Genomic DNA, 72,089 nt, shown 5'->3' on the forward strand with positions numbered 1-72,089 from the left:
CAGATTTTTTTTTTTCATTTTTTCTTTATCAAGTTGAGACTATAATGGAACCTTCCCAGCACTCATCTCTTAGTATCTCTTTGAACTTACAACACCGGAGAGAAATGGCATTGACTGAACTTTCACAATGGTTAACTCTAGCACCGATTAATCAGTTCCCTCAAAAAGAAAATTGGAACAGGTAGAGCTGGAGACTGGCTTCCAGATGCAGGAGTTGGAATCATTATTCTGAAATAGTCTCCTCCTGCAGTTACAAACCAGTAAAGATTTTTTTTCTCCACCAAACAGAATGCTAAGATAATAATCCTTATTTATCTATTTAATGGGGATGTTGAAAGGTTTATTTAGTTGCTGTTTGTAAAGTGTTTGGGAAATGAAAACCACTGTATAAGTGCTAAATATGATTATTATCCAACCTAGCACTTTTATGTGAACATTCTGTTCTGGTTTCTTCCTCTAAGAAGTCTATTTCAGGGCAGCTTAACACCTCCACACAGAGCTTTCAGAAAGGTTTCCATGCTGAGTTTGTTGGGAAGCCAAAAAGTCCCTGATCACTTCAGACAAGACAAAAATTAAGCCACAGATATAATTCACAGACATTTGAAGGCATCCTCAAAACGTTTCATTATTCATAATAGAGGTCTCATTAATCTGAAAAGTATCAGTGTAAAATCAATGGAATAGTCAAACAGAAAAATGACTAATGTCATGACTTTGTCAGAAGAATCACATATTCCTACATTATCCATGCCATGTAACACAGGAGGAAGGTCCCTCCCAGGAAAGAACATAAAAAATTAAAGTCATTTGGGCATGAAACTGTCCACCCATAAGCCTTCACTCTACAGTTTCTAAAGGGCTTCAAAACAGTCCCAATTTTTCTGACTCAATACTTATTTCAAGCTTTGAGTGAGTCACAAAATCATTTCAATGGCTGGAATACATTTTTAAGGTATGGAAAAGTGTAATTAAAGAGAATCTCCTTTGTTTGGAAACCTCTTGCATTAGATATGCATCCTGTCCCACAAATATTAATGTTTCATCTTTAGAATTGTGTAACCTGTAAATGTATTTGTGGGAACAACATGAGACAATTGAAGAATGCCCCAATTGTCATCTTCTGCTCTCATTTCTATGAGTCAGTTAGAAAGCCTGAGAAAAACCATTGCTCCCATTGCAATCAGCATCAGCTGCTGTGCAATCAAGCTCAAACAGGCTGCAGGTGTTTTAGGGACTTTACTGGGGAATTTTTGACATTTCTCTATAATATGTCAAACCAGGTCAGGAATGGAAGGAGATGAAAATGAAACAGGGAGTAAAAGCCTAGCAGTTGGCTAATATTGCATCCAATTAAACAAATGACAGATGTTCACTGGAAAATCTGGGGGTGGAAAGATACACACAAATAAAACCAAATAAAAATAGCCATCATAATTTTAAAAAAAGTTTAGTTGGTTTATGTGGGTGGATATGCATGTGTGGTGGTGCAGGAGTAAGTGTGTGGATTAATGAGGTTTCTAACAAGACACTTCCAAGTTGTTTTTGAAGAAAATATCATTCCATTACAGTGTGTATTAAAAGTATCTGTGTTTATGGCAGAAACTTTATTTTCTGCAACTAAATGCACTTGGGCCAGTTTTATTACATGGAAGTAATGAGCATTTTAGCATGGAATTGAAGTTGGTACAAAATTTCCAGAGGGGGGTAATTAGAAACAGCTACAATGGCAAAAGGGAAATGGAAGCCAGGGATATTTGCCCTGGCTGCTTTCCAATTGCTCTCTAGAGTTCTTGCTATAAAAAGATAAGATATTGTTGAGGATGAAATTATTCCCACTCCCAGGTCTTCATCCAATTTTGTATGGTGTGCAAGAAAAATGTCCACCTTCTTAATATGAACTATGGAGAATGAGCAAAATATTAAATTCAGAGCAACCCCAAATTTCAATCCTCAACAATCAAAAGATACCGGTCTGCCCTAGAAACATTTGGCACTAGCTTCTTTCCTGCTAGTTGTTCAGCATTAAGAAAAATTATCTAAAACGTGGAAATAGGAAAGAGGATGATTGCCTGACTCCTAATATCACACTGGAATAGGCTTTAACTGCGCACCCAGGATTATTTATGTCTCTAAGGGATTTGCTTTTCTGTTATTTACTATTGATTAGGGCCTAGAGTCTGTGAAGTTGCAGGATAACTTATTGATTTTTATCTACAAAGATGCTAATAATTTGGTTGGGTAGAGAAGAGAATCCTAAATTATATAGTTTTGATGCCCTGTAAGGCATTAAACAATTTTGCCTCTAACTTAGCAAATACCTTCAGTACACTTTTTCTGATAGACTTACATATTCCCTGATTCTCAAAGGTTTTTTTCCAATCAATTTTTCTATTGTGGGTTTACTTGATAAAATAAGTCAAATACATTTTGGCATATATTTACTCAACTTAATATTCATCTTTTTATTTTTTTTAATTATACGTTGACCGTTTTAATGGATGTTCCACTGACATGTCCAAATGGACAGAACTGCCAATTACATTTTCTGAGAAGAGCACCTCTTGGGGTCCTCAAACCTGAGGAGATACTGTCGCAGAAGTGAATCCCAAGTGACGCTAGGGCTTTACCTTTGCTGATTCTGTTTCTTGCTGTCACCTTCCCATCCCTCTTCTAATTTTTTGTTTCTGGTTCCTGGTCAGGTCTGTTGGTCTGTCCATACCTTTGTCAGTCATTTTTTACCTACCTGTTTGTCTATCTGTGAACTGACAGCAAATACATTGTAAAATATTGCATACCCATTGGAGGGGTACCTGGGTGGCTCAGTCAGTTAAGTGACAGACTCTTGATTTCAGGTCAGGTCATGAGATCAAGCCCCACTTTGGGGTCTCCACTGGGTGTGGAGTCTGCTTAAGATTTGCTTTCTCTCTCTCTCTCTCCCTCTCTCTCTCTTTCTGCCTGCCCCCCACCATATGTACACATTATCTCTTTCTCTCTTAAAATTTTTTTAAAATATTGCATAACCACTGGAAAGCAGGACTGCCCTTTAGATTTGTACTTGTGGGTTTTGGTTTCTAGAGTACATCTAACCTCTTGTAGATGTTGTGCAATGGAAGCTGAATGCTTTTATGTGTCTGTGTGTTTGTAATTGAGAAGATTCTGTACCTCTCCTCATGTAAATGTGAAATATACCCTAATCTGAAGAACATTGACAAATTAAAATTTAAATGCTCTCAAAATAAAGGAGGTCTACTACAAGCACTTGTCCAGAATGGATGAGAAATCTTGAAAGCAAAGCGTTGATCCCAACGCAAAGCATTTTTGAAGAAGAACAATCCCATAGGATGAAGTTGGAAAGATACACATGGGATGATCCTTGATTCTCCAGGGAGCAAACCAGCTAGACTGGGAGGCGTGAGCTTATTCCTTTGGAACTTGGTATAAACTGCCACATGGCTCAAGTGGACCTTCCAGCGCCTTAACACTGTCAGGAGGTGCGAAGACATGTAATACCTGTAAGGTAATGGTATAAATAACCCAGTTACTCACAAACATCCTTGGGCATCTTCATTTCCAATACATTGATATCAGAAACCATGCATGAAAGCTGTGTTTCTATATTGGAAGGCTATTGTACGAGCTTTGGGAACCCGCAAGCAGCTTCAACCAGGAAGGACAGAAGGCTTTCGTGTGTACAAAGCCCTCTCTGGCCACTGTGTGGGTAACGCACTAACAGAGACAATGGTGTGGTGGAAAGAGAAGCGCAGAGGTCCGGAGGCTCTGGCCAAGGTGGTGCAGAGGTTGTGGAGAAGCGAAGAACACTTGCGTCTGCTGATTCACACAATGTTACAGCTTCAGACAAGAGCCTTTTTTTTTTTTTTTTTTTTTTTTTTTTTAAGATGTTATTTGTTCATGAGAAACAAAGACTCTATCTACAAGGAGGTCTACTCTGGATAAGTGCTTGCATGAATATAACACTCCCAGAATCCCAAAGAATAAGGAAGCTGAAGTTAAAATAAGTATACCAAACTTTTAAGAGAAAAGAAAATTCTTCTTATAGAAAAAAAGCCAGAGCTTTTTTTTTAGAGTATATTTAATCAAGATGAATCCTTGGATTGGTTTATAATATTGGTTTAAAAACAGCTATAGTATTATCCCTTATCAACATGTACATAATACAAGTGCATTTTGTTATTTTACAGGATTTTTATGACTTTATAAGATTGGGTTTTCCCATCAGAAGACTACAAATATGAATGTCTCTGAGTTCTCATATTTACATATTGCTCAGATAAGTTAATAGTATTTCCATTAAATATTTAAAATTAGGAAAATTAAAATTATGTGCTTAAATTATAACCTTGACAAATATTTTACATTTACAGTGCTTATATTTAATGCCCATCTGATTAAACATCATCCTCAAGATCCTTAATTAACTTAAACTTTTAATCCAATATTAAATTGAATTAATTAATGCAAAATCTTCAGATACCTGGATAAAATTTAAGTAAGATGGAATACTGAAATGCTGCCATTATTACAACTGTGTATACAAGATGTGGATGTATTTTTGTTTTTTAAGGATTAAGAGAGTAGTTTTGTCTTAAAGTATCAGATTGTTCCAATACAAAATTATCATAAAGGACAAAATGAGCATTTACAGCAAGTTGCAGAAGGTTTGAGTACAGTGAATCCTATTTGTTTTGGTTTCTAAAAACTGCAAGTTATCATAAAAAATGTCATTTTGACATTTGAAAAATGTCAAAATTCTGCAGAGTTGACTCATTTTAATGGGTATATTTATAGATTATTGATCATTTACTGCCAAATATTAAATTGATGCAAACTAGGATTTTTTTCTCTATGTTAAAATGACAAATGATCCTCCAGTATTTAGTAATCTCTAAGACATCGTAAATATTAGTCTCTACCTTCTGTTTAATCTACCCAGATAGCAGATTCTCTGTCTCACTAGAATCATTTTCTGTGCTATAGTAAACTTTTATGTCTATAATCTGAAAAGTAAAGGGAAGAGCAAAGTTCATCATTCCTGAACAAGTTAAGTTTCCTTCTAACTTCTTTATAGTTTAGTTTATTTAAAACATTGCATTGTCACTTTGATGAGCCAGAAATCAACCTAATGTTCTCAGGACCTGTGATCCTATCTTAGTCAAAAGACAGAATATTTTTTTGATAAGTCCATTGATTTTGCCTTGTCAAAATTAGAGTCTATATTTAATAACTATGTCTATATTAAATATCTTTTGCACATAGAACTAGAATGTGGTAGGTAAGCACACAGATTTCTTCTTTCACTCTATATAAAGAGAGATGCTAAAAGTAACTTCATTTGGTTGATGTATCCGTATTTCTTTATTATTCCAACAACTTTCATAAGAGCTGCATGGAAGGAATTTCTGAAATCAAAGGAAAATTTGGGAGGTAAAATACAGTAATTGTAAATATATCGGAGATCATAAATTTCATAGATGTGTCAACCCCCTTGCCACCCTTGGCATGTCTTTATCTTCAAAAGAGAAACGGATCAGATTCTTACAACCCAATGGAGAATTTCACTCTCTTCTGTTCTCATATTGTTGGCTACTACAATAAATTAACCATGGCCATTGAGCCTTTCGTCAGCAGATGCTTGAAAGTTTTGTTATAAGCTACAGGCTTGAAATTGGGCTTTTAACAAAGAAGGATAGTCTCAGTGCCTCAGTAAAAAGGACTCTATCAGGTGCTTTTAACTATTAGTTTTTCAATTCGTGAGAACAGGCTTTGAAGCTTGAGATGGCATCACTTAGGTAACTCTGAGATTGTCCGAGTTAACTCTAAATTGACCCAGAATTTCCAGAAGTGTCTGTCATTCAGAAGGCGACTTCATGGAAGCTAACTACTTACCCCAAATCCAAAAGATTAAAGCTTAATTCACATAGTATAAAATGAATGGATAAGAGAAATCTAATTGTAGTTATTTGTTTTAAAATATTTTGGTACTAGTTTTGTGTTCCCTTTTCTTGTTGGTAAAAGAGGCTCTTTCTCTTCTTTTTGAATATGTCTGAAGTTCTGAACTTGTAAATGATATCTTCTCCACCCTGGTCCCTAAATTCAAAAACACAAATGCATACACACAGACGCTATTCCTGAGTCTCATTACTTTTCTTAGAAATGTAGTTATTTGCCAGAATTTGGCCTCCTTTTTAATCAGGATATAATTGGACAAATTGATTCTATAATCAAGTCCATATTTGCAGTAACATAGTTGGGAATAAATCTTAATATAATAGTATATGACAAACCCATCAATAAGGCACAGGAATTGTATTTCATATGTAGAACTGATTCCCACAAAGTTCTTCCAGGAATCTGGGACAAGACCTGCTCTGTGTCTTATAGACTCTCATATTGGCAGACAGAACCCAATTAGATTTGGTAGATTTTTGAGCAGGGAGCAATTCTTCCCAATGTATAGTAACTGCAGGGACAAACCATGGATGTGGATATTTCAGGTTTGCATTTGCTTTCCTTTCCTTGCCATTGTGTAGGATGACCAGCAGGAACAATTAAAAGAAAAAAAAAAGAAAACTCAAGAATAATAGATGTTATTGAAAATGCAATATGAGAATCTTTATGAATTTTCCAGGCAAAAGTTAATTCTCTGGCCTTAGTTCTTATTCAACCCTGTGAATCTCTGAATTAGATGATTGACAAGGAGGCTTACATGGTTAATTAGCACCTCTTGCTCCTCAATAAATTAATCCATTAAAAACACAATGAGATGAACATTTTTTATCATAAAAATAATCTTTCAAAATTATTTATGATCATGAGAGGGACTATTAAAAAACTATTCCAAATTTGAAAATAGTCAAAAAAAAAAAAAAGACTACATATTCTAATGTCACATTGCATCATTGGTCAGTAGAGATTTCTAAAGAGTACCTAATTCTCTGGTGGATTTTACTTTTATTTAATTTGAAATGAACTATTAATTAGGATCCAGACTACATGGGGTTACATGTTAACTTAAGTTTTCATCTTGTAGAGATACAGATAATGTCAGTCCTATAGAGGAGATAATGCCAAACATCATGCCCTCCAAGACTTAATCAGCCAACTATTTCTGCCTGCCTTTCATGACCCACTATTTAAATCCCTACTCAAATACTCTCCATATTTGCCATTCTTTTGGTTCTTTCACTAATGAGTTAAACTTTTGACATGTGCTCATTCTAAATGAACTTCACAGGAATCATTTAAATGGGTTTTTTTATTTAGACATGGTCCATGCTCTTTAACTTTTTGAAAATTATACTTACATAAGCCAATCTCTATTAATTGGGGAAAATTTTGAATAAGCCAAGGTAAGCATCATTTCCCAAATAATTCATTGAATTTCTGACTTCCTGGAACCATCCGTAGGCTTTTGGTTCTAGTTTAGCTAAAATAAAATTAATACTCTTACAAACAACACTTGTAAGATTATTTTAAATCATGATTTATCTCCAATGTCTTGATTAGGTTCTTTAATTCACTATAATATATGCACTGGTTGTTTATTCTCTGTAAAAATGAAATAAGGAAAAGAAAAAGAAATAAGAGTAAATCATTGTCTTAAATATTATATCAATATAATTATCATAGAATTATTAGTTGGTTTTGGGATTTACTCAATAAAATTTATTATTCAGTCCAGTACTCTTGCTAAGATATAATGTCATGTCCCCATCACCTCACACAAGAAATAATAATAACTAAATGGCCAAAATGTAACAAATCATTCATTTGTTACATCTATATAAAAGAAACTCCAATTGATATATGTCAAAAATATGTCAATCGGTTTATGTTTGAAAGAAAGCCTCTTCTAACAACAAGTAAAAACAGGACAAAGAAAAAAATCCTTTCTCTTCCACTGCAGGGAATAATGTCATTCAGCAGGAGGAATAAATCTAGTGGAATGACTCTTGCTAGTTTACATTGGGCTTAATTGTGGTCTTTTAGAATACTCACATATAAATATAATGGAAAGAAAACATTGAGGGGCACCTGGGTGGCTCAGTGGTTGAGCATCTGCCTTTGACTCAGGGCATGATCCTGGGGTCTGGGGATCAAGTCATTCTTGATTACATTAGCCTTCCTGCAAGGAGCCTGCTTCTGTCTTCCTCTGCCTATGTCTTTGCCTCTCTCTCAGTGTCTCTCATGAATAAATAAATAATTTTTTAAAGAAGAAAGAAAACCTTGATTTAGAAACAAATGTTATACTAGATGTCTCTTAGTGATGGATCTATAATTTTTGTATATTTACCTTTATATGTCCAGCTTCAAAAAAAATCTTATAATCAACTTAATTAAACATTTGAAGAGGAGGTGCCTGGGTGTCTCAGTCAGATTCTTGATTTTTGGATCAGGTCATCTTGGGAATGTGAGATCAAGCCCTGCCTCAGGCTCCATGCTCAGCAGGGAATATGCTTGGGATTCTCTCTCTCCCTCTCTCTCTACTCTCTCCATCACTTGAGTTCTTTCTCTCTGTATCTCTCTAAAATAAATAAAATATTTTAAACAAACAAACAGGGATGCCTGGGTGTCTCAGTGGTTAAGCGTCTGCCTTCAGCTCAGGGTATGATCCGGGGGTTCTGGGATGGAGTCCCACATTGGGCTCTCTGCATGGAGCCTGCTTCTCCCTCTGCCTATGTCTCTGCCTCTCTCTTTCTGTGTCTCTCATGAATAAATAAATTAAATTTTTTCTTGAAGAGAGAAAAAAAGCAATAGTAGATGAAAAAGGGCTCCTGGGAGAGAAGAATATGTGTGGTGTTGAGTTAGGGATCTCAGCAGGCAGGCGCCAGTCACCCGAGATTTAGCAAAGTGTCTTCCCCTTGAGTCGTCCACTGGCTACCTCATTGTGGCAGAGTCTGGAGCAAGGAGAAGCCAGGGTAGATCACTAGATAGTCCTCAATTTCTGTTAATCAAGGAAATAAAACTCACTCCAGCTCTTCTCCTGCCGGGCTCACCATTTCCTCTCCACTTGTCCAGAGTTTTAAGCATAAATGGCTTCAAGGGTCACATGACAAACATTCCCGGCAGGGAGCTATAAGGAAGTGGTAATGATGGGGAAACGACCATATGTCAGGCCTGAAAATTTTAGATTCAAAAGCAAAACAATCATTAACTATCTGTGGGTTATATTTGACTCTCGTTCACCTCTTCATGAGGCTTGACCTTGGATTAAAGCACTTAACTTTTAGATTAGTAAAGGAAAACTATGAATAAGAGCCAAGTGGCCAAGCAGGTCCATAAGACTTCCCATTTAACCAGTGCATGACAGAGTCTTTACTGCAAAATGAAAACTGTAACACAATGCAGAAAATAACATTTGTCTAGAGCTTAATAGGTATAGAACAGTATATGCATCATCACATTTAATAAATACAGTAAAATTATTTTACTTTACTGCTAACATATTGCTTTTAACTATGTCTACTAATATAGAACTGCTATTGCTACTACTAATCCTATTCCTACAATTATGACTACAACTACAGAAAGTCTCCTATTTTCCTACCATAATATAGTCCAAAGACAGGTCAGATAATAGAAATGGAAGTTATAGGGAAGAAAATAAATGTACTCAAATGCATGATAAACCTACTACCATCATGACTTCTTTGAAGACATAACATAATGAAGACATAACAAATTGGTGCTATTTTTCCACCACTTATACATAGTCTCTAACTGTCATTTTCCTTCAAATTTAACTCATATCTACTCACCTTAAGACTGGGATGTGTCCAATTGAGGTTAAGAAGTCACCATATCAGCCCACCTAATTTTTTTGCCTGTGTCTCGGTTGTATTATGTTTGAGACCAATTCTTATTTTCATGTTATCACTTTCTTATTTCAAAAACAAAATTGTTAAATCAACACACAATAAAATGTTCACATAATTTCACAAGCCAAAATATAGAAAAAGATGACAAAATGTCATATCTGACATCTGGTTAGCAGGCAGTATCACTGTGGAATTGCTTGAAATAACTAGCTGGCTTTTTTGGTATGAGAAAGTCTGATTTGGGTTTTTGAAAAGGAGTTTAGAGGTACCCACGTATTACTTATCAAAGTGAAAATTATTTGAAAGTCAAATATATAAAATCAGAGACCACCTCATTTACAGGAAGTTGGATTGCCAACTTCTTATTTTGAAAAAAAAAAGTAATTATGGTACACACACACACACACATAAACACAGCCACTTACTGTCATTTCACAAAAGAAAGGACAGTCTAACTCCATAACTATTAGAAATAGTAGTATTCAGGGAAAGAAAAATGTAACCTACTAACAAGAACACATTTATAATAAACCAAATTGTGTTTCAAAAAGACGTTTAAGTCCTAAATCCAGAACCTCAGAAAATGACCTCATTTAGAATAAAGGTCTTTTCAAATGTATTAAGGTAAGGATCTGGAGATGTAGTCCTGGATTCGAGTAGCCCCTGGATGCAATGGTAGGGACCTTAGAAGTGACACAAAAGGAGAAACAAGAGGAAAGAAGGCCACATGAAGGTGAAGCAGAGTTCACAGTGATGAAACCAGAAGCCAAGCACTGCCAAGGATTGTGCCCAAGCACCAGGAGCTGAGGAGAGGCAAGAAGGACTCTCCCCCATCCCCACCAGCCCTGGGAGGAAGGGGGGTACCCCTGCATACTCTAACTTCCAACTTCTCACATCTAGGACTCTGAGTGAATAAATTTTTATGGCTGTAAGTCACCAAGTTTGTGGCAATTTGTTGTGGTAACAGTAGGAAACGAATATATTTAACTCTAAAACACACGAAGATACATACACTCACTATGGCTTCCTTTTTTCTGATTCGAATGTTCATCTGTCTCATGAGGCTTCAAGAATGAAGAATCATTCCCAGTCTGGGCTTTCTGGTGCCAGACTCTGTGGCCTTCCCTATTCTACGCGTCAGCGTAGTCCAGGGAAGGAGATAGAAAAGATTAACAAGTTACAAAAGCTTTCATGGCCATTCTCCAGCTAACTGTTGGTAGATAAAGGTGAAAAATTCGAAAACTCTCCCCAACCCCTGCCTTGCAGAAGGTAGCAGATGAGAGCACTAAGGCATTCTCCTCAGGTATAGGATAAAGAAAAAAGAGCCTTTCTTTGTTCCAGAGATGGTCTTTCTCAATAACTGTTGTGAATGACTTTGTGACTGTTTTAGAACCTTGTTAAGTTAAATGCATTTGTAAAACTTATGATGGAGTAAACTTGCTTTAAGTAACTTTTAACAGCAAGCAGCTGTATCAGGACACAGCCCTGAAGTTGGTCCTGTACGTGTTAGGGGAGCTGACTGACTATTTGATGGAGATTAAGGATAAAAAAAGACTGGGTTTCAAAGGGCAGTTGAGCTGAGGTTAACAGAGGTGGCCTGGCAGCTGTGGAAGTTGCTTCTAATTGGAAAAAGACAATCCCTGGGAGGTTTCATGCTAGCACACACATGAATTTAGTTTGTTCTCTCTCTCTCTCTCTCTCTCTTTGTGTCTTTGTCTCTCTCTCACTTTCCAGCACTCCTCTACCCCCATCCATTTCTCCTTCTCTCCGTCCTTCAGATTTCTCTTTGGCTACTTATTTGCTAGAGAGATTTAGGACGTATGTATCTGATGATAACACGAAGAAGGCAAGTAACATTTGTTTTCTAATTAATTTCTGAATGAACAGAAGGATTGTGTAGTCAGCTAAAGATGTTGGATCTACAAGGTTATTGATTCAAAAGCAAAATACCCATAGTAAATGGGAACATACTGGCTAAGACAGCACACTTCGGGCTTATCCTGCCTGGATTCCAAGCCTGACTCTTCATGGCCAGCTGTGTGGCCTTTGGCAAGTTGCATAACTCTCTGAGATTCATCTATGAACTGAACACAGTAATGGTAGCCACCTATAAAGCTGCTGTGAGCATTAAATCAGAAATTACTATAATGTGCTTAGAATGGTACCAGGGATATAGTAAGTGCTCAATAAATGTTAGCTATTTCTTGGATCTGAACAGAGCCTCAGGATTTGGTTCAGCAGTGACTATTAATAGTTTAGATTTAGAAAACAAAACTTCAATGGAATTGGAAGGTTTCTATTTTGAAGACCAATATTAGTTTGGTACATTCTTTAATTTGGTTAATAGGATTTATTAACACTTATGTCTGTTTTAAAAATAATTCTAACCAGGGATTCCCTGGGTGGCTCAGCGGTTTAGCAGCGCCTTTGGCCCAGGGCATGATCCTGGAGTCCCACATCGGGCTCCCTGCATGGAGCCTGCTTCTCCCTCTGCCTGTGTCTCTGCCTCTCTCTCTCTCTCTCTCTCATGAATAAATAAATAAAATATTTTAAAAATTCTATCCATACAAATAAAAATTGTATAAAGAAAAGAAAGCATAGTAGATAGCCACTCCTTTTCTACCCTTTCTTGCTAACCCACTCCAATGGAAATCTGATTTCAGATCATGAAATACTACTGAAACACTAGTGTAGGCAGTTATCTCAGAGAGAATAAATTACTTCTTTTAAGTATTAGAAACCCCATAACATGATGGGAAAATTTTTCACAATAAATTATGATTTGCCTATGTTGGCTAAGAAAAAAAGTTAAAATTGAATTGATAATTCTTCCCACGGCAAACATATAAACCATTTCTGCCCATCACCCCAAGAGCCTGTGGCTATTTGTAATCCAGCTTCCTTGGCTTGAAGTTGGATTAAAGCCCTGATTCAAGTGGCCTGCCAGCCTGATCCATGGAATACAGATGGCCTTCCCCGTGCATAGCCATGCTGGGACATCTGGCACAATTTCAAAGTATAAAGATCTTCTTGGGTCACAGTCATCATTGTCATGGTTCTCTTATTTTTACCAGAATCTCTCTTCTTCTGTGCTTGCAATTATCCCATTTCAGCTTCCTTTAGCAGGCTTTTTATGGTGATCCTATTCTAGTTCATGCATTTTTGTTACAATAAACAGAGCCCTCATTTGGTGGTTGGGGAATTCTCCAGGACTACCTTCTAAGTGACCTTTGCCTGTCATTTGATGGTAAATAGGTGTCCTGGGGGGCAGTGATGAAACCATGTGCAAGACGAAATGGATATTGATGGTGCCTGTATGACCTCTACAAAACGTATTGAGTGAGCACTGCTGATTTGTAGTACTTTTCGTCTGACTTGGAACTCCATGCAACTTTTACAAGCTTTGCCAAGTTCTCTTTAAATACATTTCTTCTAATTGAGCTCTGTTAAACCTAGATTCTGGAAAAGAATTAGAATATATTTTCTATCTAATATCATATATGTTCTGGAAAAGAATTAGAATATAGCATTTTCTATCTAATAATCATATATGTTCTTATCTCTGACAAGACATTGCAGAGTTACTTATAGGGGATGTTTATTTTGGGAATCACTAACTAACCAATAGGCTGTAGGCTCTCCAGGTATCAAGAGTTAGTGCTTTGAAATTCTGAGGAACTTACAGTGGTTTCTCTGGAAATATTGGTCTATGATTCCACTTGTCATCAGACCTGTTAGCAGTCAAGGCTGTGTCAGCACACCAGAGACCAGGCCAAATCCAGACTATTCTTTTTCTTGATAAAGAAAACCTTATGAAACACAGCCATGCCTATTCACTTACATATTGCCTATGGCTTCTTTCACATTACAATGGCAGAGTTGAGTGGTTGCAACAGAAACCTGTGGCCCTCAAAATCTAAAATATTTGCTATCTGACCCTTTACAGAAAAAGCTTGCCCAATCTCTGGTCCACAGCAAAAATGATTCAAAATAAAGTAGGTGCAGCCTCTTCAAAGTCTACAAATACTCTGAAAGTTTTCCGAAAATTGCTTTCCAAATTCTCATGGACTTTCCTAAAGGCCACATTGAGAAAGCCTCACTCTAGTACTTCCAGTGAAGCGGATAGAGAAAAGGAAGGAGTGAAGGTGGGAAAGGGAAGAAAGAGGGATAGGAAGGAAGGAAGGAAGGAAGGAAGGAAGGAAGGAAGGAAGGAAGGAAGGAAAGAGAGAAAGAAAAGGAAACAGAAACACACTTTTCTCCAAAGGGGACAAAGCAAAGGTTAATCAAAATATTCCAAAATTCTTCCAACCTTCTAGAGACTCACAGCATTGCTGTTAGAAGCAGAACTTCTTTTCACGCGGGCATTTTGGATTCAGAATATTCTGAACTGAGATAAATGGATAATAAAGTAAGATGGTGGGAATAATCACAATTCTTATTTCACAGCTTGAGTTCTCCCATCCTCCTTCTCACCAGAAACAGAAACAAAACAAAACCCACCAAAACCACTATTGTGAAATAATGCATCTCCCTAGAGAGCAACCCCTTGAGAACAAAGCACAAATCATAGACGGGAAATACTGGACTTTAAAATAAATATTTTCATTTATTTAAACATAAACAGATGTGGATTTACCTTAAAGCTACTGAAGCTTAAGCTTTAAGGATCCTCGCTGGCAAGGGACCCTCCTGAAGCCCTGGAAGTGGCACTAGCAGTGTGTTCACAGAGTCATGGGCTTCTGTAAAACTTACTAAATTAATCTGGTAAAGTCATTTTTCATGTCTATACAAACCTGCCTTCAGTTAAGCTTCTCCTGATGTGGGGTAGCATTAGATGGGCTGTGAACATTTTTAGGATCTATCCAAGGACAGCGGAGGCTGCGAATGGGTTCATTTCAGCACTAGAGGGAAGTATTTATGTGGTTTGCAGTCACATCAGCATACAGTTACATTTTTGCCAGCAGTCTGGTGGTGGAATGGCTTCTAGAAAATCTTTGTCCATCCTCTGTACAGACTTATCTGTCACCCTGGTCCACCTGAAGATCATGATGTGAACTTGGCCTAATGGACCTGGAAACACATTAGGTGGGAAAAGAAGAGGAAGGATTGAACTGCACAGAGCCAGAGTTGGTCTAAGGAAAACTCCTCCAACGATCATTCTTGAAAAATGAGAAACCCAGGAATCAGTTCTTATGCATGAATGGCCAATACGCAAAATCTCTCCTTTCAAGAAAACACAGCATAAATAGTAATCAAAACTACAAGGTTTTTTTTTTTTCTTTTTTGATGAGAATCTAAAAAATAAAGTTTATCAGGAAGCCTGCATTTGTTAATCACAACCATCAAACAGTATTCCTATAAGCACATCTGTCTGTAAGTAAACTCACGTCTTATGCATCCCAATTATTCTGAGAAAAAAAATAAATTTTGACCAATGAAAGTAAAGATTGAATTATCTTTCTATTTTCTATATAGAGAGAATACTAGAAATTGGAATTATATGAAGTCATCAAAATGTTTACAGACAACAATTTAGAAAAAATAATTGTAAAGATATGGCAGGCATTTCGTTAATTAAGAAAAATACCATGACATATCTGTTTTGTGATTTTTGTGCTGTATGTCAGCTTTTTAAAATTTGTAAGCTGTTATGGCTTCTTTCCTCATTCTAAATACTTTTGTGCTCACTCTCAATTATAGCTATACTTGTTGTTATCATTTTTCTTTTTAAAGTCACCCATAAAGTTTGTGTGAACTTCAGGGTTTACAAAACTAAACATAAGCAATTCTTTTCAACTAATTCAGTCATCATGATTAGAACTTATTATTAGCTATAATGAAAAGCTCCTTCAAACAGCCAAAGTAACAGAAGTTTATAATGCTGAGTCTTTTAAATGTAAACAGAATGCTTCGATGATGGACTGCTTCTCCCTCTGTGCCTCTGCCTCTGTTTCTGTGTCTTTCATGAATAAATAAATAAAATTTTAAAAAATATTTTTTTCTCCTATAAAATGTTTAATATGTATTAACCTCCTAACAAAAAGTAAAATGTGAAAATGTTCAGACCAATTTAGTGTCATATACTTTCCATTAAATTCATATTTATCACGTTCTTTAAAACATATATATTTTTATTTTTAATTTACATTTAATCATTCTCAGATGATAAAAATAAGAGCTCAATCTATGAATATGCAGAGCAACCATACCTTCTTTTCTACTTGTTAGTTCCTAGATAATCTCTTTTGATCATATATTTTATTGTATTATCATTTAATTAATGGTAAAAAGCCTATTATCTTGTTTCATACCTTTATAAAAATAGATACAAAAATTTTATTAAAACTTCAGCATTTTATCTTAATTATTAATACATCAAATCAAATTTGTTTTGTAATTTATTTCTATGCTTATAAAAAATAATACTTCTTAACAAATGTTTTAACGTGCTTTCTTGAAATATAAAATGAAAGGAGACTTTTTCAGACAGAATGCAAGTAAGTTTTTTCAAACTGATTTGGCTAACCTCTTTAGTTAAAAATGGACATCTGGAAAAAAAAAAAAAATGGACATCTGGGGAGCCTAGCTAGCTCAGTCAGTAGAACATGGGCCTCTTCATCTCGGGGTTGTAAGTTCAAGTGCCATGTTGAGTGTAGAGATTACTTAAAGATATAGATATTTTTTAAATTTATTTGAAAAATAAATATAGACATTATCCATAAAAAGAGCTAAATTCGAAGCCCAATATTTCAACAAAATTATATTTGAAGTCATCACAGGTGGGGCTGTCCAGAAGCAGATGAAGACTAGGATAAAAGAAGTTTTCACTGGAATCAATACCCATAGAGGAGAGGTTGCGGGAACAGAAACAAGACTACAAAGAAGCTAAAAGTGATGCAGGCTCAACATTGCCTAGGTCAACCCATTTGGGAAATCTGCAGCAAGAGGTGCTCATCAATGTTGTTAAGCATCACTCCAAAATGATGGGATGACCACACTACCCACCACTAGACAAGTTCTCTCTCCCTACAGTGGTTCTGGATCTCTGTGTCCACCTCAAAAATACCTACAAGATAAGTGCATTTTACAAAATAGAAAAAAAATGTGTTAGCAAAGATGTAAAGATATGAATAATAAAATTTTGTTTTCCAATTCATTATAGTATGTGAAGTTAAAGTTTCTAGGTAAAAACTTCACAGATAAAATAGTTATTTGTAAATCTTAGGAGAGCCTTTTTATATAAAGTAACAAATTATTTTTGCTTTTGATGGACATTATCTTTTCCTTCCCTCTACTTATTAATGGAACAAGATTACTCAGTGATTTTATCTATAAAAATATAAAATACATTTTTAAATGATATGGAGTCTTGTGTCATTTCAGTACTCAAGTATATGTGTTAATGAATATAGAAAATAAATTATTTTAAATACCCATTTGTTTATTAAGAGCTGCATGTCCAACAGTTTTTGGGTTTTTTTTTTTTTTACTATTTAAATGTGTAAAACTTATTATTATATCTATGGTGTTTGGAGTCTATATTTATTAATCATAATGTAATGATACCTAAGACAGAATACATTTCTAATATTTAGAATCTATGGTCAGAGGAATTTTTTAAAGTACCTTTTAAAATATTAGATATACATATTTAATGGTTTGAGTAAACTTTTATGCATAAAGATACAAGAGGATAAAATTTCAGAGGAGATGGTAATGGAAATATGAATTGAAAGATAGTTAAGATATAAAATTAAATGCTAAAATAGAACTTGTTCATCTATTTTTAATAGATTACTGTGGGTTCATAGTAATTATGATGAGGTTCCATTGGCTATATCTAAGAAATAATATAACAATTTTATTTAAAAATATTAATGCTAATTATATGACAGAACCATATAGCTCCTCAATATTTAATAATCAAAAATTGCAGGAGTCAGCTTACAAATATAAGAGGAGGTAAATAATTTTCAAATTGCTTTCAAAGTGTATCAGGAAAATCAAAGAAAATCACCAACTGACAGTGCTGGGAACTGGTTGAGCTTCAAATTTAGCTCTTTCTATAGAAAATGTCTCTATTTATTTTTCAAATCAATTTTTAAAAGATTTATATCTTTAGGTAATTTCTACACTCAAGGTGGCGCTTGAACTTACAACCCCTAGATGAAGAGTTCCATGTTCTATTCAGATTCTTCACTACTCACCATCTGCCTCCTTATCCCTTCTTTAGACAAGTGGACTTTGAATAAATAAATAAAATCTTAAAAAAAAAAAAAAGAATCTAAAAAGAGGCAGCCCGGGTGGCTCAGCGGTTTAGCACCGCCTTCAGCCTGGAGACCTGGGTGTGATCCTGGAGACCTGGGGATCAAATCCCACATCACGCTCCCCGCTTGGAACCTGCTTCTCCCTCTGCCTGTGTCTCCGTCTCTCTCTCTCTTTTTCCCACTCTCTCTCTCTCTCATGAATAAATAAATAAAATCTTTAAAAAAAAAAAAGAATCTAGACAAGTGGACTTCATGATGATGATATTTACCATGTCTGTCACTTCCCAGGTCAGGATAGAGTCCACAATGGCCAGAAAGATAGTGAGATGCCATCCTCCCCAGTATTTCAGGCTTTTTTGCTGAACACCTACTCCCAGAGTCACAGCATGGAAGGATACAGGCCTAAATTCAGCAATTTGTCAAGTTTTATTTAATTCACAGTAAAGAAAAAAAAAATCGACTTCTACAAAGTTCTCTCACTGATCTCTTTAGCTTTGAATGAAATCTGAAAAAAGGCAGAATAATAGCTTTCAAACATTTTCATAATCCAATCCTTAGAATCTGTGACTGTATTGCATGACAAAAAGGATTTTGCTGGCGTGATTAGGATTATGGATTTTAAAATAGGAAGATCATCCTGAATTATCCAAGATAACCCAGTCTGATCACAGGAGCCCTTAGAAGTCTAGAACTTTCTCCAGCTGGAAGCAGAAAGAGATGGAGCAGAAGGGAAAGACAGAGAGATCATAAGTGTGCATCTGAGATATGGGCCTACATGCGGAAACCAGAGAGGCCTCTCACTGCTGAGGGCTTTGCCAGCTGACAGCCAGCAAGGAAAATGGGACCTCAGTCCATTAACAGCAAGGAACTGAATTTTGCCATCAACCAGAATGAGCTTGGAAGCAGATTCTCCCCCAGAACCTCCCATAAGTACACAGCCAATGGACACTTTGAGATTGTTCTTGGGAGACCTGGGGCAGAGTATCCAGTGGACACTTGCTGTGCCCAGATTCCTGACACACAGATACTGTGAAATAGTAAATGGGTCCTGTTTTAAGCTATTAAATCAGTGCTGTTTTATTCCATGGCAATAGAAAACAAATGCAAAATCCAATTTTCTTGCATTACTGGGCTTTTACCTTTTACCTTCTGCCACTGCCTCCTTGTACTTTGGGTTCTCTTGCTTCCTCATTCTGAAAATTACTTTTTGACAGTTCAAAGAAGTCTCCAGATCCACCCTCTCCCCCATCAAGGGTACTTACATTTCCTGTTCCTGCTGGTTCTCCGTTTCCATTTCCTCTTTCCCACTGTCACCATCACACTCCTGCATGACCCAGACTCACTTCTGTTCAAATACCTGCTTCCACCCCACGCAGGCGGGCATCTCCCTGTGCCCTGTCTAACGTCTAAAGTAGGATATCTTTTCGCTAGATTTCTTCAGCCCCTGAGAGAAGGAGTTATGTCTAGTTTGTCACAAGTGCTTAACAGACTAATTGGTAGGTTATCAGTGATCAATAAATATTTGCTCAACAAACAAATGAATAAAACAGTAAACTTTACTTTTGGTGAAACTCATAACACTTTTAGCCTTTGGGGGGCTTTATGAAGAGTAATAGAGTAGAGAGCATGGCCATTTAAGGTCCCAGATCTCAAGAGCACTCCCCCTCTGAAGACTCCGCCTATCCCGCTCTCTCCATGTGTTAAATGTTCAAGAGGGCAAAGCCTCTCCTACATCACCTACTTTATCTTCCCTAAGTCCCTCCATTAAACTCTCTTTTGGAATTATGTAATGTAAAAATATATTTTTGTCATTTATCACTGCAAATGAAAATTAACATTAGTATAGTTCTGTGTAATTTACAAAGCATTTGAAGAGAATGCCCTTGGGACCCCTGGATGGCTCAGTGGTTGAGTGTCTGGCTTGGGCTCAGGGTGTGATCCTGGGGTTCCAGGATTGAATCCTACATTGGGCTCCCCATGGGGAACTTGCTTCTCCCTCTGCCTGTCTCTGCCTCTCCCTCTCTCTGTGTTTCTCATGAATAAATAAATAAAATCTTAAAAAAAAATAAGAGAATGTTCTTAAACATTTGACCACCTGTCATAGAATGCAATAGGGCAAATCTACAAATATCCATTGACTTTCTAATGTCTGTGTTCCTTGTACTCGGCACAGTGCAAATCACACACCAGGGCTTTATTGACCAACTGTATCTAGAAGACTCACAAGTACTTATTATCTCCCATCTAGACCTTCCTCCAAGGCCTAGATCTGAGTCCTATATGGTTACCAACATAGACTTAAACCCTCTGTTTAACTGATGTCTCTTCAGTTTTTCTTAATTGAAGAATGTGAGAACAGACACTGACTTCTCATCACATCAGTCTCATAGGAAAAATGGGGCCAGACATTTTCCAAGGGTGATGATACTTCTTTTAAAAGCTTTGTAAAACTGAAATACAAGCAAGCATGATGGGTTGAAGCATTGTACTTATAGAGGCTCTAGGTAGGCACTTCTCATCCAGCTATCTCTATCATACTCTGCCCAGATCCATTTTTCCAGGATGCTAGTATCTAAAATTAACCACCTCAGGTCCATTCCCTTAGTTTAGGATTTTTTTTAAATAAATAATTCAGGAAAAGGTGGTAATTTAGTTTCTGTTAATAGTTTAGTCCTCAGAATCCACTAATTAATAATTTATTCTTTTAAAAAATAATAATTTATTCTTTATATTGAAATCACCTTGATTGCAATCGAGATCCTCTATTTGGCTATGTGATCACAGTCAGGTCCTGTAGTCATGCTAAGGCTTGGTCATCTCAGTGGGAAAATCAAGGTAATATTAGAGCCTACGTTTTAGATTGTGGAGAGCTTTACAAGAGAAAAGACATTTTAAAGCACTAAACAGAAGGCCCAGGATATCATATATATTCAATGAATTCAACATTGGGAAAAATCTTTGTCTATTTTATTCACTGTTATTTCTAAGAAAACAGCCCAGTGCCTGGCATGTAGAAGACACTCACTACAAGAATGGATAAATGACTGAATTATAAGATTATGTCATTTTTAGATACGGTTTTTCAAAGAAGAGAAAAACAATAAAACATAATTGTAACTGGACAGTGTACAGGAGCAAAGCACAGAACCAAAAAGAGGAGCTAGACACAAACTGCATAAATATCACCTATTTCCTGAAGCTTCCAAAGACTGCCTCCAGAAATGTAATCAGAAATGCAGCCTCCTGTGTGTAGTCTGAGAGGGATCTGTTCCCATCATTTTCTTCTGTGCCGGATTCTCTCTTGTTGTTTATTTGTTTTGACATTAAACAGGAGCAATCTTGCAAGATAAATATTGTGCCATCCAGGCAGAAGCCTGTCAAAAAAAAAAAAAAAGCCATTCTGAAGAATCCAGAGCCACCGAGTCGGCAGCTCTGTGGAACAAGCAGCTTGAGCAACGCGCTCCTCTTGTCACTCTCCGCATGTCTTTCCAATATAGTAAAGTTGTTTACCGTCAGGGGAATGGAAAGGAAGCCCATATTGTGTACAATAGGGAGTGACTCATAGTCTGAGCAAACAGTGACACCACGTAGTGATCTGCAAGCCACATTGTCTCAGACAGGGGTTACAGGTCTATATTAGGGCACTGACTCTATATATGGGGAGGTAGAAATGACAAATGTGGTTTTTCACTACAATGGCTTGAAGGCACAACACAATGGAGATTTTTCAGGCAGTACATTGAGTCAATAAGGTTTGATGCTCGCATCCCACCCCCACTCATATAAGAAATGAAAAAAATGAGGGAGCAAGGAAAGGGGGAAGGTACATCTAAAAATAGAAAGCCACTCTTAAACAGTTTTAAAGCTCTAGAAAGATCAACATGTAGAAATCGTTTCTCAGAGTGTGGAACAAGGACATTGGCATTAGAATCACTTGTTTCTGAGTCTCATCCCAGAAATATTGTATCTGTATTCATTGGGGTGGAACCTGTGATTCTATTCTATAACAATTTCCCCAGGAGATTCTTTTGTACTCTAAAATTAAACAATCACTGATATAAAATACCTCTGACTTAAGGACATGGAAAAATTGAAAAAAAAATAAAGTAAAACCCACACTATTTCATACTTATCCGCAATCTCTAATTACAATTACTAATGACTAATAAGATGTGTCTACCTATTGGTCACTGCAAAATTTTCCAACCCTGGAATCACATTGGAAACCACCACCCTTATTTCCTGTTATATATTAATTAATGTACACATGGCACTTGCTTTTTCATCACAGCAACCACCAAAGACTTAGCTTCTCAAAGAAATTATGTCATCGAAAGGAATGTAGTTCAGCTAATAATGTTGAAACTGTGAACTAACCTTGAAGTAGTATCATGTCACAAAGGACCAGTATCACTATTTCCCTCAAATACTTGAACTATCCCAGCAACACTACTGTGAGTTTACTGGAACCCTAGGTTCTTCTTCTCACTATAAGAAAAGAAAGAGACACCAAAGATATTCCTCTCTCCTCATGCACAGAGAAAAGTGTGGGTGAGAGCACAGTGAGAAGGGAGCCATCTACAAGCCAGGAAGACAGGTCTCACCAGAAACCAACCCTGATGTTACCTTGCTCTTGGACTTGTCGCCTCCAAAACTGTGAGAAAATAAATTCTTTAAGCCACCCAATCTTTGGTATTCGGTTTGGCAGCCCAAGCTGCTAATATATCAGATAATGTTGCCACTATGAAATTGGAGAGGGAGAATTATGAACAGAACCCACTGTGAACTTTTGGTGTTATGAGCCCTTTGCTAAAACTCAATGAAAATTATCATTCCCTGACAAAACCACCAAGAGCTCAGACTACTTAGAAGAGAACAAAATATAAGGACTTCCTTACTAGATAATAGATAAGACTCCCAACCAGCTGAAGAAGTACTCATTAAAAAAAATAATAATGATTTGACAATGAAGGAAGTCATTAATAGGCTGTAGGAAGAAGAATTGTAACCTGTTATGTCTTTGCTCATTACACTATTTGATTAGGGAAGTCTTCTCAAAAAATCACCTTATCTTAGCGTCTTAGTACAGTAATATTCTTTAATCACAAATTCCATTTCTGTTGCTTTGAGGGTTGAGATGTGTGGTGTAAATCCTTGGGAAATGTTTAGAAATCTTCAGATGGATGAAAACGTTGCGTGTAAACAGTCAAAAACTTCTGAGTCTTTCCTGGGGTTTCCTGGACTGTTGTGATATCTTACACAGCAAGTGCTAGGATTTTTGCATTTCACCTTATACTAATTTTCACCAAATGACTAGAGACTTTGCTTCAAATTGATCCTTTCTTTAGTTTCTTCTGAATACTTCGCTTGATGTAGTCAACCCATAACAACAGCAATAAAAGTAAATTGACTACTCCCTAGGGCACATATTTGTAGTAGATTCCAGTAATACAATGACAAGAACATTCTTTAAGCACTAATGTCCTGCTTTTTCATGCTTTTATAGGTTCTGTTATTGATTTGTTTATATTCTATTTGCTTGTTAATGGTTTAGATATACATTGAATACTATCTAACACACCATTATCATACTTAACTCTTTTTTTCCCCTTTTATTTGTAGCAATATCTGGGATTTCTTATGAAGAATAAGATGAGGATACAAGTAGTTTATCTTTAGCAATGATGAAGATGGATATTTACTGGAGTATATAAAAATGGACAGACAGGGAAACTAAAATGTTGAGATAAACGAGGATTTAAGCCATTGCTTTAGACAAGCTATAAAAATGTTATTAAGGATTTGCTGCAGAAACAAAAGAAAACTGCTGTTTCTAATTCTTTCTTGGCTTAATCATCCAGAAGTTTAATAAGCTGTATACCTAAATGGGAGATGGATTTTACAATTTGGGAATAACAGTATGTTTATATATCCCTTCTGTACCTCCTTTGCAACTGAAACTACAGATCTGTCATTTTAATTGGACTTCAGATGGACACAAACTCTTAACTTTCTTTAAAAATTGATTTTTTAAAAAGACTCAGGTGAAACAGTTGCCATAGTTGCACAACATGTTCAATTACTCAAGGACTTATAATACTAAGGGCCTGGAACATGTCCCATTTCTCTTTGTATTCTTCACTGGTCCAACCAAGATGCCTTAACCAAAGTTGGGCAATTTGTTGAATACTCAGAGATGACTTTTCCTATTTGCTCAATTCAAATATGAATGTGTTTTCCTATTTTATCATTTTTAAACTGAACTCTCTATATTTAATTATTATAAGTTTTATCCCAAAGTATATTAATGAATCAATTGCTTCTTAAAATTGATAATGCCTTAGAATAGAAGAATGAAATCTGGAAGAACAAAAATTCATTCTTTCATACATCACTCTGCCATCTCAAGATCAGGTTGAAATATTTCTTTCATAATTCAATGAAAATATTTATTGAGCCCTTCCTACCTGCCAGACATTGTGCTAGATTTGTCCTTGATTGGGAAATTTTTTCTTCAATGTAATTGAAATACTTATTTAATTTAGTTTTGTTTTTGAGATAAAAAATCACCTCTCATAAGTTTCCTTTTTTCTCTTTCTTTCCTTTCTTCCTTACTTCCTTTATTCCTTCCTCTTCCCTCCCTCCGATTCTTTCTTCCTTCTTTACTTACTTTCTTTTCTTTTTTTTTTTTTTTTTAAGAACATTCTCCAGAATTGGCAGACACCAAATTACTCAATGCTAGATTTCCTTGACCTTTAATTTTTGCCAATCAGTCTGGGTTGTTTGATGACCCAGTCCCAGTGGCTTTTTAAAACTTATGAAAAGCTCAGCCAGAAAGTACTCACTCTGAAGCTGCAGTGATATGGGCAGGTTCTACTCTACAATAGAGTCAATCATGTTGCAGCTTGACAAATGAAGGAAGAGGGCTCTTGACCTGTAAGTACAGTAGATTCTATCCACATCTCTGAGCTACGGGCTTTGTAGCATCTTGTACTGACTCAAATGGGAAGCAACCGATGTCCTGGAAACAACTGCTTAAAATAATCTGAAACATCTGCATGAAACATTTTAGTATTTACTTTCCTTGCTCACCCTTTTTAGATTATCTATATTCTCTTATCTTACTACCCCCATATTAAATGTTATAGCAAAAGAAATAGAAAGTAAAAAGAGATGTACATCTCAAATAGATTGATCTGATTTTCTCGCAAAGATGTTGAGTAAGGGATAGGCAGGGCCAGGTAGGGAGAGATAAGGAGGGGACCATGGAATCAGGCTCACAAAACAAACTCCCTAAAATGCTGAGATGTAAGAAAACCAGAATAAGGAAACAAAGCAGACCACCCTGCCCTAGGTATGGGTGGAAAAGGTGTTTTGTTTTGTTTTGTTTTGTTATGTTTTTTTGTTTTGTTATGACAGTCGTCTGTGACTAACAAAGAATAACCTGACCCAAAAGGAAACCATCCAAGATGTTATCTCCAGTCCTTACTCAAACCAAAACATCACAAGAATGATAAGGCCACTGCTCCCTGGACAGTTCTAAATGAAAGACTGTCAGTAGAGGCCCACGTTGGCAACCCTGCCAGGACCCCTCTCACTCCTAAGAGCTCTCTCTGTATCCTCACTTAATGAACTTCTATCACTTTACTAACTCTCCTTTATCCACAGGTTCATTCTTCGACTCCATGAGACAAGAACCTAGCTTTCTCCTTTCAGTGTGATGCCACCATGACACGGCACTTGTAAGTTATAGCTCCATAATCGCTGTGCCACTTACTAACTCTGACCTTGGGTAGTCACTCCATTACTCAAACTCTCTGTGTTTTACTCTTAATATTCAGAACATTGAACAATAATTTCTTCTTGACAGAGTTGTGAAGATTAGGTAGGATGAAGAGATGATGCATGCAAAATGTTCCACAAAGTGAACAAGTAGTACATGCTCAATAAACATGGTTGGATTTTAGTTACCTGATCTCTTCCTGCTAAAAGTCCTGTAAGTTACTATCCAAAAGTAACTTAAACTTAGGACTCTATCAATAGGATAGTGATTTTCTTTAGCTGATTGCAAGGATTATGTTTTCACAAATTTTTATTTCCGATATATATATATATACACACACACAGATAATGAAAGCAACTAAATTAAAATTTCACTTTATAATTTAATACGATTTCTCAGAGTCAACTGACACAAATACTAAATAATATTCAAAATTATTAATTTACAACATTATAATTTTTTTTTACTTGTAGCATGAATTACTATCAATTCTGGTCCACTTATTGGACCAGAGACTTGTGGTGTTAGCAAAAGACTTCTTTCTCATGTAGCACACTACTAGAATTAGGTATTTTATAAGTAGCAGACCTGCCCTTGATTTACTTTTGCTTAAAATTTTCTGGCTTCTACATCTATTCCTCCATCCTTTATTTCACGTGATCACTCATTCATACACTAATTCATTAATTTATTCATTCATTTAACTATTTAAATATTGCTAGAGTATGTGGCTTTTTCATCTCCAGCAATATTTTTATTTTCTTATTTAAATATTTGATAGGGGTGCTTGGATGGCTTAGTTGCTTAAGCATCTGCCTTTAGCTCAGGTTATGATCTCAGGGTCCCTGGATTGAGCTCCACATTGTATTTCCTGCTCAGTGGGGAGCCTGCTTCTCCCTTTCTCTCTGCCTGCTGCCCCCCTGCTTGTGCTCTCTTTCTCTCTGTCAAATAAATAAATAAAATCTTTAAAAATAAATAAATACATATTTTATAAATATTTTTCTAGTTTTGTTTGTGGTCTAATATTTAGCTTTTAATATTACTAATTTTGTGTGTGCAATGTCTTCATTGCAATTTTGTTTACACACAGGAAAATTAAAATTACATAAATAATTCTATGTTCAAAAAACAATACTGACTGCTCAGGAACCTCAGTGAAACTAGAGACTAGGCTCTTCAGAATCCTCACCCATATGAATCCTGATTGCCAATAAATGCTTCTCATTTCTACTCTGCACAAATGACCCTTCTGAAGACATGCTATTTTCCTCTCCTTGTGTATGATAGATAACTAGAGTGGTCAGGAAGTCCTCCTCAAATGTAGGGGGTGGCCTATCTTTGGATATATAATATGATCTCTTTGAGACTATCTCACAAACAGATTAGCAGGTAATATATTTTGGCTCAGTATAAGGAAAAATGCCATAAAATGCTGAATGCAAAATGCCTCCTAGGGAATATGTTTAAGCAGAGCCTGGGATATAGTTCATCAGGAGTATTGGAGACAAGTTTTGGAGAACAATTACACTAGACAACAGGTATGGCCTCTCTCAGATATTTTGTTTCAAACTCCCGTGTATGGAAATCTAGTATTTAAAGAATCAGGTAAGAACAAGATCTAGATCTCAAATATGTATTAATTTGTGATCAGAAAGAAGAAAATATTTCAGGCTGGAGGTAATAAGGGGCTTGACATTTGTTCAAGCTGGGGTGGAAGGGAGAGAACAATCCCAAGCCAAGGTCAGGATGGCCCAAGATGGAAGAAGCCAAGGATAAGCTTCCTGTGGCTTGTACCTCACTGCCTAAGGAACCAGCAGTCATGCACAGCTAAGTACTTTACAAAGAGCTGCTTTAGGGATTGTTATATCTCTGAAGCCTAAACCAGAGTGAAACGAAAGGAGGGAAACATTTCAACTCAGAAATGAATGAATCTTTTTGGTTTTGTTTCCTTTTTTTTAAGAGAAATATTGTGGGTTTCCTCATGTCCATCCAATAATCAGCTTCATTTTTTTTTTCCTGAGTAAAGTGTACTTTGATGTTATTTTGTGTGGTATCATCACTCTTTCAGGTAAAATGTAATCATTCATTCACTTGGGCAAAGTTCATCGATTCCCAACTATGTGCCAAGCATATCTCTACATGCTGAGGGAGAAAAAGATAAATTGGACACATCTCTGACTTCTAGCACCAACCTCTCAGACTTGTGAAAGTTAGTCATGTTAAAAACAAACAAAAAAAGATGAATAGCAATACAGCATGATAAGTGCTGTAATTGAACAATAAAGAAAAATGGAACTTCTAAAGAATCAATTCTTCACCAACAAGCTACTTCCCAACAAAAAACGTTACTCTAAATAGATATTTAAATTGCTTGACTTACTGAAGAAGTTCTAGGGGCAACGAATATAAAATTATCTTACATTGCTGGAAGAAACCCAAATTGTTTACTGTTAAGATGCTTTTATGTTTTTTTTTTTTAAGATAGAAGCACCTTCCCATTACTGTAATAGCTTCATTAGAAGTAAAAAAATCATACCTACTTGAGGTTAAATTGAGTTGGTTTTCCATAATAATTCATATTACTAGTTATTATTTTTCCAGCTATAGGAAATGAAACTAACTCTTATGTAACTCTTAAGCATTCTCTTCTGGATACAACTTCCTTACTAACTTACTAAAAATACTGTGAAATTATTTTCAAGTGGGAGCACCTCTTCCAAAATTGAAGAGGCTGTAATTTCCAAATTCCTGAAAATGAGGATGGTGAGCAACAGGAAGACAGGCTTGCCTGCGTTATTGAAGCAATACAGAAAAAAAAAAATTGAAATATAAAGGTAAAAATCAGTTGAGAATATTTTTGGAAACCCATGGATGCAGGAACTTTAAAAGAAAAACCCATTTTTTAAAACATTATTAATGCAAATTAAAAATTAACATTACAAATACCCAACCTCTAGGTACTTTATCTTAGGTATAGCTGACAAAAAAATTTCTTGGATTTCTAATGAAGAGTGTATGTTTTGTTAGCTTTTTTGTTCCCTTTGGTAACTTAAAAAACTCAGACTCAATCTATGACAGCTGTCACCAGATTAGAGTTCTAATATTAAAAGTTATCTCATGGTGGATTTGGGGAAGAAGGCTTTCTGAACTGGTGTATGTGTTTCTGCAACTTCTCTGAGTCATTAAAATGCAGAGTAAACACCGGGATGATTTATGCAAATACAAACAAAGGAAAACATTTTCTTAATGACACCTCAAAACCTTACCCAGTTGAAATTTTGTTTAAGATTAAATAATGGGTGCTTTATTTAGATTAATTAGCAAGAAGATCACAGTAGTCAATAGGCAACTGAAAGATGCCATCTGTTCCCTTTTCCAATCGTATCTATGAGCTTTGCATTGGTGTACCAGGGAACATGGGAGAATTAATTAGGCAGCAAATGAAATCTTCTCACAGATGGCACCCATTTACTTCTTGCAAATGCATACCAGCAACTTTGTGTGCCTTTGCTTTAATCTTGTTTGCCTCCTTCAAAGTTATGAAGGACCACTGGCATCTATCAGTCGCCTCTTTTAAAAAGTACAAGAATGTAGGGAAAGTGTAGAGTTTAACCTCTAAAACAAAAACAAACAAACAAAACAAAACAAAAAAAACAAACAAACAAACAAACAAAAAGCCTGATTGGAAATAACACCATGAGAACTTCTAAAGACTTCAAATCTCTCTTTGATAAGAATTTAAGAATTTAATCAAGCTGTTTGTCTTTATCCTGAGATCATTGTTATTTGTCTCATTTTACAATAAGAATTCTTGTTCTAATCTCCTTGCGTAACAATAGGAAGATCTGACTTGTTTTATAAAAGCTGTTTTCCAAAGGTTGTGGTGATATGATTTACATGACACTTTTTCAAATGTGGCTCTAAATATTTATGAATCACTGAAGGAAATACTATTGGAAGATGACTGGACTCAGCTTTATTATATTTTATTTTTGTACCTCTGCTTCTTCAGAGGTACAAGCTTGTGGTTTAAAGAAAACTGTATTGTTCCATCAAATATCCCCATCAGAAGAGCACTGTCTCCTGACTGTCTTTCTCCGATCTCTCCATCACTTTTCTGGAAATAGTACTCTAAGTTCTCTTGTCCAAACTTATAATATTCGAGTCATCACTTAACCTACTAAAATTGGACTTGCATCTACATCAGTCCACAGAATTTCTGTTTTAAAAGTCTTAATGATTTCTTAATTTTTAAGTACCCTAGTTTCCTCTCTAACATTTTTATTTATTTTTTTATTTTATTTTTTTTCCTCTCTAACATTTTAATATGACTCATTCACTCTTTAACTTCGAGATACCATTTTCTTCCACTGTGTCTTTTACCAATCCAAGTGGCATTTTTCATATCTGTTCTTCTTTTAACAATCCCTTAGATGTGTATATTTCTTAGGAATTTTTTTTAATTTATTTTTTTGAGATTTTATTTATTTATTCATGAGAGACACTGGGAGAGAGAGAGAGAGAGGCAGAGACACAGGCATAGGAAGAAGCAGGCTCCATGCAGAGAGCCTGACCTGGGACTTGATCCCAGGTCTCCAAGATCAGCCCTGGGCTGAAGGTGGCGCTAAACCACTGAGCCACCCAGACTGCCCCACTTCTTAGGAATTATATCATGCTTTCCATTAGGGGCAGAATTTTAAAGATGCACCTCAAGACTCATCTCCTCAGTATTTAGTCAAACTCTATTCTAGATATTGCTATAAAGGGACTTTGCATATGTAATTAAGGTTACTAATCAGCTGACTTTAAGATAGAGAGATTGCCCTGGATTATCTGGGTGAGATCAATGTAATTAATTATAGGAGCCCTTAACAGTAAAATATAAAGATGGGAGATTCCATGACAGAGACATGGTGGAAAAGCATGCAAGGAAGATGCTATGGTAGAAGGGGAAGTCAGAGAGGTTCCAAATAAGAGAAGGAGTCGGCATGCCATTTCTTGTTTTGAGACGTCAGGACCCCCATGCCAAGACTGGAGAGAAGCCTCTTGGAGCTACAGCATTCCCTGACTGTCAGACAGCTTGAACAGATGCTATCATCTTTTACTGTCTCAATCCTGAAACTACAAGAAGCTAGATTCTGCCAAAACTTGAACGAGCTAGGAAATGGATTCTTCCCAGAACCTCTCTCTTAATAAGAGACCAGATAACCAACACCTTGATCTCCTCCATATGCAACCCAGAACTAGTCCAGCCAGTCTGGATCTCTGAACTTCAGAGGTGTAAGATAATAAGTTTGGGTTGTTTTGAGCCAAAATTTATGGTAATTTATTATGGCAGCAATAGAAAAATATTACACTATCCTTGACTGAAACATGTGCTTCTTAATTTTGTTTGCATATGCTAATGATCCCACATGGATATCTCCATGTTCTCTGCTTTAGTGAGCTCCAGAAACGTATGTGCAGATACCTCAACTATTTGGAGTCATGAAATATTTTTAGCAGTGAAGTAACATGATCTGATCTGCCTTATCAGAGGTGTGGAGAATGGACAAGAGAAGAAAAAGAGAGAGAGAGAAAAGTCCAAATAGAGTAACATTCATTCATTCAACTAATAGGTAGGAAGACCTATCATATTTTAACCACTTTTTCCGAACTGGCTTCCACTAGAATGGTGTTAGTGGTGCCAGAGAGAACTGGAAATATATAAGACATATTTTGAAGACTGAACAGTCAGAATCAGAAGATGAGTTATAAGGAGAGGAAAAGTGAAAAACAAAAAAGAAAGGAAGGAAGAAATAAATGGGTTCTGGCTTCTTGATTTGAGCAACTATCTATTGATAAAAAAAAAAAGTATGTGGAGAAGATTAAGCTGAAAGCTGGAACAAAGAATTGAGAAGTCTGTTTTAGATAGAACTATTGTGAGATGTATATCCAGCACCTAAATCATATTTTAGCAGTCTAATCCTCAACCAAGAGATCAGGGCTGGTGTAGTAAAATGAGAATCATCAGCGGAAAATGAGTTTTAAAGCCAAAGACTAGAGGATATCACCTAAAGATCATGTGATATTAATTCTATTATCTGGAATGTTTATCAAATCTCTTCTTCTACATTTTCCCCAATACCTGGCCCTGCCTTAGTTTGGGCCCATCAAAACTTTGCCTACAACCCCTTTTCCATTACCACCAGACTTCATTAATATTTTAATTTCCTTTAAAGTCTGAGACAGATGTTGGTATCTACATCATGAAAGGAAAGCTTATTATAATCATGTGAGTGTGTATGATCACTCTCTTTTCCCTCCAGCATAAAAATGCCATGTCCCATATATAGACTGCTTCTTCAGTTTAGTATTCAAGATGAAAAGGACACATGGAGTGCAGCAGTATCTAACCCATAGCCACCCAACTTATATGTAAGAACTAAAACTTGGCTGTGGTCAGACATGAAAAACCAGGGATTGTTTGTTACTGCAGCAAAGACAAGGAAAGCCACCTTTTTTTCCTAGACCTTCTGTGTGGTTGAAGCTGTGAACAAACTTTAATTTAAAATTTAATAAACATTAAAAACATACAATGAAAATTCAAGAACTTGAAAGTAATGCATGTTTCTTTGATCTTAATTAATGGAAAAAGTGAAGACATGACAAAATTAGTTACATATAAAAATTGAATATTTTGGTAAGCTCTTATATGGCTAAACCTCCTAACTTATTTTCCTGGGGTATCTGGGTAAAACTTTTAGAACAACCTTTAGCAAGCTCACCACTTGGAAGAGTCTATGTGATAAGGATATGTAAGCCAAAGTCCAACAATTTAGATAATCAAAATACTAAATGCTTTCATCATCTCTGAAGTTAAAGTTTAGCTGATGATTACATTAAATATTTATTGATATTTGCTGGGAAAAAAATTGGGGCAGGATGCAGAGAATTTTCAAACATTGTGGAATTTCCAGGAAATTTCAATCATTTATGTATGAAGTGTACAAAGACTATTTACTTTAGTAGTAGCTTTGTGGACAATTTTATGACTTTGACCATCCTGTAGATCCACTGATTATTCATATATTCATCTCACTGTTTTTGATCTGGTGAAGGCTTTCACAAAGTGATCTTATGAATCACAAAGATTCATAAGAATCTTCATTATCAAACACTAGGTTCAGTTTTTATTTATATGTTTATATTTAAAAATTTAGCAGCAGATATCCCAAAGCATTATTTTCACACTGTTTTTTTTTTTTTAATGAAAAAAAGCAGAAATTTTCCACAACTGAGATCACTTGAATTCTTTTTCAAGAAACTATACAGAGTCTTTATATTTTGCATCGCTTTGTACAGATTCAGGATTGTTAGTTGAATATCTGAAAAATCCCTGGAAATGTTACACATCCGACCTATATCAAATAAAAATGTTCTTGGTATAACGTCTCTATGTATTTTTAAAAGTCAATTATTCCTTTAAAAAAATCTCTGAAAAAATATGTGTGTGTGTGTATAATACTGTATATCTTTTATCATTTCTTCCCATGTTTAGTACCTGAATTTATCAGTTATTTTAAGCCAGGTCCTTCAGGAGGCTTATTCAGGTCCCTAAGCCTTCCAGGGTGGACTCTGGAGAGAGTCTTATAGCTAGAACCCTGGGAGCAAAGCCATGGGCACTTCATCTATGACTTTGGCTTCTATCACCTGCCTCATTTCTTCAGAGTATTCGGAGGCATTTCAACTTTGATTTTGGTCAGCACTTGGATTTCCTTATTAAAAATGCAATACTTCCAAAAACTTTGGCCGTCTTGGCTCTGGTCTACCTAGACATTGCCAAAACCCTCCCCCTGGAGCCAAGACCTGCTGTCTTCCAACTGTTCTTTTCAAGACCTGTTCTCTTCAACTATCATGTTCTAAACTCTGCTGATTAGTCTCCTTTGTCCATGTTGACCTCAAGAGACAGGAAAAGCCAAAGCAGATTGGAAATATGATACCACTCATCATATTTCTAATTTTTCAATTTTCCAGCAAGCTCATCAGTATGTATCATTTTCTTCTTTTTCTTCCTTCTCCACTTCTCACAAAGTTGTAATGATTATAGACAGAATATAATGGTTTATAAATAATGCTCATATTTCTTGATTCCAGGAAATTATTTTTTTCTGAAATAAGCGCCCCAAACAAAATAGTCTTTAATGATTCCATCAAAGAAGGAAATATATCCTTTATAATTGCCTAATGATGGTACTTCCCAACATCATTAACACACCCTAAATGAGGCATAAACGAAATCATGTTTTCAAATACTTTTGTACAATACCATTTCTAAGATGCACTGCATTAAAAAAAAAAACCCTAAAATACTAGAGTAATGTTTTAAAATGTTATAGCTAGTAATATGGACACTTAATTAAAGCTGTTGACTAATAGACTATCAAGGATTTTTTTTCCTTTCAATCTAATGATTGGTCAATACTTTTTCTCATTTTATTATTAATTTGTCTTATCAATTAATATGTATCATTGAGGTATGAATGATAAATCCATTTAATTCCACTTAGGTATCATGAACTGAATCATGTGTCAATCCACTTAGTAAATTCACATAAATTCCTTAAAGCATTGTAGTCAGTAAATAATTTATAGTAAGTTAGAATTTAGTAAGTTGCATAACTGTTCATCAGGGAAAGTGAAGATATTCTGGGTATTATTTTTTTAATATTTATTTATTTATTTGAGAGAGAGAGAGAGACTGGGGGTAAAGGCAAAGGGAGAGGGAAGGAAATCCTCAGATAGAATTCCCACTGAGCAGGGACCTTCACTCACTGCTGTATCCCAACACCCGGAGATCATGACCTGAGCTGAAATCAAGAGTCAGAAGCTTAACCAACTGAACCACGCAGGCACCCCTCTGAGTATTATGTTTTAGAATAAATGCTTTATATACAGAGGTCTGACTGATGTGATATTTTAAAAATAAATAATTTTTTAATATCAGGCAGAACAAATAAAATCTATGATACATACTTAAACCATAATGCCATTAAAACATGCTCACTAAGATGTCCTCTTTGACATCTGGCATCAACTTATACACACATTTAGCTCCCCAAGAGGGAAAAATCTGCACTGACATTTATGTTGGATTATTTCCAAAATAATATCTCATATTGTAAGCCCATTCTTTTGATACATTCCCTACTTCCTCAACTCAGAAAATTAACATATAACCAAATTGTGTTGTATTTTCTTGAGAACTTATAACCAATGGTATGATTTTATTGTGTTAATTTTTCTTTAAGATCTTAAAGCTAGGGAAAGAATAACAATTTTCTCTACCTGATTAAGCAAAAGTAAAAAATAACCCTGACAATTCTACTTCTGTCATTTTACTTATAATAGCCCTTAAAAACTCATGTATTTATCTGCATTTTTCATATTCCAATTTGAAATGCCATCACAACAAGGCAGGTACTGAATACTTACATTTAGAAAAAAAATTAAAACAGATTAAAATATATTCCCCCAACTGAGAATTCTTTCATCTTTTCCTCCATGATGGAAGCATCTATGGTTTTCTTATTTTCTATTGTATTAAGCACAGAGCCTGGTAGTTAGTAAGAGTTCAATGATTATGTTGCATGGATAATGACTAAATAACCAATTATAATTTTCTGATCAGCTTTTATATAAATGCATTAGCTACATTAAGATCATAGGAGCTTTTGGTCACTGCCTCCTTCACTAGACTGTAAAGAAGGGTCTTAAGTGCTGGGACTACATTTTATTTTTGTTGCTTTATGCATAGGAAATACTCAATAACTCCTTGTTAAATGGAAGGTGATTTCCAATAGCTTACCAAGTGATAACAGGCATATGTCAGCAGATTTCACAAAAGAAAATGAGACAAAAAAAAAAAAGAAAATTTATGGTATCTCGAAGTGTTATATGAGATACAAACATATGCTTGTGTTTATTAATGTGCATTAATATTTTAATAGATGCATATATAAGCCAATATACATACTAGTTTGTTCTTTGGTTCTTTTGCCAAATTAGCAAATTGAAATCAGAAATACTTGCCTCTGGGATGCCTGGGTGGTTCAGTGGTTGAGTGTCTGCCTTCAGCTCAGGGCATGATCCCAGGTCCTGGATCAAGTCCCCTACAGGTTCCCCACAGGGAGCCTGCTTCTCCCTCTGCCTATATTTCTGCCTCTCTCTCTGTGCCTCTCATGAATAAATAAATAAAACCTTTAAAAAAATGCCTGCCTCAATAGGTGTCATTATGATTCTGAAAATAATAAGTAAATAAAACAACTTTGCTACACTGTATAGTTGTATACTCTTACAAAATCCACATATTTACTGTGTGTCTGTCTCCATATAATAGTCTAAGAAGAGTCTAAATAAGAGGAGATGTTAGCTTGGTCATCTTTGAAATTCCACCTCCAGACTTAGTGTATACTATGCTTTTCAGAATAAACATTAGAGAAGTAAATTGGATTACCATGGAGAAAGACTTCTTGGATAGATGATTTACTGATAGGTTGACTATTGAAAAACACAACATTATGTTTTCCTTGATTGCAAGAGTATCTGTTTAGTAAAGGGCAAATTGGCACATGGATTTGTAAACTGCTATAAATCTGATTCAAAGTACTAGTATTACTCAAAAAATCTCACCATTATATACTCTTTGAAATATCAACTCTACCTAGAAAATTTTCTCTTTGGGAAATAACCAATGATTTTTTAAAAAATAATTTAGCTACAGCTATTCTATGATAGTATTATTATAGTAATATATACTTGAAAACACCTGAAATAGCCAACATATCTTGGTTGCAAATAAACTAAGGTAATCCACATAATAAAATAAAACATAATTATATATTATGTTATAAATGAATATATATTAACATGAATATGTGCTCATGAGATGTGATTAGAATAAAAAGACCATCTATAAAACTACATATATACTATAATCTTCTCCCTACCAAATATACAGTAATAAAAATATTTATAAAAACCATAGTCAAAATTATTAAACAGTTATCTCTGATTATCTGTATTTTTCAATATTTCCACAATGAACATGTTGTATAATAAAATATAATTGTGTTAATGATAAAATATAGCATTTATTTGGAATGGATTTGAGGTATCCTGAAAAACACAAAAAAGAAAGTTTCAAACTACCTATAACGTAATCACCGAGAGATAAACACCATAACATTTCATATACTTATCTCCAATCTTTCTATGATTAAATATATATTTTAACATAGTGAAATCAAACTGTGACTTGGATTATATCTGCTTTATAAATATTATATCTCACAAAATGTCCTAGAGTGTAAGACTCTGAAAATGTGATTTTCCCTGGTTGTATAGTATATTGTGTAATTTTATAGATCTTTGTAATACTTTAGGGTTAGATATTTGAATTGCTTCCAGGTTTCCACTACCATAAAGAATATTAAAATGAGCCCATATATAGATTTATTTTTGCTGATATTTTCTCAAAATAAGTGTCCAAAGTAGTTTTGCTAGTTTAAAGAATAAGCACATTTTAAGACTTGAAACACATATTACCAAATCACCCAACTGAAAACCTGTGATACACATCAGGAAAACATAAAAATGTTTATTTCTCAGCCTTGAAAAGAACTCCTTAAAAGTATTTCTATGTTAAAAAAAAAAAAAAAACCTTTCTATATAAATACTCATGAGCTTGATTTTTTTTTAAATGTGAACTTAGTGAGACTTTCACTCATGTCATAGCCCCAGTCTGAAACCACTGCTAAAAAATTTCTTAGGCATTTACCCAGTAAGTTTGCATGTAAATTCATGCATGTATTTATATATACAGAGACATGAATCTGTGGATGTGCATGTATGCATGTGTATATATGTGTGTCTGTGTATATATACGTAGACACACAATACATATATACTATTACATATATCTCTTTGCATTGTGTGTATGTGTTCCTTTACCAAAATAAGCATGTTACTTCTTATTCTGAACTTTTCTTCTCATTCAGTAGTATTTGTTGCCAAATCTTTCTATATCAGTGTATAGATCCACCTAATTCTTTTAATCATTTTCAAAATTTTGAATAGCATTTTAATCTTTTTATGCTATAAAGTATTTCATGATATGGATGTACACAACTTATTTAAGTTTCTTATTTATTAGCATTCAAGATGCTTCTAGAAATCATTTTTTCAATATTTATAATACAATACACAAAAAAAGAACATAATTATACGTGACTTGGCAGTGGAATGTGTCAAACTTTATTGGTCATTTGACTTCTTTCATATGTGTTAATTGCCTGTTCTTGTATATATCTATTTTTTATTAGGTTGTTAATCTTTTCCTTGGTTTTTAGGAGTTCCTCCTATATGTAGAATGACTTTTTGACATATAACTAAAATATATCTTGTCATTCCTCTTTTTGTTTTTATTTTAATATATATTTTGAATTTATTTTCCCAAACCTATCAAAGTGTTCCATAAAATTTTTGTCTTTTTTATTGTGCTTGTAAAAACCTGTCTACCCAAATTATGTTATCATGTATATTTTCTTGAACTTCCATCGTAAATGATTTAAACAATTAATTACATTTCATTGTAAAGCCACTTTTCTGGATTTCCATAATATGATAGCAATAACTTAACTGAAATAAACGGTAGATTTCATCTTATGAAAGAGGCCACAGATATGGTGCCATTTCTCTGTTCTACATTGAGGAGACTTGCTCTAATCTACTCTTCATCACTGCTGTTAAAAAAAAGTTAATATAGTCATTGAAAGGGTCATGTAATTTTTAATGGGGTAGCCTATAGCCATGTTCAAATGCCAGATGAAGTAATTACATTCTGCTTATAAGCAGTAGCAGTGTAATTTCAATTAGAAGAGCATCAAATGGACTGATATAAACCTAAGGGTTTGAAACCCACTCAGGTCACTAGAAAATAAATGACACATGAGAGTGCAGATATGCTCAGAGGTAAAATTAATTTTTAGGCTGTTTCTGATAGCCAAATGTCCATGACCTGCTTCCATGACAGATATGGAAAATAGGGAAAGTGGTAGGAAAAGGGATGAGGGGGAAATGTTAGAATATATGAAATATAATAGCAAGACTTACAAGGTCTACTCCACACCAAACACTGCTCTGAGGTCTTGACATACATTAAATCATTGAATGCTCATAATAACCCATGAGGTAAAGAGTATTATTGTCCCCATAACATAGATGAAGAAAAGGATGTGATTAGGTGATCAGAAAGATGAAATGATTGCCCAACTCACATAATTATGAAGGGGCGGAGGTAGCATTTGTTCCCAGACATCTAAGCTCTAGGATGTGTCCCCCTCCACTGAACTATCTTGTCTCTGAAGTCCCATTTTTCCTCATAACTCTGAACAGCATCCCCAGAAAGAAGTTCTTAGCAGTTGGTCTATAATTTTCCATTCTCATCCTTGTTTACTATATTCTCCATTCAATAATTAAGTGAGTTAATATTTATAAAGTGCCTAAAAGAATGCTTGGCATATAGTAAGCAGCATATAAATTGTATTAATGAATAGAATAAATAAACTCAATTATGTGTGAATACTTATTATGTTGCAGGCAGTCTGCCAGACACTGGAAATGCAGAGTTGAACAAAGGATGTAAAATCCTTATTCCCTTTGACCTATAGCAAGGTAGGGAAATAAAAAAACAAAGTAAATTTTTACAAATAATTATGTCATAATTCTTGTGAAAGTGCCATATAAAGAAGTATGATCTATCTTGAGGACTCATGGGAGGAAGACATAATCCAGATTAGAACCTAGCTCAGGCAAGACCTGGGAACCAAGGGACGATAAGGAAGCAGGCAAAAAACAGCTGGAGTGAGAGCCTTCTAGGAAGAGGAAACTCAGGTGCAAAGTCCCTGAGATAGAAAGGATCCTAGAAAATCGGAAGGTCCTGGAATAGAGCCATTACATTCAGTTTATATTAAAAACAAGGTGGGGGGGGGGTGGCATTCAGGAAAAGTAAAGATGGGACCTCAGCTCCCCCCAATGCCTGTCCTTGTACATGCTTCAGCTTTTATTTCATTTCACGACTCTGCAACACCTAATGCTGCAGACCACCCACTTCTGCTCTCACCAACCTTCCTTGAAGCTGCTCTTTCCTGGTGCTCTTGGTGGAGCTCTGACCACATTTTCTCTCCCTTGCCATGTTGAGCATCCCAACGTTCCAGTCTCGAATCCTTTCTCTGACACTAATACATCACCCAGGTGATTCCATCCAGTTACACCCTCACTGCCATCTGTTTCTTGGTGGCACCCAAATCTGTACATACAATTTGATTTTCACACTGAATTCAAAAGGCATGTATTTATATATTCAGTCCCTATTGTATGGTATCACTTCTTGAACATCTCCAAATTAATATGTCCAAACCTGAACTCACGCATTCCCTGCCAAGTTTCCTCCTCTCAATTTCAGTTTTGTTTTGTTTTGTTTTTTAGATTTTTTTATTTATTCATGAGAGACAGAGAGAGAGAGAGAGAGAGAGAGAGAGAGAGGCAGAGACACAGGCAGAGGGAAGCAGGCTCCATGCAGGGAGCCCGACGTGGGACTCGATTCCGGGTCTCCAGGATCAGACATTGGGCCGAATGCAGCACTAACCCGCCGAGCCACCCGGGCTGCCCTCAATTTCAGGTTTTAATTAATGACACCACTGTTCACCCAGTTGCCCCAGCCAGATACTTAGAAATTACTGTCACTTATTTATCTCCTATATATCTAATCAGTCACCAAATACTATTATATACTTTCTTCAAATCTCCTGAATCTTTTAACTTCTGGCCAGGCCCTTCAAGTTCTTCTTTTATTTTTTTACTGTATTCTGCATTGCCATCCATGCACTTTCCTTATCATCAGCCTTGGCTCTGATTATACCCTTCGTAACACTGCCATAGTGATCCTTCAGGTCTGTAATGTGTTTGTATCTCTTTTTTTAAAAAAATCTGTTTATGACTCCATTGCCTATAAAATTACATCAGAATATAAGGGCTTCATGATGCAAGTTCCATGCTCAATGCTCTGTCTATATTTCTGGCCACTCTTCCCCTTTATGTCAGCTCTCATTTCATTAGAAATTACATTGTTCTGTACAATTAAATTGTTTCTGTACCCAACTATGATCTTCCTCTTCAAGGGCTTTGTTTTTTTATTTTGTTTTGGTTTTTTGTTTGTTTGTTTGTTTGTTTTGTTTTGTTTTTTTGCAAACATTTCCCTCTGCTTATCTGTCAATATTCACCAGGATAATCCCTCTGATTCTGTAAACCTGCTATGAGCCAGTCCTGGAGCAGGACTTCATTCTTCACCTGAGTCACATCCATTTCTACCCTAACAAGGCTACCATGATGATGCTTTGAGTTCCCAGTTATCAATGCCAACTATGACCCAAATCCAATAGTCCTGAAGTGACTCTGTGTTCCCCATTTCAGAGTGTACCAATGTATATGGTAATAACTGCCCTTGGGGAAGGACTTGGGAAATCATGGTTAAGTTCACTTGCCACTGTTTCAGCATCCCTTCTCCTGGATACTGGCCTCTCCTTCAGTCAATGAGTTCTTAGATGGGGATCCCTGGGTGGCTCAGCGGTTTGGCGCCTGCCTTTGGCCCAGGGCTCGATCCTGGAGTCCTGGAATCGAGTCCTACGTCGGGCTCCCGGCATGGAGCCTGCTTCTCCCTCTACCTGTGTCTCTGCCTCTCTCTCTCTATGTTTATCATAAATAAAAGTAAATCTTTAAAAAAAATGAGTTCTTAGATGGAAAGCTTACTTTCAGAAACTGAAAAAATTTGTAATATATGGATCAAGCTTCTATGCATAGATTTCCTCTAATATTTTTTAAAACCCAGATGGTATCATTTACATGTTACAAATAAGAAAATCAAGGCTCAGTGAAGTTATATAATTGGCCTAGCCAATGAAATGTAAGGACTGCACCAGTATTGGAAAGGTCTGTCTCAAAGAGTCCATTTTCCTTCTACTATCCAATATAAGCTCCATACAAACAACATAATCTGACTCAAAAATATATTTACCCACGAAGTTCAACTACATTCCCTATAGATCTAAACCTGGTCCTTTTATATTAGTATGGTAAAACAGCATTGGTTCAAATTCCCATTCTATCCCTTATTAATTTTAAATCATTGTTTCTACAAATCAGTTTTCTTATTTATAAAATATCAATAACAAGTACATATATGATAGAACTTTTGTGAGGATTAAATGAGCTCAAGTATATAAAGACTATGGAGCATGTTAAGAGCATTCAGTAAATATTAGCTATCATCAATATCATCAAGTTATTGTTGTTATTACTAACATTGAACACTATATGTAAGGCAATTAATACAGTATCTGCAAAAAAGTATTACCTGTTGTGACATTATTTAATATTATTAATAACTAATTACTAATATTTGGGGAATATATGATGCTTTAATGCTTTACAGTAGTATACTTATCCCACAGCAAGTTTTCAAAAATGTTCATATTTAATGATGCTTTAAAGTATATAACAGTAATATATACATTGTTGAAACTTGAACATGTTTGCAAAATTACAAATGTACCTTCCAATGCCTGAACTGTGGGGAGACCATCACTTTGCAAATGAGAAAAATCCCTGAAACCATCCTCAGGTACGTCCTCAAGTGTGGATGTCTGTGTCCATCTGGTCCAATGACCTTAGAGTTTCTGCAGCTTCATTCAAATTCACCAGCTGGGGCCAATCTGATCCATCACCCCAGTTCACAGACCTCAGCACCTCAACCCAAATCTAACAGTAACTATTTTAGTACCTGAACATGGCAAGAGCTTTATTTTAAGTCATTAAATGTAAATTCTACCAATGAAAATCTTCTCTCTCTTAATTAAAATTAACAGAAAGCATGTCCTGTTTTGAGACTTGACACATCAATGGATCTTTTCTGTTTGCAAAGGGGTAGGGTGGGATAGGAATCTGTCATACTCTTGCAAGCACCACTAAGCTGGAAAATTCACTTTGGCCAGAACCTCATGTCCATATTGGCCTTATTTTAGCTTGCAGCAGTCTGCATGAATGACAATAATCCCATCAGAATTATTAATTTAGCATAAATTGCATAACAGACTCCTAGGTGACAGTAAAAAGCAACCCAACGAAAACAGCAAAGAAAGCCTTTGTTCTGTTTCTAGCTGGTATGTAGAAACACACAGACACAGTACTATCATTGTAGTCACCCCAACCATGAGAAAAAGCCATATAATCTATTAAGTAATTCTTTTTCTTGAGCCAATTGAAAGCTGAATTTGGGGATGCCTGGGTGGCTCAGTGGTTGAGCACCTGCCTTCGGCCCAGGGCATTATCCTGGAGTCCTGGGATGGAGTCCCACATCAGGCTCCCTGCATGGAGCCAGCTTTTCTCTCTACCTATGTCCTCTGCCTTTCTCCCTCTCTGTATCTCTCATGAATAAATAAATAAAATCTTTAAAAAAAAGAAAGCTGAATTTGAAAATTAATAAAGCGAACTGATTTCCAGAGTGCCAAATTTCTCTGAGGAGTGGGGACACACACACTCTTTCATGGGACAAGAGAGGGAAGCGCTGGTGTCAGAAAGAGAGACAAATGCAGTCAGCCAGAATGTTAACCAATTCCTAAAGGTTGAATGGCAAATCAGTTAAAAATGGAAGCCCTTGGGCAAAGGAAGTATGAAAGCACTCATGAATAAGTTTTTGGTTTTTTTGTTTTTTGTTTTTTGTTTTCCACAAGCTGCATCAAATGCTCACAAAAAAAAAAAACAAAAACAAAAACAAAAACGACCTAGGGATTTCTGGCAGGGCAGGAGACTGGAGTGATTTTCCCTCCATGACGCAGGTGTGCTGATAAAGTCAGGTGCCGCTGGCAAAAGGATACAAACCTCCCTCCCAAGTTCCAGGACTCTTCTTGCATGAGAATCCCACATCTGAAGCTGGTAGTTGGGGTGAAGATCACACACAGAGACCCAGGCAAAAACCAGTTGCTTCTGATGGAAGCAGAGAAGAAATTCCATTTGCTTCTTGGAGAGTAGGAAGTTAAACCTCTCGGGTCCAGTGTCTTACACCCACCAATACCAGGCAGAAGTCTGCCACCACTGGAGGAAGGATAGAAACTCTCCCCCCACCCCAGAACATTACAGATACTACGCAGAATTTGGCTGCCACATGAGAGGTGTATGCAAGCTTGCTAGGGCTGCCATAATAAAATCAAATTCACCAGCTGGGACCAGTCCACACTGAGTGGCTGAAACAAGCAAAATGTTTCAAGAGGCTAGAAGTCCAAGATCAAGGTGTCAGCTGGGTGGGTTTCTTCCTAGGGCTGCAATGAAAGAACCTCCCCCATGAGTCTCCCTGAGCTTCCAGGGATTTGCTGGCAATCTTTAGTGTTACTTGGCTTATAGAAACATGGCCCTGAGCTCTGCCTTTATCTTCACATGGCATTCTCCCTGTGGGTCTATGTCCCAGTATTCTCTTATAAGGACATAAGTTACTTTGAATTAGAGCCCACCCTAATGGCTGTATCTTAACTAAATATGTCTACAATGACCTTACTTCCAAATAACATCAGATTCTTAGGTAAAAGAGGTAAGGACTTCAACATTTGAATTTGAGAATGGGAGACAATTCAAACTATAACAAACAAAGCAGATGCAAAAATGTTAAGGAAGCTCTACTTTTGAGGCCCAGACTCATAGGATCCTCCTAATACTGAGGCGGGAACAAAAGACTAAAGATCCCTTCCTGTCCTACCATGACCCTAGCACCAAGTAATTAGAAGTCATTTTTAATGCAAGAAAAATTGAAACATATAACATCAACATTGGTGAAGTAAAAGCAGTGTTTAGATTGAAATGAATAGCATTAAACACGAATGTTAGAGAGAAACATCTCAGATCAATGAACTAAGCTTCTGTTCTAGGAAATGAGAATCAGAGCAAATTAAACACAAAGCATCAGAAGAAAGAATAAAATAGGCACCATACATAAAAATTAGCTTGAAGTGGTCATAGGCTTAAATGTAGAGAAATACAAAGGAGAAAATCTTTGTAACATTGAGTTAGACAAAAATCTTCTTAGAGCACAAGAAGCAAATGTATTTTAAAATACTGATAAATGATACTTTCTTATTATTAAAGACTCCTATTATACTAGATGCCTGGGTGGGTCAGTGGTTGAGTGTCTGCCTTTGGCTCAGGGCATGATGCCCATGGTTTCGGGATCAAGTCCCATATCTGGCTCCCCTTTGAGAGCCTGCTTCTCCTTCTACCTGTGTCTCTGCCTCTCTCTCTGTGTCTCTCATGAATAAATAAATAAAATCTTAAAAAAAAAAAAAACCCTCCTATTTAAAAAAAGAAAAACATGCTTACAAAAATTAAAAGACGTCTGACAGACTTGGAGAAAATACTCACCATATACTTTAATGACATATAAAGAACACTTACCTCTCAATGAGAAAACACAAAGCCCAATTTTTAAAAATGAGTAAAAAGCTTAAACATTTTATCAAAAAAGAGATACAGAGTAAGAAAAAGCATATGAAAATATGCTCAATATCAATAATCATCAGAGAAATTCAAATTAAAACTGCAAAATAAAAATAAACTGGGATGCCACTGGCTACGAGATACTAATGACAAAGACAAGAGTACCAAGTGCAGAGGAAGTTGAGGCTGTACCTGGAATTCACATGCTTTGCTGATGGAAAAGCAAAATGACACCTTCACTTTGGAAAACCACTTGGCAGTGCTTTATACACGTACCTAACGTCAACCCAGCGAACCAACCCTTACATATTCACTCAAGGGATATTAAAACATCTATCCACACAGGACTGAACATTCAAAACAGCTGTTCACAACAGCCCCAAATTAGAAACAACCCCAGTGTCCGTCAAGTGGCAGGTCTGTGCAGTAGGAAAGTACCTACCATAAAAAGGAAAAACCACCACAATACGTAACAATAAGAATGGATCTGAAACTATTATCTTCAGTGAAAAAAAGCCAGGCATAAAAGGATAACTACTAAATGATTTCCTTCATATGCTGTCTAGAAAAGATGAAATTCCAGGGATAAAAATTAGATGAATGGTTGCCAGGGCCTGGGTGTCGGGAGAGGGGACTTATTCCAGAGGAACATAAGGGAATTTTTCAAGGTGCTGGATTATGGGCTATGTCCATATATGTTTGTCAAAATGCATGAACTGTGTATTTAAAATGGATAGATTTTAATTATTTAAAGTTTACCTCTATTAACCTTTAAAAACATTTAAAAACCACAGCAAAGAAATCCTTCCTATGAAATATTTTACATAATTAACCAAAGAAAGTCACATAAAGGACTTCAAGCTGGACTCTGAATAGATGATTGTATAAGACTATTTAATTACACCATCTCTTTGTGCTTGAACAATTTCATTCATTCAATGTATATTGAGTTTCTGTTATATACAGTGGGTATCAGGCCTACTTAATTAGGGAGGAAAACCAAGACACTGGGAAGACTCCTGACTTAGCCATATTGGATTGGAAGTCTATGTCTAGACAATGTAGAGCCTATATGCCCATGCCTGGTACAGTGTAAGACTGGGGGAGGAGAAACCAAAGACAAGAAAGTACGTGGAGCATTAACCCTTCCTGGTTCTCAGAATGTTTTCAAAGTGAAAATTTACTCTTGTTTCCCACTTTCTTTAGCTGTCTTCACATGGCTAACTTTCACTGCTTCCAGCTGGAAATTCAAGCAGGTCATGATTTTCCCGGTTATACATGGTTAATACACCATTCTATACCTGCTCTAAGTTGCAAGGTCAATCAAGATTTAGACTCTCCAGTGAAAAACGTAAACACCTTCTTCAATTTTCATCCCAAGGCAATGTGTCAGATGCCAGTCAACTGCAGATTTATCACCTGCCTACAGGTGCATATCACTTGCCTTCAGGACAGGGATTCTCACTGACTTGTCTAGGCATATACCCTTTCTTCCTCATTTACCACCCAACCCACATCTAAAATTATAACTGATCTCCTCCTCAATGGGATAATATGGTAGAAAAAGAGGAAGGCAGAGCAGCACATTATTATTTGACTTCTAAGTAAATCAGAATGAAACAAAACAAAAGAATGCTCCTAATAGCTGAGAACTCACAGGAAGCTGGCCTGGCAACTTACTTGGTACCTGACATAAGCAATTTCACTCAGTATCAACATCAGAAAAGGTTATGTCTTGACTATGATGGGAAGAGACACAAACCACAGCACTAGACAACCATAAAGAGGATGAAACATTTGTCTTGCCTGGCTAACAATGTCAGTGACAGCTCCATCCCACTTTGCTACTCCTACTCCCTTTATAAAACATGCTAAGAGCCCTATCATCAAACTACCTCTTGCTTTACTGATAGCTTCCAATCCAGTACAAGCCTTCACTTTCTTAAGACCTCCCCAAAGTCACCCATTAAAGCCAAACCCTATCACAAGCATATCCTACATGCCCTTATCCTGATTGGCCCCACAGTTCCTTATGGTGTAAGGTTTCCCTTACGACAGCAAGTTATTAAACCTAGTGCTGTTTGACCACATTACTTCTTCCCTGGCCTTCAGGGAAGATGGTTTTATTCTCTTTGAGCCTGACAAATACTCAGAGCTCATTCTTTTTCTTATGAACACAACCATGGATTCCTTGGAGGACTTCATGTTGGGTCCATCCAGCTGAAATACTTGTTTCATAGAACGTATGTTCTTTTCCTCCATTTTTTTCACCCGTAGTCCTTGTTTTTTGTTTGTTTGTTTGTTTGTTTGTTTGTTTGTTTCAGAGTTCTGCTCCATATAAAGTCTCTCTACTGGACTCCCAGGAAATTCTTCCAGGAAGAAGTTGAAAGATTCAAGATGAAAATCTAGATCACTCGCATGCCCAGTACGTCTTAACTCTGATCCAAAGGAAAGGGTCATGAATCCTTTTTTCCTCGACACATTTTGGCAGAATAGTTCAATCCCATCATAGCCATAGCTTTTCCTCACTCATCCAGCAAGTCCATTTACCAACCCAAATATCCTGCAACCTGGATCACCCATGTCAGAGGCAGGCACCATTGCTTTGCATACCCCTACTCCAGGATATTCAAAACACAGCTTTTCCAAAGAGAAAAGCCCCTGCATTTCTCATTCTATATAAAACTGATCCTTTTGTGGGGTTTAAGACTGTCTTCAAAGCCTAGAAATCAGAATTTCTACTTGTTAGGGAGTTATTTCTCACTGGGATGGTCACATCTATTGCATGCAGTGCCCAGTGCCTTGGTCAAGATCATCTATATAAAATCCTATCTTTTCCTTTGTCACTATAACCATTTTAATACTTCCACTTTTCCACAATTTATGGAACTCAGAAATTCAAAATAGAACTTTTCTTATTCTTTCCCTGAACTTATATGTTTTTTTTATTCTGATCTCCCATTTCCAGCAATGGCACAAATTTTAATCTATATGCTTTCACATAAGTTCAGTGTCATATAGCGATTATTTTTCAGACAAATCAAGATTATTATTCTAATCCCACCCAGGTTCATAGATGCCATTTTCCTTCCCCACCTATCCTCTTTCCCCAATTCTATACACCCTTTATCCACTGCCCATCCACACCAGGCTGGGAGTAATGTGCTTACATGAAAGTCTGACATGGCTGGTGGGAAAGTCATGCCTCCTGGTTTCGTGGGTTTCTTTACAGCCAGGGAGGGCATCCTGCTGTTCTCTGTTCCTGGGATGACCATCTGATCTGTTTCCTGATGTAGCTGCTTCCCTGCCTCCTCACTGGCAACCCGTCCACAGGAAACTTCAGAAGGTTTCTTTTCATCTGATTGGCAGCCTCTTTGGATTGAAGCTTCACCCTGTATCTTACTCTGAGCTTAAAGGAAATTAAGAATGGTTTGATGCCAGTCATTTTGGCAAGATGGCAATGGCCTGGGGGAGGAGGCGGATCTTTCTTATTAATTTCCTTTAAAACCACTCCTCCACTTTTTTGTTGTATGTTACTAAATGGCCCCACCCAAGCCCTTCACTCACTACCTTTGTTTTTTCATTCAGTGTCCATGTCCAGTCAGTCAAAATCCTCAGATCAGAACGTGAGAGACACCTTGTATTTATTTCACCTGTTACCACTCTTTATGCATAGACTTGAATCATCCTTATTTTTTAATAAAATACAATTATGATTTACATCTTTTAAATCTTTAAATCTGTCTCTACTGATTTTTAGGAAATTCCAAGTACTTGGCATAAAATTCACTTCTTACTCTGATTTCTATCTCCCTCTCTAACCTTATCTATTATCCTTCCCCCATATACACCCTACACCCTAGTTTCCAAAAAATGTCAGACTATTTCACTTCCCCTTGCATTTGTTCATACTCTGCTCTCCTTCTGGATTGTTTTTCATCACTTATAATGAATTTAAGGGTGATTTTTACAAATAGGAATGACTACTGAGATGTTTTTATTTTAAAAATTAATGTTTGATTTATTAAACTTTACCAATTTGAATTCTTAGTCCCTTATTAAGGTTTTAAGTCCAGCTTGTAAATTGTATTCTGTGTATAATTTTAAAATTATACACATATTTTAATATATACACAGATTTTAGAATTATTTTTAAAGAATTTTTGAATAATTTTTGGTCCTTTTTGAAAACTTTTAAAATGGAGCATTTTCCGATAATTTATTTTTTTTCAAAGATTTTATTTATGTATTTGAGAGAGAGAAAGAGAGCATGAGGCAGGGAAGGGCAGAGAGAAAGAAGGAGTCTCAAGCCAATTCCACATTGAGCATGGAGCCCAATGTGGCACCTGATCCCGGAAACCTGAGATCATGACCTGAGCTGAAATCAAGAGTCAGATGCCCAAAAGACTGAGCCACCAGGTCCTCCAACAATTTAGTTTTTAATTTCGTTATATTTTCATTCTTCTTTAACTATTTTACCTGACCAAATACAAAGCATATCTATTTTTTAAATCAATTAACTAATAGCTTTTAGTATAAGAAACATCACTTTATATTTTGTTGTTAATTTAAAATAACATATCATTTTATATCGATCCATATTACTCACAGATTTCTTATTTGTAAATATGCCTATTTGCTGCAATTTGCTTTTAACTCCAAAATAAATGTCTGTGGCTCATTCAGAGTCTTTCACAGGCACATGAATCTACAGATCAGGGAAATTTTTGATTGCCCACCTAACTGAAGGCAAAGAAGATGACATTCTGCATTCTTGTTTCAGTTGTCATACTGTAAATACTGGTCTATTTAGTGTCACATTTTTTTGCATTTTTGTGCTTCTGTTAGTGATTTCTCTGTTTAAAATGGCTCCCAAGCACAGTGTTCAAGTGCTGACTGGTGTTTACAAGTACTAGATTATTATGTGTCTGACGAATAAGCTTCATTCAGACCGTTCCTGGCTGTTGCCCATGAGATCAATGTTGAAGAATCAACAGTATATATTAAATAAGGTGTCTTTAAATAGAAACAAAGAAAATAGGGTTATGGATTGATTTATTCATGAAAAGATGATCAGAGGTCCACAAGAACCTAATCTTATATTTCGTCTAGGAACAACAGTTCAGTATCTGCTAATTCAGAGTTCATAGTGACATATAGAGAACATAACTAGAACATAACCATAACTTCAAAAAAGGAAAAAACTGCCAGTTAAGCTGACATGCCATTGATTGAAAGATACATCTTGATTTCAGAGATAAATGTGTCTCAAAATATGAAAGATGTCTCAGAGTTGATAAACTAAATGATAAATATTTAAAATAATTCATTATTGATAAATAACATTTATAAATCTGTTGAGTTAAAACTATAATTAGAATAACCCTTGAGGTACCTGGGTGGCTCAGTTCAGGTCAGCAGCCAATTCTTGATATTGGCTCAGGTCATGATCTCAGGGTCCTGAGACTGAACCCCCATGTGAATCTCCCCAATAGGTGTGGAGCTTGCTTAAGATTCTCACTTTCATTCTCCCTCAGCCCCTACTCAACTCTGCATATGTATGTGCCTGCTCACTCTTAAAAAAAAAAAAAAAAGAATCTTCCATTGGTGGACACAAATCTATAACTGACTTTAACTCAAAATAATAAATCTAACTCAGCCACTTAATTATACAATTTAATTTGGAGATATCATAATAGGTCAAAATCTATTAAAATTATAACTACAAAAAATAACCAATACATGCAGACTTTTTCATAATATACATTTTAAAAATTACATGGTTTTTAAGGATTTATTTATTTATTTGAGATACAGAGAGAGAGAGAGAGAGTAAAAGCAGAAGGGGCAGACAGAAAGGGAGAGAAAGAAACCCTAGCAGACTCCACATTGAATGCAAACTCTTATGTGGGGCTTGATCTCATGACCCCGGAGACCATGACCCTGAGATCACAATCTGAGTGGAAACCAAGAGTGGATGCCTAACCAACTGCACTACCCAGGCACCTCTTTAAATTTGTGTTTTAATTTTAACTGAGTAGCTTATAGTACAAGATGTTTGAGGTTTGATGAATTCTGGTAGTGTGCCAAATGCCCAGGAAGTGGACATTTGTTCCTTGCACTTTGTTCCTTGATATACTTTAACCACCCCCAAGGTTTTAGCTTAAATTTCATGTCTCAGTGATGTTTACTCATGCTATCAGAATCAAATTCTATCTTCTTGCCTCATCTCCATGAATCTATCCCATTTGATTTATGTCTTTAAAATCATACTAAATATGTAGTTATTTATTTAGATGTATTGGCATTCCATTATGTGGCAGACATCAGTACTTATCTTTAAATCATGAGAGTTGGGATCCCTGGGTGGCGCAGCGGTTTGGTGCCTGCCTTTGGCCCAGGGCACGATCTGGAGACCCGGGATCGAATCCCACGTCGGGCTCCCGGTGCATGGAGCCTGCTTCTCCCTCTGCCTGTGTCTCTGCCTCTCTCTCTCTCTCTCTCTCTGATGACTATCATAAATTTAAAAAAAAATGATGAGTGTCTCACATAGCATACCCACATAAGCAGATACTTCATACATGTGACTTGACTTTTTTCTTTTTCTTTTATACCTGTTATGTGCCATGTCCTTATGCTAAGCACTGAGGATAAAATGTCAAGTGATGTTGGCCTTGACTTCCAAGGGCTTGCAAATTAAGAAGGTAGGCACATAAGCTATGCTAGAACAAACAAGAGGGTCCAAATCAGGTTGAGGTGTTGAGATAGGAGAACGCAAGACAAAAGAATTTTCCAGGAGAGCAGAATTTGAAGTTTGCTTGTGAGTTAAGTAGATGAAGAAAACCTTAATAGAATGAATCCATAAGATGTGGCTGCTTGTCAAAAAAATCCTCATGAGGGACGTCTGGTTGGCTCAGTGGTTGAGCATCTGCCTTTGGCTCAGTTTATAAGCTTATGGGTTCTGAGATCAAGTTCTGCATCAGGCTCCCCATAAGAAACCTGCTTCTCCCTCTGTCTGTGTCTCTGCTTCTTTCTCTGTGTCTCTTATGAATATATGAATGAGGTCTTTTAAAAAAATCCTCATGAGTTATCAAAAATCAACCAGTTTTAAATAAAAGAAGTTTATAGTTCTAAATTCATGAGCCAATGTGAGATTTAATCAAACTTGAAGTCTATATTATTAGAAGTATAATTGAATTAAATGCACATCTTGTTAAGGAAGAAGTTGTAGAGAATGATGCCTAGGCTTTGGTTCAAATTTACTCACGGAGGTAATTCATTTCTTTTCCAAATTAGAGAAAAGAAGTAGAGTTACTCTGTGCCATTTGTTGGTTTTGGAGGAGTGGGGAAGACACTAGCCAAAGAAACTGAGAAACTTGGAGCAGAAGAGACAACAAAATAGTGTAGGGAACAATTCATAACTTCACCTTATAAGAAAATGCTTTAACTTTCTATTTGGTTAAAATATCAGTTAGAGCCAGAGACTGAACAGCCGCCAGGTCCTTGCCTCTGACCTCTGTGTATAGTTCCAGCTGGAGGGAAAGCTACCAAAGAAGCCTGGTCCATGGGCAGAATTTGTATGGCAGTGGTACTCGCCACCTTAAGAGAAGCTAGAGCCTTAGTCACTTGAAAGGTAGGATGCCTCCCTCAACAATTTCAGGATTGTGCCTGCCAGCCAGTACCTTAAGACCTGCTAGGGCATTTGGGACCAGAGATGGTGCTTCTGAGTGCACATCCCCAGTGCACAGTCTGTGATAGACAGATATGCAAACCTTTCTACTAACACCATATCATGACCTGAAGAGAGGTGAGGTGTGTCTGGAGTAAGGTGGAGGACAATAGGAACATTTCACCTACTCTGTAAATATCTATTGTCTGTTTGAATGTTATATAAGAGAGATCATTTAGGAAATAGAACAAATGAGCTCATCCACTCCCATTTCTTGTTTCCTTCCATAATTGTGGCTTCATAAATGTTCTTGCTTCCTATTGTATTTATAGAGGGTGCTGTACTCAAAACATTGTTTGGGGAATTCCAGATGGTTCCTGAAACCATCTCAGCAATTCCCACAGAAGAACTATAGGAGTAAGGGCACTTCAATTGGAGGAGATCCACTTTTATAGATATTTCTTGTATGGGTTGCATTGTAACATTTCATTTGACCAAATAGTTCTGTGATCAAAAATAGAGGAATAAAAAATTTGACAGTATAAACTATCATAATATTGATCCTTAATAATAATAAAGGGCTATGCTTTTAATATGGGAAATAATGACAAATCTCACTGGGTTCAGATTTGCTTTCAGTTGATTGTCCAACACGTTTTCATAAAACTACATAATTCTTAAGAGTCCAAAGGATTTCTATGACTAAAATTATTGATATGGACAGGTCTTAGAATGCTAGAAAAACTGGACTAATAGTAGAAATATAAGACATATTTCACAGACATAGAGAAACAAAACAACTTTGGAGTATTTTTTTTTTCTCTCACAGTTTTTGCAATAGGAGAAAAAAAAAAAAAAAGATTGGCAACCGTTGTCTTCAAAGCCCTGATCCGTTAATACAACCAGCTAAATATAAACATCAAACAGATAAGAGTAAGGGCAAAAAATGCACTACATTTGCAGAGAAAAAATAAAAGTATGAGAGAACATGCCTGCATGTTAAAAATTAATTTAAAGAATGGAGAGAGTTAAGAAAGTGCTTTAAAAATAGTTGCCAATAAATTGAGTTGTTAAATTTAACAGTGACCCAGAGTACCTCGCTTCTTCCCAGAATTGACATCCACTTTTTCTCCTTTGTGCCTCTGATTAATGTAACATTTATAATACATGGAGAAATCGTGGGTGTACAGAACTATAATGAGCTGAGGTGCCTAAATCTTGTAAAGATTCTATAACCAGCAGCTGGAAACTGAAATTAGGATGAAATCATTTAAATCCAAATAATGTAACTTCCCTAACATCTGTCAAAGACTTGGCTTTTAATCTTATGATTGGAAATGGGTATTGCCACATGAACAGAATTTTCCTGGTAAACTCTGTCATTGTTGAAGTTAAAGGTAATTTTATGGTGATTTTATGGTGGAATGTCAGTTGATTTTCTGAAGATTACACTACCCAGGGACAGAGGAGACACCTGAAAAGCAAGATTTCTTGTTTTGTTTGCTTTGTTTTATGCTACTTGCTATGAACCCTAAAGAGCTCACTAAAGAGGAAGAAGTATTTCTGGCTTCTGCATGGAATGATGAAGAGTTTTGCTCTGAAGAGGTTACAGAGAGTCAGGAACAGATTCCTTAAGACCCAGTGGGTATTCTCATGGAGAGTTACCATTCTTGAATGTTTATCTTTTCACCTTACCTTTCTTTCCTCACTGCGCATCTTCCGGAAAATCTGGAAGATCAGAAGGGACCAGTTAGATGGAAGCATATTAAAATATTAAATTAAAACTTTCTTCCTAAAGTTGTGAAAAAATAAGGAATAATTTTATCATAAGTATGCCACATAAAGTATTGGAGACATAGATTGATATGTATTAGGATTCTCCAGAGAAACAGAGCCAATAGGAGAGAGAGCTATAGAAAGAGAAAGATTTATTGTAAGGTGTATAATAGATATATAAAGAGATTTATCACAAGAAACTGAATCATGCAATTATAGAGGCTGAGGAATCTCACCATCTGCCTTCTGCAGGCTGGAGACCCAGGAAAGCAGGTGGTATAGTTCAAAGGCCTGAGAAACAGAAGGCTATGGTATAGATTCCAGTCCAGTTCTCATAGCCCAAGAGCCAAGAGCATCAAGGGCAAGATCACTGTCCCAACTCACGCAATCAAGCAGAGAGCCCTCCTCCCTCCACCTCTTTATTCTAGTCAGGTCCTCAACAGATTGGATGATGTTCTCCCACACTGGGGAGGTCAATCCACTTGAGTCAATCTACCAGTTCAAATGGTACTAATCTCTCCCAGAAATACCCTCACGGACACACCCAAAAATTATGTTTAACCAACTACCTGACCATTCCATGATCTGGTCAGGTTGACACATAAAATTAATTACCACACTACACTAAAAAGTTTGTTACTTTTCTAAAATTCAAATCTGTGTATCTTGTTTTTTTGTTTTTTTGTTTTTTTTTTCTAAATCTGGTAACCCTGCTAGCCACATAAATAAAGTACGTTTGTGTATTTGGTGACATAATAGTCACAGCTATCTGATTGCATTTCTATAAGAAATACTTTTTCCTCCTATAAAAACAAAGTGAATTCAAAAACAAATTATAAATAAATGAAAATGATTGTTTATTTTTCATGTTATTCATATAGTTTTCCCTCAACTAATTCAGAAAACAAGCAGTTTAATTCTAACTTCTTTAGATGACACAACTTGGCATAATTGGAAAAATAAAAAAACACTGATGATTCACTGAAATTGTAATCAATACTTGTAATGACTTCAAGATTCATAGATGGAGAATATTTCAAAAACCTCCAGTATTTTCACTGTAATTTTTCTATTTCTTTATAAATATCATCGTAGCTCTGAGAAAAAGTTAATATTCCCAAGCTTGGGGGGCTGCAAAACTTTCTCTTTCCAATAGGAAATGCAGTTTTAATTCATTTATTAAGCTTTAATAAATCTCTTTTCCAGAGGTACACTCTGCTCCATTGGGTATCAAAATCTTGTAACAGCTAATTATGGAATGTGAAGGTTATATATTTTTCAGCCCAATAACTGTAAGATGCTAAACAAAAGATCAAAAGATTAGTTTTAATAAAACTCAATAAACCAAAAAGTGTAAATAACATGGATGAAGAAGCTTTGAAATGTCAATATGGTTTCTATATGAGATTTTACTTCTGTTGTAAGTAAACCAGAAAAAGAATTTAGCCAAAACCAATTTTCACTAGCATTCACTGAAAACTTCTCTTAGATTTAAACACTGGATACATTATATGTTACTAACACAGTTTAAAAAGTAGAACCTACTTAATGTTGCCTAATTTTATAGTTCTTAAATTATTTTCCTTATTCAAAAGTAAAATGCCTCAAATATGTAATGTTAAATATGTAAAACCTCTGTGTCCCCCATAATAACTGAAAGAAAAATAGTAAATTAGAATATTTTTAACAATAAGTAATTGTTAGAAGAAGTAAGTCATTGTTAGCTGAAGTTTGCTTTGTAATTACAGACCCAGAATTTAAAGAGAAAATGTTTTGCATTTGGTCTTAAGTAGACTAACCACAAATAACCATAATTCTCTATAAATGGACTGACGTGCTGAGTACAGCTTTATGCCACGCAGATCCCAGCTTCCCCCAAGGGAGCTAAGCTACACTTATTCAGTAGCAGGTTACACTTCAGAACCTACTGGATTCTTACTGACACAATACACACACCTACAGCTGGGGCCAAGAACAATCTGGAGTCAGGCAGAGTAGGAATTACAGTGAAGAGCCACCACTCCCTTAACTGTGGGCCATCAATGGAAAATAAACACAAGGAGGAGGAAGGAGCCCCTTCCTATTACAACCTGAATTTACCACTTTGTCTCTTGCTTGTTCTGCAGAGGAAATCATCACTACAGAGCTTCAGCAATGCCTCAGGACCTCAACTCCTAGAACATGGTAGTGCACAAAGTCAACCCATTCCAGAAAGTATACTGAGTGCAACCTGCAGAGGAGGAGCAGATGCAGGTCTGCCTGGTGCATCATTGAAGCAGAGGTTCAATCATATGTTTAAAATAGTCTTGCTCCTTGAAACTCTCTCTCTCTTACTGTTCCTTAAATAAACCTGTATCATCAAAAGCCAAAATGTCAAGATAGCTGAGAAAATACTTGAGCCACTGAAATCAGTGTTAAAAAAAATAGTTTAAAATATATCTAATATCTTAAATGAATGTGCTATTTTCTTAAAGATTTTATTTATATATTTATTTGAGAGAGAGAATAGAGTAAGAGAGAGGTTGAGTGGAGGGGGAGCGGCAGAAAGAGAGGGAGAAGCAGACTCCCCATAGAGCAGGGAGCCTGATGTGGGGATTGATCCCAGGACCCTGAGATCCTGACCTCAGCTGAAGGCAGATGCTCAACCAACTGAGCCACCCCAATGCCCGAATGCAGTGTTATGATATCACATTGAAATTACATTTTTAGTTTTCCAAAACCATAAAGTGGCTAACCAGAGGTTAATATACTTTTCCTTTTTTAACAAAATTGTATTGACAAGTTTTTAAAAGTTTTTGCTTTTAGGCAGCTGGGTGGCTCAGTCAGTGAAAGCACCCGGCTATTGGTCTTGGCTCAGGTCATGATCTCAGGGTTGCCAGGTGGAGCCCAGTGTCAGGTTCTGTGCTCAGTGGGGTGTCTGCTTGTCCCTCTCCCTCTGCTCTTCCCTCTATTCTCTCTCTCTCACCCAAATAAATAATAAATAAAATCTTTTTTAAAAAGGTTTTGTTTAACCCTTATTTCTCTTCTTGAGATTCTACAGAAATGAATAACAACAGAATCATTTTGGATTCAGTTGAAATTTTTTTCTAATTAAAATGTATATAATTTGAGGCTTTGCGAAATGTAGCCCCCTTAAATCTGAAAAGAAAAAGATCAAAACAATTCAATATAAACATGAAAAATATTGTTATATAATATGCATTATATATAATCATACAAATATTTTATGTAATTAATATATGATAAATATAATTACAAAAATATATCAAAGTATAATTATGTATTATGTAAAATGCAATACTGTACTACATAAAATTTGCTAAGATCTTGAGTGTTTTTATCACAATATAATAATAATAATAGTAATAATAGGCATCGGAGAAAAATTGGGGAGGTGATAAATAGGTTTATGGCCTTGATGGTGGTGATGGATTCACTAGAATATACTAGAATATACACTCATTCCCCAACTCTTTGAGTTTTATACAATAAATATGTACAGTTTTACATGTCAATCATATCTCAATAAAGTGTTTTTTTTGTTTGTTTGTTTGTTTGTTTAAAATAATGCATGTAGCTGTCGGAATATTGATGTCATGTCACTCTGAGACTCCCCTGGTCTTTCCTTACTGAATTTATAATTACTTAGTGTTATAATACATTACATTTCTGTATGTGTCAGTGGTTAAATCTCAGGTTATTTATCTTGAAATGGAGTTTTTAGTAAGTAACACCAATAGGAAAATAATAATACAAGTTTAAATAATACTTGACTAAAAACAAAACAAAACACTTTATTGAGCCTCCAGGACCAGGAGAACTGTAACATGAGCTCTGAGGCTGGGAGTGGGAGGTGAGTAGAGGGGGGGGGACGTTGCTTTGGGGCTTCCTCAGAGCACCTTCCTCACATTGTTTCAACCTATACTATTAGTGCTCAGGAGAAAGTTGGTATTATACTCACCTTTCTATGACCCATGGTCCCATTTCCCAATACTCTGTACATAGTATAGGCTAAAATGGTAAACCTTTGGCATCCAGGAATTTAAAATTTGTTATTTCATTTATCTATGAATTGTCCCAAGAGACTATGGCTCATAATAATGTGCTATTTTCATGGGGTCCAAAAGATGACATGTCACTGGTTCAGCTAGCCAGTGAATGATCCTGCATAACTAAATGGTGGCCATGCTCAATATCACTGTGGTCTCTCCACTCTTCATAATAAAGTAGCTGATAGCATTTAGATTTACTACCATGCAGTTTATTGGAAATTATAAAAAATGGTAATTGTTCAAGGTCCCCAGAATGAATCCTCTACAAAAGTCCAGAGCTTTCTGTAAAGATACTTACTGTTGAATTGATTGGGTGTTTAGTAAGTGGATTAGAAATATAATAATGAAAATCTCAACCAATTCCAAGTGAAATTTAAAGTGTGTATTTGTAGCATTAAAACATAAATTAGGCTTCCTTTTGCCAGTATTTCCCTCGACATCGAAAAGGAAGTAGTTATTGGATATAGGAAGGTATCTACATTCTCAGTGTATCTTAAGTCTGCTCAGATTGTTCAGGTATCATTTTTGATACATCATCAAACCTAGGATTTAAAGCCACCTGATTTCAATTATAATTGAGCCTTAATAATGATCAAAGACTTCTTAAAATTTCCTTGATGTATCCAGGAAAGTTAATATGTTTGCTTTAAGAGGAAGTCAATTACATGTGATAAAATTTGAGAGCCTGTTGAATGAAGTACTCAGAACTACAGATTATATTAGATTAAAAAAATGAACAACTGAGGCACAATCTTTTCCCCAAGGATGTGATGATCTAACCAGCAAAAAATAAAGCAATCACACTAAGAAATGACGGAAATAAAATACCTTAAATGGTAAGTATCCTAAGAAATGTAAAACCAAAATAAGTTCACTTTCAAGGAAAACTTGGGGGGAAAGTTGTGTGGAAGAAGGTGAATTTGAAAGATGAGTTAAAATTAATAAAAGGGGAAGGCATAAGCAAAGGCAGGAGGCAGGGAGAGCAAGCTACATGGGAGGAGGAAGGTACTGTTTCATTTGTCCAAGCTTGTGCTGTGCAGTAGGGTAGGTGCACCTACCCCCTTCCCATCATGCCTCTCCCTGAGAATGATGGGATCACATCAAATTTTATTCAGTGTTGCACTAAAACACCAGAAGAGCTGTCTCCTTAAACCCCATTCAAAACTTGTGCCAGGGTTTGGATACCAGCCCTGTACATCTTACAGACATATAAGTCAGTATTGTTCTTTCTTATTGTATATTTTTGTTTATTGACCATTGTGCAGAGAAAGGACTTAGTTACCTGTTAAGGATCTTTGGCTATTGCAAGTAAATGAAGCCTCGGAGAGGTTACAAAATTACCTCCATAGGTGTCTGTCCTATTTGTTTTTTTAAAGATCTTATTTATTTATTCACGAGAGACACAGACAGAGAGGTAGAGACATAAGCAGAGGGGAAGCAGGTTCCATGCAGGGAACCCAGTGCAGGACTTGGTCCCAGGATCCCCAGATCATGCCCTGAGCCCAAGGCAGATGCTCAACCACTGAGCCATCAAGGGGCCCCCGCTCTGTTTGTTTCTAATTCAGCACATAAGGACTGAAAAGGAAAAGCTTCATACATAAAGGCCTAGCCAATTAAAAAAACAAACAAGCAAAACAAAACAAAAAACTGGGGCACCTACATTTTCCAGTCCATTAAGCATCCGAGTTTTGATTTCAGCTCAGGTTATGACCTCAGGGTCATGGGATCAGGCCCCATATTGGGCTCCATGCTCAGCTCAGAGTCTGCTTGAAATTCTCTCTTCCTCTCTGCCTCCCTCGCAAATAAATAAATAAAATCTTAAAAAAAAAAAAAAGACAAGCTTACTGTATATGTGGAAAGAAATTATGTCAATAATTTTTTCTTCTCTTTGACAGATCTTTAGAAAAAGAAGGCCCCAAACAATATGATTTTCAAAGAAGAAATCAGTACAGCTTCCTCTTCAGAGATGTCATGTGGGCTCTACCCCAAGTGAATTTCAGGGGAGTGCTCACTTTTTTGCTCAGTGGGATCTGCTTCCCAGCAGTGAGTTCTGAGTTCTCATTAAGGGTGGGTATAGGAATCTGTCCTGGTGGGCTTTTCTCACAGCAAAGCTGTAGGTATTTACCAGACAAGCATACTTAATTAAATGAAAGAAATTTATAAAATGAAATGCATATGAAAGAAGTTTCACAAATCAGAGAATACCATATTAAGTATCACTTAAACTTCTCTTAAAATGATTTTAAGGTTGCTGAAATGTCTCAACTACCCTATCAACAATCTGGTAATAAAAATAATTTTTTGAAATTTAAATGTCAAATTGCAACATCATCTTTAAGCTGGTTAAGTAGAGGCCTTGCCATGAAATATGCTCTTTAAGGTTAGAAAGACCCGATGTTTTACTATTCAACATGTGACTTTAGGCAAATCTATGACTTTGACTAAACTATGCTCATATTTATTATTAAGTTATGCATCTTAAATATAAACATTTCAATTATTAATTTTATTAGTGATAATCAAGGAGACATAATTGAAATATGCTTTATATGTCATATGAAGGAGATAATCTTAAAACAATTATTTTATAAGAAAGTGAAAGCATCCCTATTACCACGTTCAGAAAGGACAAATTACACTGCTGTTACAGGCAACCGCTGCAATGTATTATCACAAATATTCACACAAATGTCTTAGATCCCCTAAAATTCCATTTGTGGTCCATCTCTGAAGAGCCCAGTCTTCATACATTACTGAAGTTGAAAAGAAACTTTCAGATAAAAGAGGTTTTATACTGGCTCAGAGGATGGATAGCTGGCTTTTCAAAAACAAACCAAAAACGGATTTTCTGTATTACCACCTCTGAGTACCAGGTTTAACTGTTAAGCTGCCCAGTTCAAAGATAATTAAAAGTTATCTCCTTTCCACCGATTTCCAAATTGGAAAACATACGTGGCAATACTTAGTAATACAACATATGTCAAAGGTTTTTAAAAGTAGAATACAGAAAGCCAGATGGATTTTGTCGGTCAGAATAAAGTTTTGATGTCATAAAGTCTCCCTATACTCACCTCTAATTCAGCAAGATGGGAAACTTTGAAAGAGAAAGCATGAAAGAGAAAGACAAGCAGACACAACAGGAAATTAGGATCAGAAAAAAAGTGCAGAAAGAAAGTGAAAAGAATTGACTGTAATATCAAAATGTGAGATTCTTTTTTTTCAAAGTTGGTGGTTAGTCAATATAATTCCCAGGAATGAAGTCTGGTTGCATCATTCATCCGTCCATCCATTCATTCTTGCCACTAACATATGCCAAATGGCTTCTTTGCGACAGACACTCTGCTAGTCCCTGAAGATGCTGGATGAATAAGAGAAGATTTCACCACTGGATGAGATCATGTGGCCAAGCACCCCTGCAGAAGAATGCATATTGGACTTATGAGTTCATTGTAGAAAGATAATTGCTTGGAGGAGCAGAGGTTTTAAGTCAATTCATATGAAAGACCAAGGTTAACATAGGATGCTAATCCCCTTCCATATCTTACTGTATTTACTTAACAAGAACACTCAGCAATGATTAAAGCTTTTCCATTGGCCACATTTTCTTCTTAGGCCCTCTTGCAAAAAATTGAAAAGATAGATGACCAACTGTATCATCAAATCCATGACCACCATTCCACCTAATCCATGAACAATGGGCCCCTAGAGTGCTTTCTAATCTTTGTTCATGGAATCTTAATAGCTGAGAGGATGGGGTTTCCACCACTTCCTTTGCATGTTAAATCCAAGGAATAATACATCTTAAAGTCAGGAAGTAGATCCTGATATAAATCTTCATTAGACTTTCTTTGCTTTACATAAACTTGTGAACATGTGAATAATGCATTAATTTGTCTGGGGATACATAAGTCACAATTCACTTTTTTTTTTTTTTAATGGACAATGCTAGTCTACTTCCTCACCAGAATTAAGAAGAATCAAATAGCAGACCCGATAGGCACTGTTAGTTCTGCCTACAGGTATTTCACAGTTAGGTTCCATTTCTCCTGGAGACTCTAAATATACAAACATTATTTAAAATATGTACATTAGAATAGTACTTGCAAGGTATAGAGCGTGACAACCATAGCCTTCAGATTGAAGAGAATATGCTCTTTTGAATAATTTTTATGATTATGTTACAATGTAATGTCTTTTTATTAGTTATAAAATCTAATATTTTCAAATGGCATTATTCATTAATACGGTAGATATATATTGAATGTAAATAGTCCCCTTCCTCAGGAATCTTATAGTCTAGAAAGAAGGAAGCATTAATCAAAGATTCATGTAAGTATATGTGAATTTACAATAATGATCAGTATTTCAACAGGAGAGTAAATGGTGCTGAGAGAGAGCACAGTAACATAGGGAGGAATCCATTCATGTAGGATCTCTTAGTAGAGCTTCCAAGGGAAGTAATGCAGGAAGGAGGGATAGGAGTAAATAAGAGAAATAGAGACAAGGGTTGAGCTTGCCAATCTAGGAAATCAGCATGTACAAAGGCCCTGAGGTAGAAAAGGAAGGCTCATACATAAAAGCAAAGGTAAGTCAGTGTGCTTTGGGTGCAAGAGTGTGGTGTGAGTCTGGCACCTACATGTGAGTGTTTTGTTTTGTTTTGTTTTCACGTGAGTGCTTTAAAAAGGAAAAGGACATCATCAGATTTGCATTTTAAAAAGGCCATCTAGCTATAAGGCAAAAATATAATTTGAGTGGTGGGATATGAACTCTGATATGCAAAAAAAAATGTTTAGGAAGTCATTTCAATGGTTTGACTAATTTGGCAACTGAGAAGTAAAAACAATAATGATGAATTACAGCAAACACTTATTGAACACTTGTGTTATAGTAGGGAGAGAAATGAGCTGCTTCAAGAGTTGTTCTAGACAATAGGATTGACCGATCAACTGATAAATTGTAAAAGAGTGGTGAAGGAGAAAAAGGTGTTCAGAATACAAGCAAGCATCTGATTTGTAGGCTTTGAGATTTATGGTGCCATTTGTTGAACTAGGAACTAACAGGATGAGTTCCCTGTCCACCTATAATAATAATTCTTAACATCAAACAAAACCATACTTTTTAAAAATGCCAATAGAATGATCCAGTGATTTGTCAATCCATCAATATCAAGGCCTCACTCTGGTAAACTCAGAGTGAGTTGGCAGTGACAGGAAGTGGAATTCCTGGATAGTCATTACTCAGGACTTTCCCAATTTTCATGAATATTAATTGTACTTTTAATCTTTCTCTAAGTGAGTTCTATAAGATACATCTCTTTTCTTAGACTTCTCACCATATGCCATCAACGAGGTAAAATTTTTTTTCAAGTTCTACGTGAGCAGTTTTTCGGAGTTTTCAATTGTAGAACCTAAAACCTCCCTTTGAATGAGAACAAATAAATCATGATTCTTTCCATTAGTTTTAGTGCAAAGTGCTAACACATTATCCCAGGTGTTCTGTAAGTCTGGGAAAATGAGGTATTGATAAACCAACCTGGCATACCAGTCCTCTCCTGGCAGGTAGACAGTGTGCAAGCAGATTAGGACGAGCAAGCAGGCAGTCCTGGGCAGAAATATGTGCATCCAGGGGGTAGCTATTTCATTTCATCCAAGGTTCCCAATCTATGAAATGGGACTGGTAGGCACCACTATGAGAAAGTAGAAACCTCTTTTTAGGGTTGTTGTGAAGAATGTTTGCAATAATGACACACAATGCTCAAGGCAGCATACACACACACACACACACTCACACACACACAGGTCAGCATCTAGGAAAAAAAAAAAAAAAAAGCAAATTGCCATCATTATGACACAAGTGCCAGACAGCGAATGATTAGGAGTAAGAAAGAAGTAAGTATGTCCAAGAGAAGAATCCATGAAGGGATATTGCCACAGACGATCTTGAATAGATTGAGAGAAGAAGCATGTCTTACTCATGACTATCTCTAGAATCCAGTTACGGTTATAGATAAAGATATAGAATAACTGCTCATTACATTGAAACCACATAACTCAGTATGTGGCAGATTTTCACAGTAACAATTGAAAAATGAGTATTATTTTGTCTCTACAGTTGGACGGCCTGAAAAAATATAACCTGTACACAATGAGCAAAGGAAGGAAAACCGTTTCATATCTGATTAGTTAAGCTAGTTAAGTATAAGCTGCCATGCTTTCATTTCTATTCACACCTCTGGGGTTTCCAAACCACCACAAGAAAGTTTACCACAGTCAACTTACCTGATGTAAGCCCATCTGCCTGTAGTCAGTCTGTGTAGAGGACCTGACTACTATTTCAAAAGAAACTGCGCATTTCTGGATATAAATACCAAGAGCAGAAATGGAAAACAAATGGCCTAAAGATATATCTTGCTTAACCCACATAGAGTTTTCAAAATATTGAATGAATTCTCAACTTTAGCTGTAGGAGTTCACATTAAAGACCTAAATTTCTGATTTCTCTTGGAAAAGAAGGAAGTAGTCAGAATGGGACTGATTTGGTACTCTCCCCCCAACATCACTTGGTGCTTAGGTCTGGCCTCCACCCCTCTGGGGAGGCTGTCACTCTTCAGAGTCCTCTGACATCACCTGGACAGTTGATTCATGCTGTCACCTCCCTGGCTGCTGTTAGATATTTGACTCGAGATTGCTGACTCAAAGATCACTGATTGGAGGTGGCTCCATCGGTTAAGTATCCAACTCTTGATTTCCACTCAGGTCATGTTCTCAGGGTTGTGAGATTGAGCCTCAAGTGGGGCTCTGCGCTGAGTTGTGGAGTCAGACTAAGATTCTCTCTCTCCCTCTCCCTCCACCCTCCTCCCCACTCCCAGCTCTTTCTCTCTCTTAAAAAAAAAAAAAATCACTGATTGGATACCACGCACTATAAGAATAAAGATAAGTAATGTAGACAGGAGTACTGTTTCTTTTTAGAGTTCACAAAATGCCAGAAATAAAGATAAACTATTGGAGATCCAAGCTGTTAGGTTAGGCCCTTAAATATACTATGAACTTGACAATCTAAGGTTCCCTCTAGCTTTAAAATTCTGTAATTTTACACTATGTGAGAAGGAAAAGAGTTTCTACTTAATGAGGTAAGTTTTGAAAATTATTAAAACATGTTTTCTCAGATATATGCCATCTTGCATTTATGATGTCATAAACAATTTATATAACCTTGTCAATGTTATGATACTAACTTACAGGGTTGAAATGCAGAAAATGTGCACACTATGATTTTCTGAGATTTTAGCCTTTTTTAAAGTGATAAAGCAGACTAATAAGTGTATCTCCATTCCACTTACCTCATAGCCATGTCCTTATAACCATTTCTTTATATACAAAAGGAAAGATACAGTAAGGGAAATACTGCCAATAAGTTTGCAAATGGCCCTGTTGAGTTCTGCTCACGAGAGGCATTACAATCTAATGGGGTGCATTCAGAAAATATTATTCAGAATCTGACACTTTCCTTACTGAAATGACAGTGCTGAAGGATAATTATCCAAAAGTCATTCTTGGCTTGTGTTGCATCAGGTATAACCTTGGCCTTTGAAACCATTGCTCAACCAATACCATTTTTCAAAGAAACTTCTCACAAGACTGCACTGAGGAGAGAGGTTTGATTCCTGAACTTTTGAAATGTGACTTTTTAAAATTCAACCTGTCAAAGTAAATTTTTGTAGGAAAATGAAGCCAGTCACAAAAGACAAATGCTGTTTGAATCTACTTTTAGGAGGTACTTAGAATAGTCAAAATCAAAGAGACACAAAGGAGAATTGTGGTTGCCAGGGGCTGTGGGAGGGGGTGGAGGTAGGGGCCACTTTAACTGGGTATAGAGTTTCAGTCTCACAAGATAAAAAGAGTTCTGGAGATGGATGGTGGCAATGGCTGCCCAACATCATGAAAGCATTTAATACCATGGAACGGTACACTTAAAATGATTAAGATGGGGGGAAGGCTGAGTGGCTTAGTCAGTTAAGCGTCTGCCTACAGCTCAGGTCATGATTCCCGGGGTCCTGGGATCAAGCCCTGCACTGGGCTCCCTGCTCAGTGGGGAATTTGCTTCTCCCTCTCCCTCACGGCTCCCCCTCTACTCATGCTTTCTCTCTCTCAAATAAATTAAATAAATTATTAATCTTTTATGTTCTGTGTATTTCAGCACAATCTAAAAAAAAAAAAAACAAATATATCTGAATCATTTAAGCTAGAGGACTAATAACTAACACCATAGTATTGAATCTTAGAGACTGACGTCGAATGTGTTACCAAAATAAATAAACCACTGCCAATCAAGCCACGACCTAGTATGTTGCTGCTTAAAATGTTTAATCCATATGGATTGAGGTAATTTCTTCAGATTTATTCAGAAATGGATTCTGATCACACATCATGACTATGCATATTTAAAATGAAAATGGAATTGAAATAAATTCTTGCAACTTTTCCTAAACTTTCTTAATGTTAGGGTGCTAAGATAACAGCTCCTCAAATCACTTTGGGACTAACACTCAGGACTAGGTGTTTTACTATACAAGATCACCCTCGGTGCAACCAAGAGCATTACTAATAGAACAGTTCTGTTTGAGGAATGTGTGAGAGAACTAAGTTTCATTGGTGCTCAGCACCTAATACAGGCAACCAATTAGAGTTAAGCCTAATTTTGACTCCAACTCTGGGGATGTTCTGAACTTGAAAATTTACATTTTCTCCTACTTTTCCCACATACTTTTTTGCCTATGATTTTAAAAACTGGCCCATGAGTGGCTCATCAAAATTGCTGGTGCCCCTCCACCAGGTTCAATGCTGGCACTTTGGGGGCTTGTGGATGTGCCTGGCTAACAGCCATTATAAGACGTGATCTATTTCTAGACATGTCTTATTTTCCAAGGTAAAAATGCCGACTCAAAAAGCGCATGTATCAGTAGGGCTGCTGTAACAAAGCAACACACCCCAAGGGGCGTAAAACAACAGAAATGTATTCTCTTGTGGTTCTGGAGGACAGAAATCTGAAATCGAGGTGTCAGCAGGGCTCTAATCCCTCTGAAGCTTCTCAGGAGGATAACTCCCTTTCCTCTCTCCTAGCTTCAGGTGGTTGCATTTCTTGCTCTTCCTTGGCTTGTCGACACATCATTCCAATCTGTCTCCATCTTCAGATGGACATCCCCCTATGTCTCTCACTAAGACCTATGTCTCACTAAGACCCCTATGTCTCTCACATGGCCTTCCTATGATGACACCAGTCACTGGGTGTAGGGTCTACACCAACCCGGTATGATCTCCCCTTTAGTCCACTAATTACTTCTGAAAATACCCCATTTCCAAATAAGGTCTTAGTCCATTCCAGCTGCTGTAACAGACTGGGTACATGATGTTATACAGGACGGAAATTTGTTGTTTACATTTCTGGAGGCTGAAAGCCCAAGATCAGGATGCAAGCATGGTCAGGGAAGAGCCTTCTTGTTGGTACAGACTTTCCGCTGTATCCTCCCCTGATGGAGAGAGTGAAGCAGTTCTGTGGGGTCACTTCTCTGAGAACACTAATTCTATTCACAAGAGCTCCATCCTTGTGACTTAATCACCTCCCAAGGGCCCCACCTTTTAATATCCTCACTTTGGGGATTAGGATTTCCATCTATGAACTATGGGAGAACACAAGCATTTATAACATCGTAGGGCCATAAACTTTTGAGGGATACTATTCAATCCTGTAGAGTCCTTGATAAAATAGTCAGTGCTATTAACATTTATATAGACCTATCTCGTTAGAACAACTACCCAAAGTTTGTTGTTACAGTTTTACATGCAAGATAGAAGGAAGTTGGAGCCATTAAGTGACTTGCCCAGAGTCATACAGTTAATCATTGGTGAACCCTAGACTTGAATGTCCATTTATTCAACAGAACAGTCCATGTACTGTGGTTTTGTCTTTGCCATGCCATACTGAGGCTGAGAATGGTACCCCTTTTCCATTTGCCCTACCTGCTCCATACTTCAATGACCCCCTCTGTGCTCCTGGAGCTTAATTTTAACAAACTGCATCACCCAGGCAACCCTATATTCACTTCCAGCTGAGTTCCAGTTGTATTCAGCCTGTGGGAGGCATCGACAGCAGATAGCAGGGTGGGGGCAGGCAGGGCAGGGTATATATGCCCAAGGCTCCTTCTCTGCTGCCCATTGGTCGCCAGTGGCTGCATATGCCCCCTTAGGCTTCGGTTGGGTGGCCTGTCTCCTAGCGCTGCAGTTCCAGTTGGGTTGTAGTGACTGCCCCTCCTTGTCCCCTCAGGCATAGGCTGGTCCCTGAGTACTTTACAGTCCTTCCTTGCTTCCCTCAACCCTGCCTCTAGCTTTGTGAAAGTTTTGATTAAACTTTCTTTAATTACCCTTCAAGTATGCCATCTGTTTCCTAACAGAGAAACCAGGCTGGATCTGGTTTCACAAACTGGCAGGATATGTCATGGGTTCTTTCCACTGGCAGGAGCCACTTACAAACCTACTAGCCAAGAGAGAAGAGAAATCAAATGATTTTTCTATGTAGACATGCTGCGGTAAAAGTGGATTGCCTAAGGCACAGTGGTCAGAGCTGTGGGTGAGGGATCAAGTCTCAGTTTCATAGATAGGATGTTGTATTTTAGATAAGGAGTCCCCCATCTTTTCATCTTTTACATATATAAATCCTATGCCACAAACGCCAAGCTTTTGAGATTGTATTTTAAGAATGGTGATAACATACTTTGTCTATTAGCTAATCAGTAATACCAAACTCAGCTTTTAGGATGTGGGCAGAAGCAGGAAGAAAATTTTTAAGCATTTAAAAAGACTCCATAGTCCAATAGAAAGAAAAGAGTTAATGATGTCATCCCTCCAACCCACCACTCTTCTAGTTCCTGTCCTAAATCTTCCTTGATTGACACTAGGGAGTATGCAGATCTCTGTGGGGAACCACCTTAGACAACTACTAGAAGTATTCAATGTGTGGCCAAATGTGCTTAGGCAACACTAGGAATTCATTTTCAAATATACTTTGTATATTAGAGTCATCTTTCCGAGGTATCAAACTGACCTCGCAGTGATAGTCACTAAAACATGGAAATGGAGCTTAAATGTCTTTAATACTCAACCTTTCTGTGAAACCATTGACTCACTCTACATTGCTAGATCAGACGATCATTTAAACTAATGCCAGTTATATATTCAAGCAAATGCCCTACCTGGGATAGATAGGAAAGACTCAGGAGGAAATTCTGTGTCTATGTCTTACAGTTGGGTAAAATCCTATTTTTGACTCCCAGTTAAGAAGTTTAATTAATTAATGTCCCTTACAACGAATATATGAATTTCACACATCTGTTTAAAAATTCAACACGGGATAAGATTAGCATAAAACTGGCTACACAAAAGCAAATAACACTCAGCAGGTGTTCGACAAGTAGCTCAATTCACTCATCTACAGTTTTTTGGGAGGGATAGAAGTTAAATTCCTAAAATTGTTATTCTTTCTAAAGTGATTCGAATTCTACAAAATAGGCAGAAAAACTTTCTATAATGCTTCACTATTTTGCCAAGTGTCTGGTGCTTGCTTTCATAGGAAGTGGTTCAGTTCAGAGCACTGACGTGAAAAGTTATCTGTTAGGGTGTGATGTAATGTGTTTCAGATTTTTACCCGACGTTCTGCACTAGGTTTGCTTACTATAAGCAAAGGTCATCAAATCATAGTAAGGTCTCCCGATGACCTTCCTTCCTATGATTGTCATTGTTTCATTCTGCTTGGCTTCTGTAATGACCTGCACTGTCCTCTCCCGTAAAGATGAAAGCCTGGATCCTGGGATCTGAACCTATCTTGGTCTTCCATCAAAGTCCGGGTTTTCTCGCCATCTAGCACTTAATGGTGACACTGAAAACACTGGAGTCTTTAAGGTGCCTGTATATCTCCTGGGATTCTGGTTAAAATATATATGCCAAATAGCAAGGTATAGCCCAATTCATTGATTAAAATAAGGGGCATTTATCTATTTCTTCAATCATTGCTTCTATCACTGAATAAGGAATTATAAGGGATAGATACCAAAGAAGAAGGAATGGGATCCTGGTTCGCATTGCTTCTCTATTTAAGATCCTTGCCTATAACTCTTGGTAGTCGTAGCCATTTCTAGAAAGATAAAGTAGCAGGATGAAGCAAGCTGACATGGCCAACACATTACATCACACCCTAACAGATAACTTTTCACGTCAGTGCTCTGAACCGAACCACCTCCTATGAAAGCAAGCACCAGACACTTGGCCAAATAGTGAAGCATTATAGAAAGTTTCTCCTGCCTGTTTTTTTTTTTTTTTTTTTCCTACAGGCAGAACAGAGGTAGCTTCAAGCTTCAAAAATGGAGCAATCATATACTTCTATTTCAGCCTAAATGTGAATTTCAGGAACATTCATCTCTGAATTTTTTTTTTTCTTTGTCTCTTTCTCAGCTCTCTCCAGCAGTATTTTCTGCCACGTTTCTGCTGGGGTGAGTGTACCGACTACAAAGAAAATTGTTGTCTATCTCACTGAACACTTTGGAACATGAGAAGTGTCACAGTAAACAACACATGAGCAGAAGATAACAACCCCGCTAAGATTCTTTATTTTTTTTAAATGTTTACTCAGCAACCACAGCACGCAAAATCGCAAATGAAATTTATGCAGAACAAGCTTTTACTCGAAAAAAAAAATACACTTCTGGAGAGATAATTGCTCTCTCTTGCATAGGAAACTTACATCGTCTGTTTATAAGGAATTATACCGTAAGCAAGGGATACATACATCTTAGTTGGAGCGTTCAATATTTAGTGATAGAAAAGATATACAATAGCCTTGGCATAGCACCAAGAATGGTGTAAAGCTAGACTAGAGTCTCTTTTCAAAACCTTGAAGCCAGTGTTTTTAGTTTTTTTTTTTTTTAATTTTGTTTGCTTTTCATAGCTGTTGCTTTGGAATTAAGCACAACAACAATACAACAGCATGTTGTCTATGCAGTGTATGATATAAAACTTGTAAAAGGGACTGGGCAAAACCTGATGAATAAACACAGGACTATTTCTGCAGGTTTAGGTATAAATA

At 36.4% G+C, this 72,089-nt stretch overlaps 1 long non-coding RNA gene across 1 annotated transcript; it reads left to right on the plus strand.

Moving 5' to 3' along the window:
• The first annotated feature begins 22,567 nt into the window (after positions 1 to 22,567).
• On the plus strand, positions 22,568 to 57,250 carry LOC111097237. The gene is made up of 3 exons (XR_005362934.1): positions 22,568 to 22,759; positions 25,772 to 25,845; positions 57,033 to 57,250. It is a non-coding gene; the product is annotated as an uncharacterized LOC111097237 (long non-coding RNA).
• The last annotated feature ends 14,839 nt before the right edge of the window (positions 57,251 to 72,089 follow it).

Source organism: Canis lupus, chromosome 8 (genome assembly GCF_011100685.1).
Source record: "Canis lupus familiaris isolate Mischka breed German Shepherd chromosome 8, alternate assembly UU_Cfam_GSD_1.0, whole genome shotgun sequence".
Lineage (NCBI taxonomy): Eukaryota > Metazoa > Chordata > Mammalia > Carnivora > Canidae > Canis > Canis lupus.